Source organism: Grammomys surdaster, unplaced genomic scaffold, assembly GCF_004785775.1.
Source record: "Grammomys surdaster isolate TR1022 unplaced genomic scaffold, NIH_TR_1.0 185, whole genome shotgun sequence".
NCBI classification, from domain to species: domain Eukaryota; kingdom Metazoa; phylum Chordata; class Mammalia; order Rodentia; family Muridae; genus Grammomys; species Grammomys surdaster.
In genome coordinates this window covers 4,027,787-4,097,991 of record NW_021604630.1, presented here as the reverse complement: position 1 = coordinate 4,097,991, position 70,205 = coordinate 4,027,787, and the positions used below count along the sequence as shown (strand labels likewise).

The 70,205-nt window shown below is 46.9% G+C and overlaps 3 protein-coding genes across 7 annotated transcripts in view; 2 read left to right on the top strand and 1 right to left on the bottom strand.

The window, feature by feature from the left end:
* Positions 1-15,260: 15,260 nt before the first annotated feature.
* On the top strand, positions 15,261-46,261 carry Rab11fip1 (RAB11 family interacting protein 1). Of its 2 annotated transcripts, XM_028768272.1 has the most exons (6): positions 15,261-15,673; positions 32,364-32,806; positions 33,931-34,720; positions 35,764-37,383; positions 38,201-38,309; positions 45,669-46,261. In XM_028768272.1, the coding sequence occupies exons 1-6, from the start codon at positions 15,297-15,299 to the stop codon at positions 45,885-45,887; spliced, it is 3,558 nt and encodes a 1,185-aa protein (XP_028624105.1). In that variant the 5' UTR covers positions 15,261-15,296; the 3' UTR covers positions 45,888-46,261. The 2 variants fall into 2 exon arrangements, with proteins under 2 accessions (XP_028624105.1, XP_028624106.1); XM_028768273.1 differs by lacking the exon at positions 35,764-37,383.
* A 14,555-nt stretch (positions 46,262-60,816) lies between these two features.
* On the top strand, positions 60,817-65,383 carry Brf2 (BRF2 RNA polymerase III transcription initiation factor subunit). The gene is made up of 4 exons (XM_028768215.1): positions 60,817-61,032; positions 61,896-61,955; positions 63,137-63,458; positions 64,133-65,383. Exons 1-4 carry the CDS (start codon positions 60,879-60,881, stop codon positions 64,857-64,859), a joined length of 1,263 nt encoding a protein of 420 aa, XP_028624048.1. The 5' UTR covers positions 60,817-60,878; the 3' UTR covers positions 64,860-65,383.
* Positions 65,286-70,205, bottom strand: part of Adgra2 (adhesion G protein-coupled receptor A2) — a 39,448-nt gene continuing 34,528 nt past the window's right edge. For 2 of the 4 annotated variants that reach the window (XM_028768211.1, XM_028768214.1), the window contains exons 15-19: positions 69,709-69,836; positions 69,298-69,421; positions 68,686-68,831; positions 68,165-68,254; positions 65,286-67,940 (exon numbers count right to left, since the gene is read on the bottom strand). In XM_028768211.1, coding sequence (XP_028624044.1) covers positions 66,668-67,940; positions 68,165-68,254; positions 68,686-68,831; positions 69,298-69,421; positions 69,709-69,836 — 1,761 coding nt within the window. In that variant the 3' untranslated portion in view covers positions 65,286-66,667. The remainder of the gene's footprint in view (positions 67,941-68,164; positions 68,255-68,685; positions 68,832-69,297; positions 69,422-69,708; positions 69,837-70,205) is intronic. The other 2 variants (XM_028768213.1, XM_028768212.1) reach the window with 2 other exon arrangements.

Genomic DNA, 70,205 nt, shown 5'->3' with positions numbered 1-70,205 from the left:
TCAGACTCTACGTTACTGCTCTTCACTCAATCCTGGAGTGATTGAGGCAGTTTGAAAAGGTGGAAGATGTAGTTCAGTTGGCAGAGAGCTTAGCACGCACTAGCACAGCACAGCGTAAGGATCTGATAGCTAAGACTAGAAAGGTTGGAGGCTAGACAGCTTGAGCGTGTGTGTGTGTGTGTGTGTGTGTGTGTGTGTTACAACAATGGTTGTAAAGCATCACAACCCAGCAGCTTGTGTTCCTCCAACGAAAATGAGTTTCCTAGGTAAAGGATTCTCTAATAATTAGCTTTACTACATTTTCTTACCATTTTTTTTTAAAGGAAAGTCCAGTGATTTGGAAACTGTGCTTAAGAGTGAGATGCGTGGGATCAAATCCATATTCTGTCTTGATCTGTAGAACACTAGAGAAGTTACCTATGCTAAGTGTCTGATTTTTCCTTTGTAAAATTAGGACAGAATACAAATATACTTTTGTATATTTGGGTGGGGTGGGTAAACTCATTTAGATTCACTTACATAGAGAGTCTGATTTGTAGTAAGTACTTGATGAGTTAGCAGGAGTCCTCTAGAAAGTTCCAGTATCACTAGTCTCCAGGAAGGAATGTTAAGAAGCTACCAGGGCCAGCATGAGTTATAGAAGACCTCTGAGTAGCCTTCTCATTTCTCCAACTTCCAATGAATGTTTGCAATTTTTGTTTTTGTTTTTATTTTGTGAAATGGGTCTTGCTACATTGTCAGGCTAGCCTTGAACTCACAATCTTCATCCCTCAGCCTGCCAGGTACTAAGACACTGGGTGTGTGCCACCACTCCTGGGATGTTTGCAGTTAGACCATTTCCTTCTCTAGCTCTTGGCTCAAGTTTCATCTTTGTGAAGTCCTTCATACTCTTAGATTTCCTCATTCAGTTCACAACCATGACACACACAAAGCAAGTGGCACTGTAGGACACCGTGTCACTCACAGCCCTAGATTCTTCCAGAAAGAAGCATAAGACAAAGAAAAACCCCAGATGTGTATCTCCAAGGAGGGCTAGTGGCTCTTAGCCACTCTGGCCTCTCTTGGCTAGGGTTTCTATTGCTGAGGCAAAATGCTGTGACCCTGTCCTCCCCTTCCCACTCCCCACCCCCCAAAAAAGCAAGTTGGAGAAGAAAGGGTTTATTCACCTTATACTTCCACAACTGTTCATCACTGAAGGAACTCAGCACAGGAACTCAAACAGGGCAGAAACCTGGAGCAGGAGCTGATGCAGAGGCCATGGAGGGATGCTGCTTACTGACTCACTCCCCATGGCTTGTTCAACCTGCTTTCTTATAGAACTCAGGACCTTTAGCCCAGGGATGGTACTCCTCACAATAGGCTGGGCCCTCCCCGATTGATCACTAATTGAGAAAATACCCTACAGCTGGATCTCATGGAGGCATTTCCTCAACTGAGGCTCCTTTCTCTCTGATGACACTGGCTTGTGTCAAGTTGACACAAAACCACCCAGTACAGGACCTAAGGTAAGAAACTGTGACCCTAGAAAAACAGATTTTGACATACACATAAGTCTATGCAATGTCAGGAGGTCTTAGACCCTGTGAGCTCCACCTGATATTTCCTTAGAGTCTGAGGGACCCTGGCAGGACAGATACCATCTTCAGTACCTTCCCAAACAGTCACCCCAGAGTCACAACAGCATGGAGATAACCCTCTACTCCCCTCCCCTCTGCCTTCACTTGAGCAGGAGGTACCAATACCAGGAAATAACCACTGCCTGAAGAAAGGCTAGAACACAGCAGGCAATTAACCCCAGCTTAAACCCAGCCCTCAGGCAGTGGAGAAGCTGGGAAGCTGGAGGTTCTGAACTTCCAGAAGCTTCATGGTTTCAGTTAAACCCCATTAGGAAGCACCGGCAGTAGTGTGGACCCAGCTGGGGAATCTGACAGTGAGAAGTTAGCCCTGAAGTGTTTCTAGGACTATCATGAGACGCTCTCTGAAGACTGGCTGCATAATTTTATGGGCATCTCACCATAATGAATGAAAAAGAGACAAAAAGGAAAGGGTCTGCCTGCTTCTAGGTGTGGTGGAGGAGAGTTTATTATAGATAAAAGGGGAGAGGATAGCCAGAAGCAGAGACAGCTAGGATTATCCAGAATGGACATGCCCCAGAGCAATGTGAGGAGAGGAGAGAGGGGAAGGGAGAGGATGGAAGGAACCAGGTGCAACAGCCTAGAGAGCAAAGGGTAAATGAGGGGGTGGAGGGGGAGGCTGGTAACCAAAATGGCTGCATTCTATAGGGAAGAGCATCTGGGGGAAGGAGAGCCCCACTCCTGGGCTGTAGAGTTCAGGGTTAGAGGCTAGGGTATGCCAGCCATATCAGTGTAACAGGTAGGGACTGAAGGATGCTGGGAGAACCTGGGAGGCAGGTCCACTTTGATGTGCTCCATAGGCATGCCCCAGGGTTTGAGACTTAACATAAAGCACTTCCCTTTGAGACGGTGTCTTACCAGTTAACTTAGGCTGTGTTGGAATTCACTGTGTCCAGGCTGACCTCAAACTCAAGATCTTATTGCCTACACATCCAGGGAACTTGTAATACAGGCATGTGCTACCTTGTGCGGCCTTGTGTTTTAACACAACTTTGGTAACATAGTAAGACCCTGTCTCAAAAAAAAATCTATCTATCCATCCATCCATCCATCTTTCTTTCCTTCCTTCCCTCCTTCCCCCATTTTGGTGTCTGTGTGAGCGTTCGCATTATGGTGGATGTGTGGAGGGCAGAGGACAACTTGCTACAGTCAGTTCTCTCCTTCCATTATATGGAGCCTAGAGATCAAACTTAGATCAGGCTAGGCAGCAGGCACCTTTACTCGCTGAGCCACCTCACCAGCTGACTTTACCATACCTTCGAAAAAAGTTCCCAAGCCTTAAATTGGGATGTAGTTGGCACAGTGCTAGCCTAGCAGGCACAAAGCCCTGGATTCCATCCCTGGCACCAAAACAAAACAAAAAACAGCAACAACAAAACAACAACAGCAACCACAGGTATGGAGACACATACCTTATGTGTCCAGCACACAGAAGTTCAAGGGATCAAAATGTTCCTCAGCTACACAGAAAGTCTGAGGCCAGCCTAGGCTACAGAAGGCCATGTCTCAAAAAGAAAGTGGGGGAAGAAGCAGGTTTCTAGGCAAAAACTCCTCCAGATCTTTTAGGGTCTGTCACTACAGGAGTTACAGCAGCATTTTGGTCTGTGAGCTGTTTAATAAGCAGGAAGCTGAAGATGGGAGGTCCACTGTGGACCAGCTGGTGGAAGGAACACAGAACTATGGGAAATAGGTGGGCTTTTTGTTTTGTTTTTCGAGACAGGGTTTCTCTGTGTAGCCCTGGCTGTCCTGGAACTCACTCTGTAGACCAGGCTGGCCTTGAACTCAGAAATCCGCTTGCCTCTGCCTCCCAAGTGCTGGGATTAAAGGCGTGCACCACCACCACCCGGCTATAGGTGGGCTTTGTTGGAGGGAATTACAATGTTTACAGGTTTGTCCTGTCTTCCTTCCCTCTGTCTTTTCTTTTTTTTATTCTCAAACTTAGTCTAAGAGGCTTTTCCTAGTCATCAAGTTTTGAGACAGTAGGTGGCGATGTTTAGCAATCTTGGGCACTAGCAAGAAACCTGAACTTTGAACTTGAGAATTGGTCACCTATAGCCTGCTAATCACCCCCTTTTATGACTACAGCCAAATATGGTGCTGGACAGAGGACTTTTCTTCCTCTTTAAGCTTTGCAGAACTCCTCAGTGGGTCACAGGACGGAATGCAGCTGGGATCTGAGATGAGAATGAGTGTGTGTGTGTGTGTGTGTGTGTGTATGTGTGTGTGTTCCAATTTCAAATGCCTCTGGAATGCAGTTCTGCTAAAGTCCTGGGTGGAGGCCACCTGAAGTCTTTCTGGAGAGGTGAAGAAATTCAGAGGCGTCTCCATGCTTGCTCTGCCCAGCACACAGCACCTTCAGCAGCTCCGTCAGCTCCTCGTGGTTCTGAGTTTGATACCTTTCCTCAGGAAGCTAAGTTTGGGATTGGTGATGATGGCATTCATCTTTATCCCAGCACTTAGGAGGCAGAGGCAGGTGGATCTCTAAATTAGAGGCCAGCCTGGTCTACAAAGAGAGTTCTGGGACACACAAGGCTACACAGAGGAAGCCCTAGTTTTGATCCTCAAAGCTACCAAAAGATAAAACAAAAACAGAGGGAGCTAGAATTCTGCAGTAAATCATATCTTAGCTTTATATTTTTTAGAAGAATTTCTTATTTTTAAAGCACTTTTATTTCATGGGGGTGGGGCACGATCCACATGTGTCATCACACGAGTACGGATGCATGAGAACGACATGTAAATTCAATTTCATGCTTCCACCATAAATCACTCTTTCAATCTTGTGGGTCCTGGGGATTGAACTCAGGTCTTCAGGCTTGCCAGTAAACATGTTTACTTGCTGAACCATCTCACCAGCCCCTGATTTATTTTTATGTGTATATGTATGACTGGGGTCTGTGTGTGTGTGTGTGTGTGTGTGTGTGTGTGTGTGTGTTGCATGTGTCTGGTACCTTCAGAGGCCAGATGAAGGCATCAGATCTCCTGGATATGGAGTTACAGAAGGAAATGAGGTGCCAGTGTGTGCTGAGAACCAAAGTGGATCCTCTATAAAAGTCCTCTTAACCACCACGGACATGTCTCCCCAGCCCCACCTTAAACATATTTTAAAATTAAATGATATTTCTTTTTAAAGGTTTATTACTTGTTTTTGAGTTATGTGTGTAACTTTGGGTACAGGTGCACTGGATTCCCTAGGGTTGAAGTTACAGGTAGTAACTTCAAACATGAGAACTGGTCATGTATACAGTCTGGTAACCGGGATGTAATCTTGCATCCCCTGGAGTTGTAGTTACAGGTGGTTGTGAACTGTACCATGTGGGTGCTAGACATGAAACAGGTCCCCTGGAAGAGCAGCAAGTGCTCTTAACTGACGAGCCACATCTCCAGCCTGTTTATTTATTGTGTGGGAGAGGTGTATGTGTGTACCAGAGCACGTGCACCGGAAGGTAGGGGACAACTTCTGGAAGTTAGGGGACAACTTCTGGAAGTTGGATCTCTCCTTCCATCATGTGAGTCCCAGAGGTTGAACTTGTTACCAGACATGGCAGCAAGTGCCTTTACCCATTGAGCTACCTGGCTGGCCCCTCAGATGTATTTTTAACTTCCAGATTGTTGTTGTTGTTATTCAGCAAAGAAAAGTTCAAAAGGGATGAGCAAATAGGAGGTGGCCTCATGGTACCTTCATGAGGGTCAAAGCCTTGAAATGAGAGGAATGTTAAGCCTCATGAGTCAGTCATCAATTTATCCCTGGGTCTTACTTCCATTGGAGACAGGGTTCTGGGAAGTGAAAAATCCAGCACTGGTCTCACAGCTCCAGCAAGTTATAAAGCAGCAAGGACACTGAAGCCCTCAGAGGTCACGACACACTGGTCTCTCCTCCACCTCGTTTGCTTCCACTTTGCCTTTCTCCAGGTGCCTCTGGTTGATATAGCTTAACTTTATGTATGTGGGTTGGAGACAACCTTGAATCCTTCTGTAGAACAGGGCAGGGAACAAATAAACAGAAAGAAAACTCTAAAAGACTAGATACTTGATGCAGACTGAACCACATGTTACTGTAAGAAACGGTCACCCTTGGGTGGTCAGAACATGAGAGCACTTGTGGAGGAAGGACCTCCTCCCAGAGCAAGATGGCAGAGCCTCCCTGGTCTGAACCTTAGGCTGCTGAGATTCCTGATGAAGAGCCCCTGGATGGGTATGCCATTATTGATTTGTGATCCTTCCCAAAGCCACGACTAGAGAGCTTACAAATTCATAAAACCAGAACACTGTAAATGACTTTTCTAAGAGAACGCTGTGAGGATTAGGAAGTGGCTCAGGGGTAGAGTGCTAGCCTAGCGTAGGAAAGCCCCTGGGTTTGATTCCCCAACAACAGGCACGCACACAAGTGTGTGCACACAGACACACAGACACAGACACACACACACACACACACACACACACACACAGAGGTTGAGATAACAAGCAAAATGTAAACATAAAATAGCACAGAACCACTGATCCACGTATGGCTTGCTTGCTTGTTTCTTTCATTTTATTTTTGATTGTAGGTGTCCCTCTCCTAAATCACCTTTGTCAGGTCAGTAAGACTGTCTTAAGATTCTCATATACACCTCTTCCAAGGCTAGACCGAAAACACCGTGCTTGTTTGCCAAGATTTTCAAGCCCCTTGGTTTTCTTGTGTGAAAATCTGTTTCTCTTCCAGATGACGGACAGAGAACAGCTCTAGTCTATATAACAACCCAATACATCGAGGGTTGACCTTGATAAAAGCTCCTGGGTGTGTGGGGGGTGTGGCAGGGCACTCCTTCTGTTGAATTTTCACAGACCTGGGCAGTTCTCACATGCAGGCCCTCGTGTTCCCCCTTCCTTGACAGTTATTCTTTTTAATTCATCTTTGTTTGTTTGTTTGTTTGTTTGTTTGTTTGTTTTTGTTTTTCGAGACAGGGTTTCTCTGTGTAGTTCTGGCTGTCTTGGAACTCACTCTGTAGACCAGGCTGGCCTCGAACTCAGAAATCCGCCTGTCACTGCCTCCCAAGTACTGGGATTAAAGGCGTGCGCCACCACCGCCCGGCTAATTCATCATTTTCAAATAAGATGTTTCCTAGCTTCTAGCACCTATTTTAGCTGCTTCCCTCTAGAAGGTGATTATACCCTATCCAACATTTGGAAGTATTTCCCCGATTTCCCAGAAGTATTGTAACCAAAGGCATCTGAACATTAAAAGGTCATCCTTACCAACAAATTAGGTTCCAAAGGATTTGGGGGATGAAAGAGACCATAGAGATAGATTTTATCCAGTGCCATGGAAGTCATCTTACTGCCGACTGGACAATCTTATGGTGGCATTTTCTCACCTGAGGTTCCCTCTTCTTAGATGACGCTACCTTGTATCAAGTTGACAAAAAAAAAAATATATAACCAGGACAATGGGTAAAGATACTTGCCATGTAGGCCTGACAATTAGAGTCTATGGTAAGGAGAAAAGAGAGAGCAGACACCATAATGTTGTCATATGACCTCTATACACTAGCTGTGGCACTCATATGTGCATACATAATACATACATCATACATACACATATACATACCATATACACATATACATATCACTCATACACACACAGACACATACAAAACACACGTACTGAACAGAATAGTGTTCTGAAACATGGTGTTGGTTGAAGAGCTCACGGGCAAAGGCTGACACTGAAACCCACGGCACTGGCTCTCCTGCATATTCATGCATTAAAAAAGTGATTCTTGGCAGGACAGTGGAAGCATACTCCTTTAATCCCAGCACTTGGGAGGCAGAGGCAGGAGGATCTCTGAATTTGAAGGTAGCTAGGGCTACACAGAGAAACGGTCCCGAAACAAAAAAACCAAACAAAATGACAAAAAAGTGATTCCTGACGCCCTAACATTATATGACAGGGAAATGTTTGTGCCTCCGTGGAAACCTACATTATCTGCCGCACCCTCTGGGGCATCCTGTTTGGAATCAATAGCAGCTATTTTGCAGCACTGTAAGCTATAGACAACCACTAACAATGCAACATTCATGAAAACCCATTGTCTAGCTGCGACACTGGCCCTGCTCCACCATGGAAAAACCAGTTCTGCTTCTGTCTGCCATTCGTCAAAATATCTCTGAACTATAAATGTGTCTGTTTTTGAGGGCTCACCTCTGAGCAGGTCATAGCATCTTACCAGTTTTCTTATTAATAACTTAAATAAAATCTGAATGACTGCCGGGCGGTGGTGGCACACGCCTTTAATCCCAGCACTTGGGAGGCAGAGGCAGGCGGATTTCTGAGTTCGAGGCCAGCCTGGTCTACAGAGTGAGTTCCAGGACAGCCAGGACTACACAGAGAAACCCTGTCTCGAAAAAACAAAAACAAAACAAAACAAAAAAACAAAAAAGAAAAAATTGAATGACCACTTTACATCTTTTTGAGAGTCATGATTTCATCTTTATCTTGTTTTTAATTTAATTTTTTATATTTATTTATTTATTTATTTATTTGGTTTTTTCTTTCTTTCTTTCTTTTCTTTTTTCCTTTCTTTTCTTTTTTTTGTTTGTTTGTGCGCCACTATTGCCCAGCTTCTCTTTTCTTCTGAACACTGTTAGATGTATTTATTATCTGTGTGTACACATGTACATGGGTTTGCCATGCACACTTGGAGAGCTTAGAGTCAGCTCCCTCCTTCCACCATGTGGATCTTGGGAATTGAACTCAGATCCTCAGGCTTGGAGGCGTGTGCCTTTACCATGGAGCCACCTGGCAACCCCTAGGGTCTGCTTTCTTATGGTACTGGAGATCATGCCCAAGGCCTTGACCGTGCTGACCATGCACTCTGCTACTGAGCCACACACCCTGCCTCATGACTTCATTTCTAAGAATTAACTATTAACAATACACAATACCACTGCAACTCAGGTGGTAGACTTTGCATAGCACTCAGAAAGCCCTGGATTCAATCCCCATTATCATAAATCAGACTTGGTGGCACAAGCCTGTGATGAGCCCGGCACTTCAAAGGTAGAGGCAGGAGATCTGAAAGTCAGGTCATCCTCAGCATTTTACAGCCAAGGACCAGTGAGGAGGCTGATTGAGTAGGGACGCTGGCTGCCAAGCATCAAACCTGAGTTTGATATCTGGGACCTGCATGGTTCAAGGCGAGAACTGACCCCTGCACTGTGACCTCTGACCTGTACGTGCATGCCTCTATACACACATGTTCACATACACGTGCATATACATGAATGTAATTTTACAAACGGAAGAAAAAAAAAGAGACTTTGAGGGGAAAAACATCTAGGTGGCTTGCTAATCTAAATAGGAAAAGGAAAGCTATGAAAACCACCCCACAACACATTAACCATCCGAGAAAAGGCTGATAAATCAAATTGCATTAAACTTAGAAGCTGCCTTTCAGCAAGCAATGCCACTGAGTATAAAAAAGGCGGGTCAAAGGTCAGAGAAGATGTGTGTGTGTGTGTGTGTGTGTGTGTGTGTGTGTGTTACGTTACCTGCCTTCCTTTTCTTTTAAACAGGAGCTCCTTCCATTGTTGAGGTTGGCCTTGAATTTGCTGTGTAGTACAGGTTGTCTCAAACTCTTAACTCTCCTGCCTCAGCCTCCTGTCAGCTAAGATAGAAAAATATTACTAAGAAAACAGGGCAGGGAAAGTATACAAAAGACATGCCCAAGTGTATCACAGAGACCTTGCCTAGAAAGAGAAAGAAAGATCACTAGATATTGGAAGATTATAAATCTACACTACTGCTCAGCCCCCAGAAGGGAAATGCTTCTTAAAAATACAGTGATTATAAAGGTGAAGACAACTGTGGAAAACTGGGTCTTTCAAACATCGGGAGGAGTATGAATTGGCGTAGCCTCCTTGGGAAACAGTTTGGTAATAGCTTTTAGTGACAAACATCTACTTACCCCACGACCTAGCAATTCCATTCCTGGGTGTGAGTATTCATCTGCGTATATGAACCAAAACAGTCATAGGAGGAGGTGTAGTAATTGTATTCCTTCAATCCTTTGGCTGCTATAAAAATATACCCTAAGCAGCTTGATAACTTAAAAACATAGAAATTTATTCTCTCCCGGTGTTCTAGTGGTTAAAATTCTAAAGTCAGGGTATCACTAGTGCTGAGATCACTCCTGGGATTCTAACTGAGATTTTATTCCTTGTCTTTTTCAGCTTCCAGTTTCTCAGTACGTACCTCAGAGGTTGTGTCACATCACTAGGACTAAGATTTAACACATAAGCTACAGGGGATGTTGTGTGACTGGGAGCCATGTCTAAGCCCCAGGTAGAGTACCAAGAAAGGATTCTGCCCAACCCAGCTCTGTGAACCAATGAGTTGATTACTGTCACTCACGGGAGCATGGCCAGGGGTCACTTAGCGGAGTATGGAGTGATTCAAAAGCAACTAGATCACAAAAAGCCCACTCTTCTCAGGATGGCTGCATCCCAGGAGCTCCATGGGGGACTCTCCCCTCCCCAGCAACTAGTTACTGCTTGAGTAACCTTGGCAACGGGCCTTGTGGATCTTGTAGCTTCCTGAGCTTCTTGAGCAAAACTCCTTCCTAAATGCCACAAATGGCTCTAGAAAAATCAAGCTAGGAATAAAGAATATTTTCTTGGCAGGGCAGTGGTGGCGCATGCCTTTAATCCCAGCACTTGGGAGGCAGAGGCAGGCGGATTTCTGAGTTTGAGGCCAGCCTGGTCTACAGAGTGAGTTCCAGGACAGCCAGAACTACACAGAGAAACCCTGTCTTGAAAAACCAAAAAAAAAAAGAATACTTTCTCATCTGCAGCCCAATGTTCTACTCCTGATATATAACCCCCCCTTTACTTTTGCAATAAGAACAAATAAATAAACTTTGAATTTTAAAAGTGTTTGTTCAGGGAAGTGCTGTAGCAGTTGCAGAGATAGATGCTGAGGGTTGTTTTTTTTTTTTGGTTTTGGTTTTTTTTTTTTGGTCTTGGTTTTTCGAGACAGGGTTTCTCTGTATAGCTCTGGCTGTCCTGGAACTCACTTTGTAGACTAAGCTGGCCTCGAACTCAGAAATCCGCCTGCCTCTGCCTCCCAAGTGCTGGGATTAAAGGTGTGTGCCACCACTGCCCGGCTGATGCTGAGGGTTTGAGTGATTTTTTTTAAAGTTTTATCTATTTTACTTATATAAGTACCCTGTAGCTGTCTTCAGACACACCAGAAGAGGGCATCATATTCCATTACAGATGGTTGTGAGCCACCATGTGGTTGCTGGGATTTGAACTCAAGACCTTTGGAAAAGTAGTCAGTACTTTTAACCGCTGAGCCATCTCTCCAGCCCCCAGATTGAGTCATTTATGTCTTTTTTACTTAACTGTCTTCTACTCCTCAGGAGTTGGAAGACCTGGATAGTTACAATGATGATCCAGAGGTGAGGTGCCTGTTTCCTGTGTAAAGAGAATAAAACAGTGTTCAATCGAAGTGTCAAGGAACAATCTAGAAAATAGGAGACACAGGAGGTCTTTGTACAGAAAGAGTAGAAGCGGGGGCACCTCTGTTCTATGACCATGGAGTTATAGAGGAATCTAGAACTTTCTTTGAGAGGTCTTGACAAGACCTTCATGCTATCGATGATACAGGCTTGTTCATCTGAGGCATCAAGGATGCAGAAAAGATCGAAGGACATCATCCCCATCCATTTCTGACAGTTTTTTATTTCAAAACTTTGTGGGCGTGGGGGATGGTTGCGTATATCTTCTTCTTGGCAATACTGTGTATGAATCCAGGGCTTCATGAATGTCAGACAAGGGCTCTGCTTCTAAGACCCACAGGGCGATGACGGTAGACACCTGCACTTCCTCCATGAGTCAGCCAAGAAACTCTTTTTCAGTCCCTGTCACAGTTTGCCTTCTGTTCAGTTGCTGTGATGAACACCATGCTTAAAAACAAATGGGTCTGTGTATCCCTGGTCAGCTCATAGCCAGTCACCAAGGGAAGTCAGGACAGGAACCCAAGGCAGGATCTCAGAGGCAGGGACTGAAGCAGAGGCCATAGAGGAATGCTGCTTACTTACTCTCTGCTTTTTAATCCAACCCAGGACCACCAGCCCAGGGGTGGCACCACCCAGAGTAGGCTGGGCCTCATATCAAGCACTAATCAAGAAAATGCTTCACAGACACGCCTATAGGCCAATCTGATGGAGGCGGTTTTTCTCAGTTTGAGTGTCCGTCTTCCCAAATACACCTAGATTTTTGACAGAAACCAACCTGCAGACTCCTCAAACCTTCACACAGAAGGCAGTCACAGCCAATCTAGGGGGCAGGTGCCAAGGCAGCTGGACACAATAGACAGCTATTTACCAAGAGCTGGGTGAATGAATCACTGTGTGAGGACATTTGTCACCACCACACCCTGGAATCTGCAGCAAAGGATGAAAACAGGCAGCCATTATTACCAGACCTTTCCAGCCCCTCTGGACTGCCTGCCACAACAGCCACCCCCAAATCCCCAGGGATCAGTTTTGGATTTAACCCTTCCTGTGCCAGTGGCTGGCAATTAGGACAGCAGTGGCAAGGGTCCCTTTTGCTTGTCTGGTTCTTTTCCCTTCCCCCAGCACGGATGAGGAAGCTGCTGGCCGGCCACTACAGATCGGCATTCCTGATGGACAGGAGATGCCTGTCCAGCCTGGCCGCTGACTGTGGAGAGGCCTGGGAGCCTTCCTTCTCCCAGCTGCGCTCTGCTGCCTTTGCAGGAGGACAGCTGCCCTGCCTGTCCAGTCTAACCAGCCCGGCACCTTGTCTGTGTGCTCAGGGTTGACTGAAACTCTCTTCCTCTTTCAGTTGGACTCAGGAGTAGGCGGAGCAGGTGGGAGTAGGCGGGGCAGGCGGGAGGAAGAGCAGTTCTCACTCCGCCCTGACCACAGGAGGTATTTACAAACATTCCCAATGACCCTGTAGGGTTGCAGGCCTGCCTCTGGGATAGCCAGCTGCCTGGGAGTGGTGGTGCAGTTTGTTGGTGGGTGGCCAGGACCTTCCCCACTTGTAGCCCTTATCACTGTGGCCGTGTATCCCCTAATCAGGTTGCAGTGTTGTCAAAAGGAGAGCAGACAGAGTCTCACTCAGTCACTGAGTCTTGGAGACCTCATGAAAGAGGAAACACCATCCTGTAGGTCCACATCTGGCTGGAAAACACCTTGTCGCCTCTTTATTGACATGTCAGTTCTCTGCTCCCCCCCCCCCCCATCACCACTAAGCCCAGCCTCAGGCATCTCAGCTGATCTCAGCTGGAAGTCAAAAGAAAAAAAAAGGCTCTGGTGTGTGCTGGTGATGAGGTGGCAACTGCCCTCCCCAACCCTGCCATCTCTCTCAGCCAGAGTCTCTGTCTGACAGAAACCCAAACACATGAGGTCACAAGTGCTCTTGACTTCCCCTTTCTTTCTCCACCTCCCTCTCTTTATCCCTTCCATGAGTGAAGAGATGCTGTCTCCTGCTCATCCTGAGAGGCTGTCCAGCTAGGGTTCCATCCTTGCTTGTTTCTTGTGGAAGTAGCACAGAAAATGTGAGTCTGGGAGCTGAGCCACATGACCCGTGTCTGTAATCTCAACCCTCAGAGGACAGAGACAGGACAGGGAGAAGTCTGAGGTCAGCTCGTTCTACCTGTGTGTGTGTACATATAGTAAAAATAAATATTTAAAAATTTTAAAATTATATGTGTATGTGTGTTTTGCTTGTGTGTATGTCTGTGTGACATACATGCCTGGTGCCTGCAGAGGCTAGAAGGGGCTGTCAGATCCTCTGGAACTATAGACAGTTATGAGCCACCATGTGTGTGCTGGGACTAGAACCTGGGTCATCTGGAAGAGCAACAAGAGCTCTTACCTGCTAAGTAATCTCTCCAATATATTTTTTTAAAGTAAGTGTGGAGGAAATCAGGGCAGTAAACTTATAGAGCCAATTTGAATCCTAGATGTAGATTTCATCTAGTGGGGGGCCACTGGACAAGCAAGACAGCCTACTGAGTCCATACTCAGCCGATAGTCATAGCAAGGATGGGTAAAGTTCAGGCAGATGGAACAGAGGGCAGACAGTCCTCAGAGGGAAATGAAGGCAAATGGCTATCACTGGCATGCTCTTCACTGGCACCAACGTCTGGCAACTGGGCTCAGTTTAAAGGTGCTGCCGCTCACAGCCTTCCAGTGGCTAGCTCACTAGGACTAACAGTGAGGTATAAACTCCAAATCCTGTGGTTCTATCCTGTTTTCTCCACCCCACCGCCAAGAGAGAAGCAGGGGAGTTAAACAAGTCACCTGCCTTTCAGGCAGCTGTGTCAAGTCGAATTTTCGGGAAATCTAAGAGAAGCAGTGAGGAGTATGTAAGTAGATAAGGGGCAGCTGAGGCCCTGAGGGAAAAAAACTTTCTAGGCTGCAGGCTTGTTTACCCAGAAGGAAAGGAAAACAAAGGGGTGGGACCCAAAAAAGGAATGCCTTCAAGTCTCCAAGTGAGAAGTTACAGCAGCTGGCGGTAATTCAACACTGCAGGGGTTCCAGAAGTCAGAAAAGGCAGTTGACTGGTGATGGGAGGGAGCCGAGTGGAGGGAAGGGAAACCTAGAAACCTTGGCCGACCTGGGCAGGTAGCCACCCAGGCCTGGGATCTTGAGAATGTTACAGTGCAGGAGGTGTAGTCAACTTTAGCACGGGAGCCGGGGCACCAGGGTTCTATTCCCAGGTTTAATGTAGGAACTCGGATGTCTCGCATCTTTCCTGAACCTAAAAGCTTTCAAAGTTACATTTCCACTCTGAATACTCGCCACAGGACATTTCTGCCTTTGAAGGATGACATGAAACACACAGGGAAGTCACTAATCTACTAGACACTGACTGGGAATACGAAAGCTTGAGTGGGAGGCCAGAGATGGAGCCCAGAGCAGACGTAGAGGCTTACGTAGGAAGAAATGGGGAACCGAGGGGTTTGGTTGGGTAACCCCGTTTCCAGTTCCCCCTTTTTCCTCTTCCTAACCTAGCCTCACCTTATGTGGTGAGGGCAGGGTAGCACAGACCGGTCCCTCACCTATCCTCCGGTTCCCCATCGCAGTCTCTCACAACATCCCTGGCGCCCCGCCCTCCTCCAGAGCAGTACCCAGGGGACCAGAGCAGAAGCATCCTTGGAGTCGTCTGGCTTAAACCGAGCATAGCTAACACTTTCGGGGCTCCCCCCCCCCCCATGTGCACGCAATTGAGCTGTAAACTTAAATGTATTACTTTCTTTACAGCAATCCAAGGAGTCACCGTTGCCTTGTTTTACACAAGAAGAAACTGAGGCAAAATCTTAAGTAACCTACACAAGGTCACACATCGGCTGCTTGGCGGGGCAGGCTTGCTCCGGTTCCCTCGCACGGACTCAGGCAGCTGAGGACCACTTATTGCATCCTTACCTCTCTGATCCAAAAATCTTCAGGCAGCGCCAGCCCACGTGACCTTTAGGTTCCCCCTCCTTCTCTTAGAGGCCCGCCCCACGGGCAGGTGGCGCGCGGGCGCGGGGGCGTGGCGGGGGCGTGGCCGGAAGCCTTAAAGCCACTGTGAGCCGGGTGGGCGGGCCAGACCGAGGACAGCGGCTACTTTCTGGCTTCCTAGCCCGGTGCGGCGTCCGCCACCATGTCCCTGGCGGCCTCAGCGGGCCGGGGGCCGGGGACCATGTGGTCCCCTACACACGTGCAAGTGACGGTGCTACAGGCGCGGGGCCTGCGGGCCAAGGGTCCCGGGGGCACGAGCGACGCGTACGCGGTGATCCAGGTAGGCAAGGAGAAGTACGCCACGTCGGTGTCGGAGCGCAGCCTGGGCGCGCCCGTGTGGCGCGAGGAAGCCACCTTCGAGCTGCCGCCGCTGCTGTCCTCCGGGGCCGCGCCCGCCGCCGCCGCCACCCTGCAGCTCACCGTCCTGCACCGGGCGCTGCTCGGTCTCGATAAGTTCCTGGGCCGCGCCGAGGTGGACCTGCGGGATCTGCACCGGGATCAGGGCCGCAGGAAGAAGCAGTGAGTGGCCGCGGGGCGCGGGGAGTCGAGGGGAGGAAGGACGCTCGGGCAGCGCACCTTGGGGGCGAGCGTGGCAGCCACCGCGCCATGGGAGGGAAGTCTTTGGCTCCCCCTCGCCCGCAGTCTCACCTAACCCAGCTTCTCTTCTGGCTGTCAAGTTCCAGTTCTCCCAGTTGTGGGGGCTTTTGGAAGACAGGAGAACTTTTGAATCCTCAGGGCACCCTTTTAGACCGCACAGCACACTAAGCACTAGATAAAGTTCTGATGAACTGAAACAATATGCAGGTAGGAGAATTCCTATTACGTTGGATATCTGCTTTATCTTACATGGACGCTCCCCTGGGTGTTTTGTTGAGCTTGAGGCTTCGAGCTGAAAACCCTTGGGCCAGGGAGGGAAACCGATTGGTGTGAAAGCTCAATACTCCAGAGCTGGACGAGCGCTGGGAGGGTGGTTAGAAGAAAGGAGAGGATGAGAATGGGAGAAAACCACCAGCCTGGGGATTGCTGATTCTCTTGCCCACCTGATTCTACCCCTCGGAATGAACTCCAGAACAGTTTGTTGTTTGTCTGGGGGAATTAATGGTAGTTGATTGTTCCAAGATCTGTCACTGGCTCAGTAAAAGTGAACATTGTTGCTCTTTGGAGTTTGGTAAATTCTATCTGGTTCTAATTCCTGGTTCCGTGGCTACTCACTAGCCTACCTATGGCTCCTCAATTGAAGATTCTGACAGGACATCCTAACTCTGCAGAAAAATTTGGGCAAACCCCAGTTCACTTTATAGTCTTACAGATTAATTTGGGTTTTTTGTTGTTGTTGTTGTTCACTGCTGTTTGCAAAGGACGCCTTAACCAATGGAACCTTTGATTATGTTTATCTCATGTACCAAAGAGAGCTTGGATTAGCCTAGCTGGTTACTTTGCTTGACCTTATAGATGCCAGCTCTGTTACCACCAAAACCCTACAGGTTGAGAAACACACCCGTGTGTTCCTTCCTTGTACTTAGGATATGCTGGGCGTTTTAACTTTTTCTTGGGATGGGGCAGGAGCCAGAGGAGCTGAATTTTTCCAGGCTAGGAAAGCATTGTTTCAGCAAGCATATTTACAATTGAAATACCTGATTCATTCATTCTTTCTTTTGTGTGTGTGTGTGTGGCCACAGATTTTTAGGCATTTCTGAACACAGATTTTTAAAAGGAAAGCCTTGAAGCTAACTGGGGTATCCTGAAACATCCACTTACAAGCCATACTGTATCCGCAGAAGGGGAGCCAAAGTTACCCTTATTTCCTACCTTGATTAAATGACATTTGAGGGGCTTGGGTTGTTGGCTATTGGCTCTTTGACTTGCCCCATTCCAAGATGGATGTTCACGTTTCTATTTACTGTTTCCTTTATGACTATTTAATCCCCCTTGCAGGACAGATTACATCCCAGAGATAGGGGTTCCCCAGTCCTAGGTCTGATGTCCACTTGCTCCTGACTCATAGCTGGGTTGCTCTGCCTCCAAACACCCCAGTTTCCCTATTTATAAACGGAGCATGCTGCTATACCCTTAATTGGTGTTTGTAAAGGGTTGCTGCTTCCTGGGTGATGAAGCCAGCAGGGTGAAGGTTCAAAAGGCCCTGCACTACCGTGAGAGGGATGAAAACCTCCTTACACCCTCTTTCTTCTCCGTATCCTTTTCCCTCTTTTTCTCTAAGATAACCCTAAACCTACATGGTCACTCCTGTTTCTGTCACATGAGCTGGTTACCACTTAGTCACAACATTGACTGGCAGGGAGATTGTGCTTACTTAGTGGGTTTTTATAACTGACATAGGATGTCTTTGCTTTCCAAAAAGTAGGTGAAATCGCAAAGTTTCCATCTACTAGGAAGCTAGGGGCTTTCCCAGCTGCTGGGGGAACCCATTTAAACTAAGCCTGTATTACGCCCTTGTATAACAACAAGATGCCCTAGATAACTGAGAGGTGAAAAAAAAACGATACAGCCCAAGAGCTGGAAGTTTTAACAGGAAAAAAAACCAAAAAACAAAAAAAACCAAAAAACATGTTTGACTAGAAAATCAATTTGAACTAGTTATTAATGGTTTGATTATGTGTCCATCTTATGTGTTAAAAATCAGAAACAAAAGCTAAAATCTTGATCTGCTCTGTGTGTGTGTATCTAACAAAACAGGACAGGGGGTGATTTTTCTTAGAGTTTCAGACACTTAAATTTGAGGTCCGTTATCACATTAAGAGCCAACTTCTTAATGGTTCTGTTGATAAGCCCTATATAGCAGATTTACTTGCAGACAAGGAAACATGCTTTTTATCATGATTCTGAAGTTGCTGACCTCAAATTTAGTGTAATGACACACTTTGAAAGTGCCAAGTAGCCTAATATGTAGGACAGGATCCATTTAATAGCAAGGAATATGTGGCCTTCAGTTAGGAAAAATGGACAGGACTTAATATTACTCTTTTCAATCTGTTAAAGACCTGAGGTTTCAGTGGGCGTTGGTTAATAGTAGTGAGTTAAATACTGAGATGACAGCAGACATGAAGCAGAAGTATTTCAGGTAAGTAGCATGCAGGACCTCCAGCCCAGCTACCTAGTCTCGTGTAGTAGATTGCTTTAAAACAAAACCAGACAAACCTTAAGATGCTAAGAGCCATAAAATTTGGGAAATGATCTCTTAGAGGTAGTTTAAGATATTTATTCAGCCTGGGGAGCCGGAGGATCATTATGCAAGGAAACATCATAAAACTTACTACTGCAGTCATCTTCAGGATTTTAAGACAGGGAGGCAGTGGTGGAGGGTCCACTTCTTCCATCTGCTGAAACTCAAATGCCTGCCTCTGAAATACTGTAGAGGTTAGATATTTTGAAAATCTTTAAAAAAAAATAGTCAGGTGCTGAAATAAGTTACCAGTGGGGAAAAAAATTGGGTGATTAAAAATAAGCGCTGAGTCCTTGTTTTCCTAAGAGACTTAGCCTAGAGAAATGGCTTACCTGACCATAGAGGTCATGAAGTCACAAAAAGCTGCTGGAGATGCTGTTAGGCTTCTTTTTTGTTTGTTTTTCGAGACAGGGTTTCTCTGTGTAGTCCTGGCTGTCCTGGAACTCACTCTGTAGACCAGGCTGGCCTCGAACTCAGAAATCCGCCTGCCTCTGCCTCCCATGTGCTGGGATTAAAGCCGTGCGCCGCTGCCACCACCCGGCACGCTTAGGCTTCTTATGCACATTTAAACTGTTTTATAGCAGAATGGAAAATTCAAGGAATACTGTTTCTAGTTTCCTTTCTTTCTCGCTTTCTCTTTCTTCCTCCCCCCTCTCTCTTTCTCTCTCTTTCTTTTTCTCCCTCCCTCCCTTTCTCCTTCCTTCCTTCCTTCCTTCCTTCCTTCCTTCCTTTCTTTCTTCCTTTCTTTCTTTCTTTCTTTCTTGTAATTTTCCTTAAAGATAATGTTGGTCCTTCCTGGAAATGTTCATCTCAGCTGACAGGATGGGCCCCCCCTCCTACCCCAGTGTAGAAAACTGAGCTCCCGGATCTCTTGTAGATCCTGTGATAAACAACCCTCGCTCATGTTGGCTGTGGAATGAAATGAACATCAGAAGCATCAAAGTTGTCACCAGGTGATAGCATTACTAGTAATTTCACTTGTTAGACATTCAGTTAGCATAGAGGAAGTTCCGGCCCTGCCCCCTTCTCATCTCTAAAGTATATCCATTCTTTGCTAAAAAAATTTTTTTCTGGTACTAGGAATTGAACTCATGGCCTGACATATGCCAAGTGAGCTCTCTGAACCCTTGAACTCTATTCTCAACCCTCCAAAATACTTTTGTGTGAGTATGCGTGCATATATGCGGGTACAGGAAGAGGCCAGAGGTTGGCAGCAGGTGATTTCTTCAAGATTGTTCTCTTCTTCATTTATTAGGCAAGGTCTCTTTCAGTTGAGCTGAGAGTGTCTAGCTAGCTGGCTTGTTCTGGGGATCCCTTGTACCTGGCTCAGATTGCTGGTGGGCCAGCACACCTGTCTGACATTTACATGGATCCGAGGGGATTAGAACTCTGCTCTTCAGGGTTGTGAGGCAAGTGCTTTGCCCATTAAGTCATCTCTCCATCTTCCTTATTATCTGAGACAGGGTTTCTGGATGAACCTGGATCTCGTTACTGTGCCTAAGCTGGCTACCCAGTAAGCTGCAAGGTCCTATCTCTCTTTAGTTGCCCCAGTGCTGGGGTTACAGATACCTGCTTCTGTGCCTGGCTTTTGCATTGTGCTAGGATCCAAATTTGGGCCCTTATGCTTCCATGACAAGCACTTTCTACACTTCATCAGCTGGGCCAAAAATATTCTTTATGATTGCTGTGCGCCAGATGCCAGAGAGGCAGTATGCTTGCTTTGGGAAGTTCAGAGCCTTGTTGGGAAGTAGATCTTAACCAAAAGAACACAAGAAAAAAAAATAGTATACTGTGCTAAATCGTGGAGAGGGAAAGAACAAGCTATCAAAATCAAAAGATCAGCACTGGAGAGATGCCTGGCAGTTAAGAGCATTGGCTGCTGTTTCAGAGGACCAGGGTTCGATTCCCTGCGCTTATGTGGTGGCTAACAACTATCAATAACTACTGTTCTAAGGTTTCCAGTGCTGTCTTCTGGCCCCTAAGGACACTGCATGCACATGGTGAGCAGGCCTATGTGCAACGGAAACACACACACACACACACACACACACACACACACACAAAGTCAATATAAGAAATATATCCGAGAAAAAAGATTTATAAAATAAAAATGATCAGGGGCTGGAGAGATGGTTCAGCCGTTAAGAGCATTGTATACTCTTTCAGAAGTCCTGGGTTCGATTCCCTGCACTCACATGACAGCTCCCAGCTGTCTGGAACTCCTTTTCCAGGGCATTTGTTGCATTCTGTCCTCTGAGGCTACTGGATGGATGTAGTGCACTTACATCTGTGCAGACAAAATACCCATATGCACAAAATAAATAAATCTAAAAGGAAATTATTTTTTAAAAAATGATCAGTAAGAATGTGAAGAAAGCTATTGGAAAGGAGGACATGATGGGAAAACAGACCCAGCTATATGGGAGTTTGAGGCTCTCAAAGATCACCTGAGGCTGAGAATTCAAGGCTAGCCAAGGCTATACAGCAAGAGCCTATTTCATAAAGTAATAATAGGTAAGTCTTTGTTTTATGCTTACGGTGTTGGGGATTAAACCCAAGGGTATATGCATGCTGGGAATGTGCTGAACTACTGAGCTGAAGCCCCAGCTATGAATATTAATGGCCTCCGAGACATTTCTAAAGCATAAAGAAGAATCCAAGGGGCTGCTGTGCAAAGGCCCTGAGGTAGAAGTAGGGTAGGGCTAAATGGAAAGGAATGGCTTACATTGAAAGGAATTGGAGGTCACCGAGTGTTAAAAGGATATTTGATCCAATTTGTCCAAGCCCTTGAGTTAAAAGCGATTTGAACTTGGCCTAGTCCAGAATCCCACAGACCAGCTGGGAGGCTGTTGCAGTAATTGAGGCGGTGTGGTGGTGCCGTCAAATACGGTGATGGTTATGGAGAAGGCAAGTGGTGGATCCTTTCAGAAATATGTTATAGATTGAATTGCTCTAGAGGCCATGGGGCAGATTGACTGTGATGGGGGAATGGGGGTGGGGGGAGAAGGGATAAAATTAAACAGGTAAACTCTGGGAGCTGTGTGTTGAACATGAACCAGGAAACAGTTCTGCTTTCTTAACTCCAGCAATCACCCTGATACCAAGGTGAGGTCACCATGACAAAGACAACTTTGGGCAGTGCCACTTGTGAGCTGAGTCTTCTGTTGAAACCAGTGACTCTGTTGAAAGTGCCATTGAAAGCAGGGCGTGGATGCCTGTGTCTACAGATGCCGACTGTTTTAGTGCCGGCTGAGTACTTGCTTGGTAATTGTGTGGCTCGTGTGTGACCTCGTTGGAGTGTTCTGGCAAAGTTGATGATGTCACAGTTTCGAGGAATACAGGGCCCAGGAAAGGAAAACCTGTTACAACAGTGGGGAGGAGACCATCCCTGTGCAAAAAAATAACACTCAAGTATGTGAACCATTTATTTCACATCCGAGACAGCAAGTGGTGGGAAGCCTTGGGCCTTTTCCATCTTCCTAAATTCACTTTTTTCCAAAGCCTCTATAGTGTTTTTTTTTCTTTTTTTTTTTTTTTTTTTTGGTTTTTCAAGACAGGGTTTCTCTGTGTAGCCCTGGCTGTCCTGGAACTCACTCTGTAGACCAGGCTGGCCTCGAACTCAGAAATCCACCTGCCTCTGCCTCCCAAGTGCTGGGTTTAAAGGCATGCACCACCACCGCCTAGCTTCTCTACAGTGTTTCTATAGCTACTGTCTGAGGAAGAATTTTTTATAAGCAGTATCTGATAGGCCATTTGAATTGTAGCTGTTAAGTTTGAAATGCAATAATTATATTATAAGCAGTATGTGTACCTATTAAAATGCCATCAACTCCCAACATGTAGCTGCTTAGCTGTTCATTAAAACATTTTGCCATGGGAAATGTCGCTTCTCTTTTCCTTCTCAAAGGATGGTCAGTGCTGGCTTAATCTTAAGCTCCAGTAGTGAGCGGGAACTCAAGACCGAGGTGGAGGAGAGAGTGGGTAATAAGAGGCCTTTTGATCTTTATCTCTTACAGCAATTCCCAGTTGCCTTTGGCTCTGGATCTAGACAGGCCTCTAAACCTTTAGGGCCTTTGAATAATGCCTAAGCCATGTATTGGCAAGTGGGTCTTCCTCCCCACAAGGTGCCCCCAAGTCAGACAGAGTTCATGCCCCCGAGAGACCATGCCTGAGATGCCAGCTTTCACCTGACCACTTCCGTCTTGTTTATTGTGTGATCAGGGACTCAGTCATTGTTGAGAGTCAGTGAGTGGCTTACTGAGTGAATAGCTGAGATTCCTGCATGGTAATGGTAGTAGGCATTCAAGGGTTTTATTTGTTTGGCTAGTTGGTTGGTTGGTTTGAAACATGTAGCCCAGCCTGGCTTCAAACTCTTCATCCTGCAGCTTCTGCCTCCTGAGATCTAGAATTTCAGGGGTGCACTTCCACACCTGGTCAAGAGAGCCTCTTTTAAAAAATAGAAGTGTGTTGATAACCTAGTAGGGAAAAAGCAAGGGTCTGAGTGTCCAGGCTGTCCCCAGGGGACATGAGGAATGTGCTGTGGAAAGAAGAAAGGCAACTGTAATTATCTTCCCTGAATGCCGGCCTTTGAGTTACCCAAAGGGAAGGCATTTACAAGCAACCCCTGAGCCGTCCTGGAGATGTGGTCACCACACACTTCATTTTTCTGTATCCTTCTGTGATCAAGGGCACAGCTAAGCACCAGAAGTAGATCTTCCAGAAAGCCCAGCCTAAAAAGGCCCCTCGTTATCACCGACAATGGTGTCCGATCTATCTGAAGAGCAGCAGCGGCAGTGGTGGGCTGAGTCCTGGGGTATTCAGGGCCATGACCTCTTAGAGCACGCACGGTTCTCTCACTGAGAATGAATGTGACCTGGAGGTCACCAACATGGAACCTTTCATTTTTCCTAACCATTTGTTATTAAAGCGTGATTTAACATAAAATTCTTTGGGCGTGTTTTCTTCCTGCCTTGAACTTACAGTGATTATAAGATAAGCCGCATATTCTCTGCTCTGTTGCCAGGAGCTCAGAGAGGGAGTACCTCCATCTGTTTACAGGGTGAAGAGCCAACTGAACGTTCTTTGATGTTGCTCACCGGCTCACCGAAGTTTGTTTTCTCTTGGCCAAGGCATGGAGCACCAGCCTGTGCACTTTCTTTTCCCATCCTTGAACGCTGTTTTCATGAGAGATCTGTCACTGTCGTGATGAATTCCTTTGGCAAGCCAGGTGTGATACATTGATGGCAGTTAACCGGATCGCAGGGCTCCTTATAGAATAGTACCATTTGTGGCTTTCTGAAAGCTGATCAACTTTATAGGTAGACAGTTGTAGTAGGAGTGAAACGTAGGCTGACGTGTTGAAAAATGAGTTAAAATTTCTAATTTGTAGAAAGTCTTTCCGTATGGCTGCTTGAATTTTTGTTGTCTGCATAGAAGTCTGGTGATATGCTGCCACTGACGGCTCTGCCCAGTTGTATTGCTGATTGTAGGAGCTGTCGGTTCCCCCTTTCACCCACTGGTGTAAAAGCCCTAAAGGCCTTGGTGATGGTCTTGCTATACCTAACAAGTTCCAGAACATAGACTTTGATCATGGGATTTTTTTTTCTCTGTGTAGTGTAGCCCTGGCTGTCCCGGCTGATCATGGGATTTTTAAGTTCTCCCATTAAAAAAAAAAAAGAAGAAAAAGAAAAAAAGCTGGGCAGTGGTGGTGCACGCCTTTAATCCTAGCACTTGGGAGGCAGAGGCAGGTGGATTTCTGAGTTCGAGGCCAGCCTGGTCTACAGAGTGAGTTCCAGGACAGCCGGGGCTACACAGAGAAACCCTGTCTCGAAAAATCAAAAAAAGAAAAAGAAAAAAAAAAAACCTTCTGGAAATGACAGAAGAAAACTAAACTGAGATCCTATGATATTGATTGTGTAGGTTCAGGTGAATGTCTTCTATACCTTCAAATGCAAGTCCTTCGGTACTTACTTTAGATAGGCATGCTCGAGTATTTGGTAACTAACATAGTTAGGTCTATTTATCTTCTCGTCGGGAGCCTTCTGACGTTGGTCAGCTGCAGCATTCTCAGGTGTTGTGTTGCCATCAGACTAGGTGGTATGAAGATTATAAGTGGTAGCTTACAGGCTATTCCTCTAGGCTCTCCCGGGGGACCTAGCTACACCTGCTGCCTGGCAGAGGCTTCCCTCTCCCCCCCCCCCCCCCCCCCGGGCCTCCGGGGGTGCGGAGCGGGGGTGCCCCCCCCCCCCCCGGCTTTCTGTCCTTCTTTATCTATGCCCTATCCTCTTCTCTGCCCTCGTGGCTCTGCTCCTGTCTGTCTGTCTTCATGTCTGTCTGTCTATCTCTACCCCTTCTCCAGGTGCTCACTCCCCTCCCTTCCCCCCGAATAAGCCCCTTTATAACAGATCTGTTGCATGGTGTAATTTCTCAGGAACACTTTGGCACAGGCCCACCAGGTACCCTCTCGCCGTGTTATAGTCCATAACTATAAGGCATGTGCCATATGCTACAAATAAAATTGCCTGTGCGTTCAGATTCCGGCTAAGGAATAATTATAGCTGCAATTTACAGCAGGCTGCGTTCTAGACACTTAGATCATCTGAACTTTATGAAATCCTTCTAAAGCAGGTGCCCTCAGCCTTCTTTCCGAGGGGGAGCTGGAACTGGAGAAGAATTAGACAAAGTTGCACACGGTCTCTAAGTTCAAAACTGCTGACTGTACAGGAGGAAAAGAAACCCTAGAGGAAATGTACAAAACAGTCGTTGGACTAGCATGGTTTGAGTGTACTTTTAAAGCATACTTGGTTTGTCTTGTTCTTGTATCACGTCTGTCTTTTGTATGTGTCTGAGGGGTGGCTTTGGTTTTGCTTTCGTTTATTTCTTGCCATGTAGCCCAGTCTGGCCTAAAATTCTCAAATCCTCCTGCCTCAAGTCTCAGTGCTGCAGTTCCGAGTGAGCTCCACCATGCCCTGGTGTCTTGATTACTAAAGACTAGGCAATATAAAGACAGTACAAGGAAGATTTCTTTATCCCCCAACCCCTCTGTGTGTGTGTGTGTGTGTGTGTGTGTGTTTCACTACACATGTAAAGTTCAGAGGACAACTTGAGTCAGTTTGGTTCTTCCACCACAGGAGTCCCAGGGAGCTAACTCTGGTCATCAGAGTTGGCCACAGTGACGAATCTGCTAACCACCTCTGCGGCCTCCAAATTGTTCTTCACCTGCCTTTCCTCTCTCTGTGTGTGTGTGTGTTTTCTTCATGTCACTTACTAGCTCTTAGGACCAAGTTTGGTATCTCCTAATAAAGAGCCTTTTCAGTGCTACTAAAATGTTTTAGAGATGAGACTGTTCTCAGGATGGACTAGTTCCACCAGCAGCTGACATGACAGTAGGCAGAAGGGAGGACACAGGTGGAAGATTAGCCAATGGGTAAGTCTATAATCAAAGTTCGGCCCCGGTTGCCACCTACCCACCTCATTCCACAGCAAAACTCGCTAAACTGCATAGCTGCTGTAGAGGACACACTGCCAGCATGTTAGAGGCCGTAAACACCTCTGTCCCCGCGACTCCACACTGCTGCCACGCTATCCAGGGCAGAATTTTTTTTGAACCTTAGTGTCCCACAGTATGACATTCTGCCCTATTTATAATCGCTGGGGAAGACAGGTCCTGAGCTGCTGCATGAAATGTCCCTATCTAGGAAAAGACTGACTTGCCATCTGTGTAGGGTGCTGTTCTGTTCCTGCGCCTTCCTCCCAGGGGAGTCATAGTCGTCTGGGTTTTGATGCTGGGTTTCTATGGGGATGACACTGATGTGTGCCGCAGCCTGTAATTGAGATTTGTCCCTAAGAGAGAAATGGGTAGCTGTGCTGGCCCTGAACTCTAAGCTAGACCCCTGAGACCCTGAAATGAACACTGACACATCTGTAGAATGGTAAAGCTGTGGTCTTCTTGACTTTCCCGTTTCTGGACCCTTCTGGTATTCAAAGCAGATGCTATATTTATTAGACTTCTGAGAGTGGTGGCTTTGTATTTCTGTAGGGTCTCAAGTTAGTAGAGTCTTCGTGATGAAATTTGTACGTTAGTGGGAATGTCTTTTCACGTGGAATATTTTTACAATCTTCACAGTGAGGAAGTTTCAGGTACTGTCTCAGTGTTTAAAGTTAGAAATTAGCAGCGGGACTATCCTCCAGGCACAGTGAGTAAAGGCACATACTGCCAAACCCTTCAGCACCCAGTAGTTACTCTGAACCAGCCCCTACCAGGGGTGCTCACCATGGCGTGGTTGCTCACACACATGCAGTATGTGCGTGCGTGCACACAAATACATACCTAGATGAACAAATGTAATTTTCAGATTATTTATTTATTTGTTTGTTTGTTTTAGAAAAAGAAAGCAGGCAACTGCTGTCCCAGTGCAACTAGTGCTTTGTGATGCTGGTGCCCAGGCTCCTCCCTGTCAGGAGGCAGGCCATGGCCCCCTTCACCGCTCTAACTACAGTGCAGTGAGTTTGCATGGGGTCTTGAAGACTATGATTTCTCTCTGTGTGGCTGACTGTGGAATGTGGAGAGCATGTTTGCTCCAGCCACAGAACAGTTGTTTCTGAGGCGTTCCTCGTAGCCCTCTACCCACCCGTGCAAGCTTTACATCTGTAAGGGATGATTGGGAGATCTGTTTTTTCTCATCTGTGGAGGAAGATCCTGTCCTCCTCCACATTCCCTAATTCATCCTCCCTTCTTCCTCCTCCCTGTCCCCAACCAAGGAGAGGATCCATCTCGCTGTGTACCCAAGGCCAGTCTCCATGATCCTCCTGTCTCGGGCTCCCAAGTGCTAGGATTATACATGTGATTGTTGATCTCCTTAAGGCACTGTCGTAAACATGTAAGAGACATAGACAGCGTTTTATGTATATGTTTAGCTGTTAACTTGATCGCAGAATCCTAACCCCCCGCCACGCCCTGTCCCAAAGAACCCCTGCATATACGCCACAAGGTAGGTAGGTGATTTGGATAATGTGTATTTTTTTAGTTATAGGAACACAGACTGTCACTTGAGAGAATACAAAGCCGGTCGTTGCTTCTAGAAGAATGTGCGAAAGGGAGGACAAAAGTAAAGGGACCAAGTTTCTTGTTTTCTGCCATCCTGTGTGATTGGGGTTTTATCCTATTATTTAAAAATAGTATATATTAAATGTATTATTAATATATTTATATATACTATGTTACATATTAATATATTGAAAAATCCTATAGTTTTAGACTATCATATAAGGGTTAGACATACAGCCCAGTGGTGGAGCTCTTGCCTCATATACCTAAGCCCTTAGGTCTGAGTCATGCACCACATACCCACACAGGCTTACACATCAACCCCCAGAACATTTCTGTGAATCCTCCATCACTTTCTACAGGCTCAGAGGTCCTTTTAATTTCAAAGGACTAGATTTTAATTATAATAGTAACATATAAACGTTAATTTTCTAAATATAATTACAAATTATAAAGCATATACTAAATGATGTACTTTTAGGAGGGATAATTTGATGTTTTAGGTTTTTTGATAGGTGGAGGACTTTCTTCGTATCACGGGCTTCAAAATAAACTTGCTTCATGAGATTATGGCTGTCTTGCTGTACTCTGCCCTTTGGACAGAAAAATGAGCCCAACCCTGATCCCAAGATAACGGCCATGTTCTGGGGCTCTGTGAATGTAATGCTGGCACACATATATTGCTACTTTATGCTGTGTGGCCATGCTGGGCCGGATTATTTATTAACTGCTTCTCTGGGGGACAGGAATTAAGTGAATTAAAAAAAAAAAGGTTAAAGAAAAGAAAAACGCTGAAAAATGGAGTTGCTTGTAATGTTGAAGCCCACAGCCATAATCCGATTTGGGATTCCGGAGGGCGAGTCACTCATGAACTCTGTTAATGAAGTTTTCAGGCTCAAAGCCTGGGCTCTGGCAGATCAAAGGCTCGCCCACCAGCCCCTGAGTGCCACTAAAGAGACAAATCATAACTGAAAAACAGGAAAGGGGGTGTGTTCAACATGGCCACAGTGGGAAGAGGTCCAGCTGCCCCCAAGTCTGATTTGAGCTGAGTTTAAGTACAGGGCAAATGGCATGCATCACTAAGCAATCCTGTCATAGCGTGACCCCCCACCCCGTCATCATCCAACAGCCTTGCCTAGCTCCAGTGCACACCTTGTAAGAGTATCATATGGTAAGCTGCCAGAACTGTGTGAAATCTCTTCCTCGGAGACAGTTTCCTCTTCTAGTTGGCACCGGCCTTCACCCTGTTCCTTTCCTCACTGTGAGACTCCTGAGGAAATTTTAATATTTAGGACACAGGTGTCTCTTTAGAATATCTTGTCTGACTACAAGAACATAGCCCACAAGATCAATTTAGCAGGGCTCATAGGGGCTCACAGAGACTGTAACAGTCATAGATTCTGTATGGGTCTGAGCTAAGCCCTCTGCATATACGTTGTGATGTGAAGCTTGCTGTTCTTGTAAGACCCTTGACATCAAGAATGGGGCTTTCTCTGACTCTTGCCCGCACTTGAGATCTTTTTCCTCCTACTGGGTTGTCTTGTCCTGCTTTGATATGAGGGCATGTGATTAGCCTTATTGCAACTTGATATGCCATGTTCAGCTGATATCCCTGGGAGGCCTGCATGCGCTCTCTCTCTCAGAGAAGCAGGAGATGTAGATCTAGGGGGGTGGGGGAGGACTGAGAGGAGTAGAGGTAGAGAAACTGCAGTCAGTACACTGTGGGTGGCATTTGCCAGGGAGCTGGCTACCTCTGATTCACACCCCCAAAGGAGCCCTGCTGGCAGAATTCAGGTCTCCTTACGAAAATAAGCAGGAGTAACAGTATGTGATGTTTTTCCTCACATGTGATGCTGCAAGTTTCCAAAGCCAGTCCTGCTCCAGTGCAGTGTGCAGTAGTTGGTGGGAAGCATTCTGGGAGCTGGCTCTAAGTTTGCTTAAAATAAGCCCTTTGGCCCAGGAAACCTTTAGAAAGACAAGCCTGGTCCCAGGAATGGTCAGGTGGCATTCTCTGAAGGTCTTGAATGTGTTTGCATGCCTGACTGACAGAAAGCCTGGTGGAGAGGCACCCGCCCCTGTCCCTTCTTCCTGACTGGCCCTGATGCCCCGCAGCCCCTGCTGTGGTCATCTGAGCTTCTCCTTTTCAGGTTTCTACAAGTGATATTACAAAAGCCTAAACATCTTTCATCACCAAGGCAACTGTGACTATCAGGGAAGAAAAACACAAATAATCCTCTCAACCTCTTGACAAATATGCAAAGTATTCCAGGCCGGGCCAGGCCCTGGAAAGATAGAGGCTTGCAGAGAAGAATTGTTAAAAGACCTTCTTCTTCCGGGAGTGGCTGTTCCTCCCCCACCACTCCTTTACGTCTGTGTCTCAAAAACCATGAAAGATTTCTCTTTGCCAGTCGGGGCCAGCATCTCACATGACTTTGCTGGTCCTGGCTGCATCTCTTGATGCATGCACTTCATGTTTTTTTCCTGGCAGTTTTCTGTGCCGGATCTTCGTTGGTCATCTTATAGGTTATGGCTGGTGGCGAGCTATGCTGGCATTTCCCTCTCTCCTTTTATTTTGGGATATTTAAATTGAAAGTGTGTGCGCTGGGCTTTCCACTCTGCATTAGAGCACTTGCCCAGCACCCACAAGGCCTTGCAGTTCGTCCCTAGTACCCTACCACCACGCACACAAGTACACACCCTCGTTCCTGTGCATGTGCACACGCAAAGTGGAGTGGAAAGCATCTCAGACTCCACCCAGAAAGAATTTGAAAGTGAATCAGGAGAACGAGCTTAAAGCAAGCCTCTTGGTCAGGGAGAGTGGAGAGGGACTCAGAGAGTGCAGAATCCTTGCCGCGGTCTACAGCAGTTCCTAACCTTCCTTTCCCTCACCTGTAAAGTGAATGCAGGACCCACTACGTGCCATCCTGTGAGGCGCAAGTGAGCGAGATGCAGGGCGTGCTGTGAGTACGGCTTGGGGGTTAGGATTGTACTTTCCTGGGTGCAGAATGAATCAAATAGCTGGGGGTGGGGGACTGCGTGGGCGGTGGGGGGCGGCAGGGAGGGAGAAGGTAAGAAAGGAAGTCATGCTCATTTGGACAAAACCATCATTTCCTTAAACTCCAGGCCCTAAGCTTTTAAGTAGGTCACTGAAGGGAAAAAAAAAGTAAGCTCTCCATTTGTGAGGTGGCCTGTGGGTGGCTCTCTGGAGGCCAGGTATTGGGAGTTGTTGTCCCTTAATGGTTTGCAGTGAGTTGGGCTCCCAGTTCACTAGAGATCAGGTTTCCAGAAGGAAAATGAATGCCAAGGGAAATCCCCTTTCTGAAGTTTACAGTCAGGATCTGTCTGGTACCTTGTCATGTGCCATATCTTAAAGTAGCTTGTAAAGGACCATGTAAAATGTTTGAATGATGTTTGTAATATTCATCTTTGACAGCTAAGTCAGATGTAAATGCTTTCTGGTCAGGCTTTGATTACTTCAAATTATAATAAAATACAATTATATAATTGCATAATGTAAAATTATATGATAGAAAATGTGATAAAATTATGTAATAATTTAATGGCCTTTATTGAAAGAAAATATGACATTGGAAACCCCTCCCCCCCCAGACAGGGTTTTTCTGTATAGCCCTGGGTGTCCTAGAACTCACTCTGTAGACCAGGCTGGCCTTAATCCCAAATCTAGGATTAAAGGCATATGTCACCACTGCCTGGCTAAACATACCAGAATTTTTAACAAAGAAAAGAAAACATAGAGACAACGCACACAAAAAGCAAAACCTACAAAAACACAAAATCAGAAACCATAATATACAAGCCAAAATCAGTAAGGTTAAAAAAAAAAATTCTCAGACCAAGCAGCATGAGACAAAAGGTCGACAGAAATACTACTGAGATAATTTGTGTTGGCTAATACCACTGGGCATGGGGCCTGTGTGTCAGTGTGGTTTGTATATCCAGGGAGACTCCCTTGGAGAAACTAATGTTTCCTTTGCAAGCTGTTGTCAGTTGGAGATAGCTTTTGGGTTAGCGTGGGGATTTGTGTCCACTTCCCCTCTCAGCACCAGTAATCTGACTTGAACTTGAGCGTGCCCTGTGCATGCTGCCACGGACTCTGTGGGGGCATCTGTGTCCATCCTGTTATCTCGAAGGCCTTCTTTCCTTAACATTCTCTATTGCTCTGGCTTTTATAATCTTGCTGCCTCCTCTTCCACAGAGTTCTCTGAGCCAAGGGGAGAGATTTGATGGAGACCTCCCACTTAGGACTAGTGGTCCAAGATTTCTCACTGTCTGTGTGTTGTCTAGTTGTGGGTCTCTGTTAGTTCCTGTCTTTTGGGGTTTGTTTGCTTTTTGAGGTAGGGTCTCATTATGTAGCCATAGCTGGCCCAGAACTAGATATACAGACCAGGCTAGCCTCAAACTCACAGAGACCTGCCTTGGATTAAAGGCGTGTGCCACCACACCTGACTGCGGTAGGGTCTTGTATTTCCTAAGGTGGCCTCAAGCTCCTACCATGCCCACTGCCCCAGTAGCTGGAACTCTAGGCCTGCATCACTATGTCAAGTTCTTTATTTTTAGAAATAATTCATTAATGGATTATCATTATTATTATTCTAGCTGATTATAAGGGGTAGAACTGGAAGATAGAACTGAGTGGTACAGTACTTGTATAGTGCTCAAGGCCTTGGCTTTAACCCCTAGTAAGATGAGTACACTGAGTACACCAGACTACCTTTGTCTAGCATATGGGCCAAACAACTTCTTAGAAATAAACATTCAGGGCCAGAGCCAAGTGTTCTGTGGTCTGTTCTGCATGAATGTGTAAGTGAAAGGGAAGTTCTCCATTTCCCCCTTCATTGAGACAGAGTAGAAGTGCATTTGTGTAAGAGGTTAGAGCAGCAGAGAGGCAAGGATGCTGATGGGATCAGGAGCCCTGCTGGAGCTGGTTCCATCTAGATGTAACCTCCTCCTCTCCTTTATAGATGGTACACCTTGAAGTCCAAACCCGGAAAGAAGGACAAAGAGCGAGGAGAAATCGAGGTCGACATCCAGTTTATGAGAAACAACATGACAGCCAGCATGTTTGACCTCTCCATGAAAGACAAGTCTCGGAATCCGTTTGGAAAACTGAAGGACAAGATCAAAGGGAAGAATAAGGACAGTGCCTCCGACACCGCCTCGGCCATCGTCCCCAGCACGACACCCTCGGTCGACAGTGACGACGAGTCCTTCTCGAAAGACAAGAAGAAGAAGTCAAAGATCAAGACTTTGTTTTCCAAGTCGAGTCTGCAGAAGACACCGCTCTCCCAGTCCATGTCTGTCCTGCCCACTTCCAAGCCAGACAAAGTCCTGCTGCGAGCCGGAGACTTCCAGTCCCGGTGGGACGATGATGACAATGAGGATGAGTCCTCCTCCGCCTCGGATGGTGAGTTCCTGTCTTTGCTCACTCACCCTCCTCCTGGGTTTACCTGACTGTGCTCTGAGAAGGGAGAGGGAGGCCTTCAGGTTTTAGTTAACGACAGTGATGATGGTGAATGTTCTTCACAAAAGCTTTAGTCCTTAAGACTATACACATGTCTTCTACAAGGGTTTGGCTCACAGAATCAGTGCATTCGAGGGCTTCTGCTGCTGCTTGTTTTCCTCACAGTTCTGGGAATCTGGCCCAGGGCCTTGAGTGTTCTGGGCAAGAGCTCCTAACACTGCTACAAACCCCCAGCACCTACTGTATATGAAAGAAGACTATAGGACCTTGTGTGTGTCATATTTCAAATTTATCAGATGTCTGCTGAGCTTTATCATGTGCTTACCTCCTTTGTGGTATATCCCTGATGAAAGCTCAGTGGTCCAGCCTCCTTAACTCTGAATCGGAGAATTTGAACTTGAGCTACACTTACTGAATCTCTTTTAGTGGCCAGATTCCGTTACTCTTATCAAGAACATGGCCTTTTCCATTGGTTAACACTGGATTTCTTTAATTCTTCACCGCTGATTGTCCGGGCTGTTGGGAGGAGCCGTCTTGTGTGTTGTAGACTGCTTAGCATCTTCCTGTCGGTTACCGTGATTGGAAATCTGTCCAGAGGTTGACAGGTTGACAGATGCCCCTAGCCATTGCAACTGCTCATTTCCACCCCCCACCCCCACCTCCGGCTCTTCCTATCTTTGCAGAGCTGAGGCTCAAAATGACAGCATTGTGCATGCTGATCAAGGACACCACCACTGACCTATACCCCAAATCCCTCACTCTTTTCTTTTTTTTTTTTTTTTCATTGCTAGAGATTGAACCCCAGAGCCTTGATGCATGATAGACAAATGCTTTAACTCTGAGCTATATCCTCAGTCTCAGTTTTATTTAGTTGTGTGTGTGTGTGTGCACGTGTGTATATACTCTCATGCATGTAGGTCAGAGGATAGCTTGTGGGGCGTCATTCCTCTTTTGACCATGGGGGTCCTGGGAATTTAACGGAGGCCACTAGGCTTTACGGTCTGCTCTTTGACTCACTGAACTATCTCTTCAGCACTTATCCCTTTTGCTGTTTCTTTTCTTCCCAGTCATGACCCACAAGCGAACATCCAGTACAGACCATACACAACCGAACCAGTCCAGCTTCAGCCTTCCCAAGAAAGAAGGGCTCTCCTTCCTCGGGGGCCTCCGGTCCAAGAATGACTCTCTTTCCCGATCTAACGTCTGCATCAACGGGAACCATGTTTACATGGAGCAGCCAGAAGCCAAGAGTGAGATCAGGGAGAACAGCCCTTCTAACTCCCCATCCCCACAGGGTTTCAGGAAGAAGCATCTGTTCTCATCCACTGAAAACCTGGCTGCCCGGTCTCCTAAGGAACCAGGGGAAGGAGGTAGCATGTCCTCTGACAGGCGACTGTCCGACTCTTCCACCAAGGACTCCATGAAGTCCATGTCTTTGCCATCCTACCGGTCTCTGACCAGTGGGGACAGTAGAGAGAGCGTGTCACCGGCAAACACAGAGGCTGCCAAAGAAACAAAAGACAGCAAGAAGCAGGAGAGCAAGAAGTCCTCTTTGCTTTCCCTGGTAACAGGAAAGAAAGATGTGGCTAAGGGCAGTGACAGCGAACCTCTTCCCACTGTCTCAGAGAAAGAGAAGGAAAGGAAAGGCACACTTGTGGAAGCCCAGCTGCGGGAGGAAGACCTTGTGAGAAGACCTGAGAAAGATGTTCTACCTGTTGCCTCCCAATGGGGCAGCTCCCCGAACCCCTTTGAAGACGTTCCGATCTCAGACCTGGAAGCCAGCCTGGAGTCTAAGTCTGAACTGAAACCACCAGTTCCTGCTGCAAGGGCTCTCCAGACCAAAGCTGTGAAGCCTAGGTGAGTCTTAGGTTTTTACATACGGGACCTTTCTCTGCCACTGCCTGGTGTTCAGCCAAGTCTTCACTAGAACAAACCTGGTCAGTCTCAGGATGTGTGTGCAAAGGTTTGCTAGTCTTAAGTCATTTGGACCAATCACCTCTGCTGGTCTGGCCTGCTCAGCACAGAGCAGGGCCGTTTCCCAGCCTAAAGCTACAGTATATGTAAGTGAAGGCTGTCTTCAGTGAGCTAACCAGACTCCAGCGAAAGGAGACCAGCTGTGGGCAACTCTGAGCGCGGGAGCTGAGCGAGCATGGTTGTGGTGGGGACAGGAGAAGGACCTGTGTTTTAAAAGTTAATCAGTGCATGCTGTCCTGTGGAGGTAGCTGCCTTTTCTCCTGGGACTTGGGAATCAGTTTGCTGGTGTGCTACCATTTAGAGCTCCTGTGATCATTCTCTGTCCCTCTGTGCCCGATCCTAAGAGCCTTCCTAAGCCCAAAGGTTCTTCTGCTTTTCTAAGTGACTTTCACATTGACCTTTCTCTGGAATGGGGGTGGGGTGGGGGTGGGGAGACAAGCGTTTGGAGATTCTGCAACAGATAATGCTTTCTCTTCAGAATCCATACTTGTTGCCTTCCGCTATTCTGGAGCTTTCTGGATGCTTTTTGCCCGTTCGTAGTCAATTCTTGAGACTGAGTGTATCACTGAAAGACCTGTAGGCTGCCTGTTGCTCTAGCTGAAGCTTCCCATTGGTGTTGCAACAGATCCTTGTGTGACAGGCGTGCTTGGTGCTAAACAGTCTCTTTCTGTGGGGAGAGTGTGTCTCAGTTGTGAAGGCTTCACATGGCATGGATGGGGACCTGGCTTTGATTTCCCAGCACCAAGGTAAAACAAAGCGATCAATGTGTATGTCAAGAATTGCTGTTTCCTTCACCTTGAACATTAAAAACCTGACCCTCCTTAATGACTATTTTTATATATATATAAATATGTGTGTGTGTGTGTGTGTGTGTGTGTGTCTTGAAATGCAACTGACCTGCAGATTTTATTTTGTCCTTTTTACAGACTGGAAGTTTCACCAGAGGCTCAACCCAAAGCCAGTCTTCCTTCCCCCAACTCTGCTCACTTTGTCCCTTTTCTCTATAGCTCTACTCAGGCTCCTGTCCTTTCTGACTTGAGATATGACTCAGAGACACAGTCCTCTGAAAGTCCTCCTGCCTCCTCTTTCTCATCTCCCCTAGCAGCTCCTATCTCCACATCCACTCCCATCGAACACTGGCCCACAGACAAGGGTGAGGCTGATGCTGAAGAACCCTCTTTGCTCCTCAGAGCAGTCTCTAGTTTAACACCAGCTGCAAACACTGGTTCTTCTGCCTCAGGATCACCTTGGGAACAACTTCCTACATCTGTGTGGAAGGGGACGGAAGAATCTTCAGGGGTCAAGGCCAGAGAGACAGGCACAGGGAAGGAAGCCAGCAGTGATGAGTCCTCACCTCAGGAGGCCCGGGAACTACCCTCAGTGTTACCTCTCAATGGTGGCAGGATTGTAAGCCCCGCTGAGAGGTCTCCCACAGCGTCTGGGTCTTCCATGGAGAATGTTGATGTCGAAGAAGCAACGCCCCCTTTTCAAGAGGAAAAGGCAGCCTCCTCATTTCACAGCATAGCGCAGAAACATGAGGGGATGCATCAGAAGGCCAGCGGGGGCCAAAAGAAGAAGAAACGCGTGTCTTTTTCCGAACAGCTCTTTGTGGAGGAAGAAACAGAAGGACCCACTAGGCTTGAGGAGGAGGATGAAGGTCATCCCCAGCAGCTGACACAGGAAGGGCTTGTTGCTGGAAGCATGCCCCGTGCAGGGTCTCCAGAGTCTCCCCACACAGAAGGCACAGAACAAGAACCTGTGACCGTGGAAGCTCAGCCCATCGTCTCTTCTCAAAGCCAGAGTTTCTCGGAAGGCCCCACAAGTCCAGCCAGAGGTACCCAGCTTCTGAGGGATGAGGAAAAGGATGACCTCATGGCACCCTGTCAGAGCAAAGCCAGCGATCATGAAGGCCTGCTCTCTAACCCCCTGAGTGACCTTCCATCTGCCTCTGATGTGAAATCTCCTATCATGGCCGATCTGAGTTTGTCTCTTCCATCCATTCCTGAAGTGGCATCAGATGATGAAATGGTCGATGAGGCTGGAGATGGTGGAAAGGCAGGGAAGCTGGTTGAGGAAGAAGCGGGAGTTTCACCCTTGAGCATGTCACCTTCCTATCTGGAGGCGGCAGGGGAGGCTAGTGGCAGGGCACGTGAGTCAGTGCCCCCGGAGAATCAGTGTGACTTCAGGCCTCAAACTCCCTCAAGTGTGAAGGAAGAGCTACCAGGCCCTAGTACTGTCGAGGAGGAGAAGCTGAAGGGAAGTGGGAAGCCAGATTCACCTCTGTGCATATCCCAGGAGTCTCCTGTGCCCAGCCCCTCACTCGCTGAGACCTTTCCTGCCGCACACTCTTTCCCCAGCTCCTCGTCTTCCGACACTCGCCACACTGGTGTAGCAGAGTCTCAAAACCAAGCAACAGCAGATGTCTCCGCTAGTAAAGTTGAGAATTTTGGCAAGAAGAAACCACTTCTACAAGCCTGGGTCACACCCTCAGAGATACATCCAGTCCCAGCTCAGCCAAGTGCGGGAGCTGGGGCAGCCAAGCACAGGTGAGACACGATGGATGGGGAAGTTGTCTTTGTCCATTGTCTTTGCTTTTACCTGACCATGCCTTCAAACCAAATGGATGACTGATGTCCGAATGTCCCTGCTTGGCTGGCAAGGCTTGTCACACAGGAGCTGTGTACTTTTGTGCTTGGAATAACTCAAGACCCAGCAGTGTGGATAGCAAGGACGTAATTGTCTTCAAAGATAGCTTAGGAATGGTTCTACGGTGTGATGGAGTTTTGTAGCTATGGAAGCATTGCGAGTGCTTGTGTCTGCAGGGTCTGGGGAGCCAGCCGAAACGGAGCGGTAGAACAAAGCAATGCTGGAATTTCTGCCAAGAGCTTCCTGACGGCAGAGCCCTCTGTGGGGTCCTAGTCTGTAGCGTAACCTCTAAGAATAATAAACTATCGTTCTTTCTCTCGTCTTTACTTTTAACATTGTTTTATTTATTTAAATTAATTAATTTTTTTTTGCAGTGCTGGGGATGGAGCCCGAGGCCTTCTGCATACTGTGCACATACTATCCCACAGAGCTATGGGCCAGTCTGAGAGACGACGGGCCCTTCTGTTCTTGCGCTCATAACCAGACTGAGGGACTTAGAGTCTTCTAGGACGCCCTAGCCAGGGACGCGCGTTACTGGTTGTGTGTGGCCGTCTGGTCCTGCTTACTTTGAATTCCACAGGAGCTAAGCCGTGAGCTGGATTTGGGGTCAGAGATGCTTCCCCTCCCCCTTTTTCTTGTGGGCAGCGGTCTTTGAGATGGGTACTTCTCAGCTTTGCGGTTACTGGGGTTTTAAGGAATCTTTCCTTATCTCTCTAGGCCTCACCCCGTGAAGCCGATGAACACGACAGCCACCAAGATCGCAAACTCTAGTTTGGGGACCGCCACCATCATCAGCGAGAACCTCATCAACGAGACCCTCATGAAGGTGAGTGTCCAGAGAAGGCGGTGTGTGTGCCAAGATTGCCGAGTGCGTGGAGGATATAGAGTTGCCAACCCTTACAGCTGGCCTCAGCTCTTACAGCTACACTGGGGGCTGATGGAAGTACTTGGCTGGCAGGCAGTTCCGGGAATTACTTACTGTGGTGTCTCTGGAGTCTGGATAACTTCTGAGAGCCCCTAGACTTTTCCTTTGACTAGATAGTTATGTTTCCTTATGATTAGTTATTTCTTACTGAGTTCTTCTTTGTCTCTAGCAATATGAGTCACTGCACTGTTTGTCAAGTATGGTGATACTTTTTTTTGTTTATTTGTTTTGTTTTTTAAAGACAGGGTTTCTTCTACAACTGATATCCAATTCAGACATCATTCTCCCCCCTTCCACCCTTTTTTCCCTCTTTTCATACTCTTGTATTGGTTCTAATAAACAATTGCTTTTCAAAAAAAAAAAAAAAAAAAAAAGACAGGGTTTCTGTAGCCCCAGCTAACTTAGAACTCACTTTGTAGCCCAGGTTATCCTAAACTCATGACAGCCTTCATATGGATTCAGCCTCCCGAGTGCTGGGGTTACAGGCAGGTGCCGCCACATCACCTGACACTTGTCTTTAAAAATAAAAAAAGATTTTCTTTCTCCATCTTTCTTATCTTCAGGCAGAAACATAAAATTCTTGATACAGATGTTCTGGGTTTTGCTTCTCAAAAATAGTTCCCAACATTTAAAAAGTTGCAGAAATAGTACGGGAAGCTCCTGTGGCCTCCATCTGGGTTTGGCCCCACTCCCTCGTTCACGTTGGACCCAGTTTGCCTATCCCCACTCTTCCCTGTCTCTCCTGCTCTTTCTCTGTCTGCCTATGCAGGTGTCCATTTTTATCCAAACCATGGGAAAGGAAGTTGTGTGCTTAGAGTCCTTTTTCACTTCTAATTGTGTGCGAGTCTTGTGTGTGCGTGCACGTGTTTGTGTGTGTGTGTGCGTGTGGAGGCCAGAGGTTGTGCTCAGGTAGATACCTTTCTCAACAGCTCTTCACCTTTTGCTTTTTTTTTTTCTCTTTTAAATAATGTTTTTTCATATAATGTACTTTGATCACGGTGCCCCTTCCCTCCTTTCCTCCCAGGTCCCCCCCTACCCATCCAGCTCCGTGCCTGCTTTCTCTCTCTTTTTACAAAACATACAGGCAAGTAAAAACCAAACAAAAACCAGAATAAAAAGGAAAAGTGTATACACACACACACACACTAAAAACACAAAATTAGAAACAATAATATATAAGCAAATGACAAGTAGGGTTTTGTTTTCTTGGTTCTGTTTTGTTTTGTTTTGTTTTGTTTTAAAAAGTCCCCAGATAAAGCAATAAAAGAAAAAAATCTACAAAAATATTATTGTTCGTTTTGTGTTGGTCATCTACCACTGGGCATAGAGCCTGTACATCAAGTGTGGTTTATATACCCAGGGAGACTCCCTTGGAGAAACTAATGTTTCCTTTGCAAGTGGTTGTCAGTTGGAGATAGCTTCTGAGTTACAGTGGGGATTTGGGTGGGGGCACTTCCCGTCTCAGTGCTGGGAGACACCTGGCTTGAACCTGAGCATGCTGCCAGTCTGGGAGCACATGTGTGTCAGTCCCCTTGTGTCTAGAAGGCCTCCCTGCCTTTGTGTCCTCCTCTCTGGCCCGTACACTCTTCCTGCCTCCTCGTCCACAGGGTGCCCTGAGCCCTGAGGGGAGGGATTGTCCAGTTGTGGGGGCTTCTCTGATGGTGGTTGAGTGAACAGAGATCTATAGGTGTGGCAGAATGCCATTAGGACCCACTTTATTGCTGTGTTCCTTTAGCAGGGCAGTAGTATTTGGTTTTCCCCTGGGTCCGTGGCCTATCTAGTCTCAGGTCCTTCACAACTGGAGCAGCGTCAGACATGGGATCCATCTCATGGAGCAGGTTTGTCGTCCAATCAGATGTGAGTGGTTAGTTACTCCCACAGCTTAGACCTCTCTGCCCCTGGCTGTCCTGGAAATATATAGACCAGGCTGGCCTTGCACTCATATCTGCCTCTGCTTCCCAACTGCTGGAATTAAATTCACGTGCCACCACTGCCTGGCTAAATTTAAATATATTAAAAAGTCCTGTGTATTGTTGCATACTTTTTTTTTTTTCTTTTTTGAGACAGGGTTTCTCTGTGTATGTAACAGAGCCCTGGCTAACCTGGACTTGCTTTATAGACCAGGCTGGCCTTGAAGTCACAGAGATCCACCTGCCTCTGCCTCCCAAGTACCACAACGCCCATCTGACACAATTTTATTTTTCTAAACAACTGAAAAATATTCCATTGTGTACATGTACATGTTTTTTTTTTCATCTTTAATAGACATCTAAGTTTTTTCCAATTTCTGGCTGTTATGATATGAACAGTAGTGAATGAGCAAGTGTCTCTGTTGTAGGATGTAGACTCTTTTGTGTATATGCCCAGGAGTGGTATGCCTGGATCTTAAGATCCATTTCCACATTCCTGAGGAACCACCATGCCGATCTCTTTAGTGGCTAGATAAGTTTGCACTTCCAGCAAGAGATGACTGTCCCTCTTACTCCAAATCCTCGACAGCATGAACTGTCGTGTTTCATTGATCTTCGCCATTCTGACTGATGTAAGATGAAATCTCAAAGTAGTTTTATTTGCATTTCCCTGATGATTGAGGATGTTAAACATTTCTTTGCTTCTCGGTGATTTATGTTTCATCTTTTGTGAACTCTATTTAGTCCTTACTCATTTTTAGGTTTGGGTTGTTTTGTTTGCTTGCTTTTGGTTTTGTTGTTGGCTTTTGTTTTGTTCTGTTTTTGAGATAGAGTTTTTTTTTGGTTGTTGTTTTTTTTTGTTTAGCCTGGGCTATCCTGGAACTCTCTATAGACCAGGCTGGCCTCAAACTTCAAGATTCACCTGCTTTTTACCTCCTGAGTGCTGGGAAAAAAGTGTGTGCCACCTAGCATAGAATCTTCTAATGATTTTGAAGTTGTAGTTATATTACTCATTGATTACAGAATTTCTTTTTTTGTTGTTTTGTTTTTCGAGACAGGGTTTCTCTGTGTAGCTAGCCCTGGCTGTCCTGGAACTCTGTAGACCAGGCTGGCCTCAAACTCAGAAATCCGCCTGCCTCTGCCTCCCAAGTGCTGGGATTAAAGGCGTGCACCACCACCGCCCGGCCTGATTACAGAATTCAAGTTGAGATTTTTTTTTAATGTGCACTTATTTGTGTTTTACCTGCATATATGTGTGTGTACTACATGCTTGTCTGGTACCTACAGAACCAGAAGAGAGCATTAGATCCCCTGAAACTGAAATCAAATATGATTGTGAGCCACCACATGGGTGCTGGGAACTGAACCCATGTTTTCTGCAGGAACAACAACAGAGCTCTTGACCTCTGACCCACCTCTCCAGCCGCATCGTTCTTGCTTTTTGAGACAAGGTTACATATAGCCCAGGCTAGCCATTAAGTTTCAGGAATTACAACCAGCATGCAGCGCCAGACAATCTAATGTCCTTTTCTGACTTCCATGGGCACGTATACTTGCGTACCCAGATAATACACAGACATAATTAAAAATAAAGCAAAAAAAAAAAAATCTTTTTTTTTTTTTTTGGAGCAATGTTATATGTAATTTTGAGAGTTGAAAAGCAACAAATATCTAGCACTACAGTAAGGGTTAAAATATACTGGAATAAATTTTTCTAAAATCAATTTGAACTAGAATTTAATTACGCTTACAGAATAATAACAAAATAAGGCTATTCTCAGGGGAGATGGCTCATCTATAAATACACTCTCTGCCAAGCCTAATGGCCTGAGTTCAGTCCCTGGAACCTACAAAGTAGGAGAGAACTGAGTTTGTCCCTCAGTTTGTCCTCTGACCTGTATACATGTGTCATGACTCACATCCCCCCACCTGAAAATAAGCGTAATCATAATGTCATACTTTTAACTTTAAGAAATGCTACAAAACCATACTCTTCCTGATGTCAACATTATAAAACATACCATTTAAAGAAATAAGTAAAAGGAAAGGGCTCGAGACATAATTCAGTTGATGGAGTTGTTGCCTAGTAACCAGGAGGTGTGGGGTTGAGCCTCAAAGCCACGTTTATAAAGGGGATAGTAGCACATGCTTGTAATCGCAGCCCTGGGGAAGAGACAGGAAGATCGTAAGTTAAAAGCCATCCCCGACTACAAAGATAGTTTGAGATCAGCCTGGGCTACGTGAGTCCTTGTCTCAAAAAGGGAAGGCAGCAGAAAGAGAAGAAAGAGAACCTGGATGTGGTGGCAACACACTTGGGAAGTGGAGGCCGGACGTTCAGGAACTTGAGACCAGCGTGGGCGACTCGAGGTCCCATTTCAGAAAGAGAGGAGGAGAGGACAGAGTGGCTGTGGATTTAATGGTGCTGGGCCTTGCCCTTGCTATCACCAAGCTTTACAGTCAACCACTAATCAGTATTTCTTAATAACACTCTTTAGAGTGTAGAGGTGTGATCGGAAACCCTTGAGGATGTGTTTCTCGATGTGAAATGTCAGTGGATGCCCTTTTCCTATTATGGCAAAATCCCTCTCCGTTGCTGGGTTTCCACCATACCTTTTTTATTGAGACAGGGTCTCACTCTGTAGACCTGACTGACCTGGAACGCTTGACACATCCCAGGCTGGCCTCTCCAGATCTGCCTCTGCCTCAGGAGTGCAAGGATTAAAGGTGTACCCCATGGCCAGCCTCATTGTACCATTCATAGTTTAGCAGTGTTGAGTAAATCCGCATTTGTATGTGTGGTCAGTGTCCAGAAAATTCTAGACATGATACTGCCTTTTGCATTGTTTGCTTCCTGAGATACTGTTTCACTATAGCCCAGGCTGGCCTAGAGCTTGCTTCATGATACAGGCTAACCTCAAACTCAAGATCTCCTTGCCTTCATCTCCTTAGTGCTGGGATCACAAGTGTGTACCATCATGCCAGGTCTGAATCTAGTTTTGGAAGTCACACCCAGAGCATCTCAAGGGGTTGTAGGTCATTGGTGGACAGCTGGCTTGCCATGGCCAAAACCCTGAGTTTAACCTAGTTTAACCCCTAGCAGCAGGAACAAGAGCAGAGGCCCAAGAGTATACCCCCTCTGAATATATGTTCTCAGCAAGAAGAAAGAAGGAAAGAAACAAAGAAAGAGGGGCTAGAGAGATAGCTCAGGGGTTAAGAACATTGACTACTCTTCCAGCGGTCTTGAGTTCAAATCCCAGCAACCGTGTGGCGGCTTACAACCATCTGTAACGGGATCTGATGCTGTCTTCTGGTGTGTGTCTGAAGACAGCTACAGTGTACTCATATACATAAAAATAAAATCTTTAAAAAAAAAACAAAGAAAGATAATGAGTTGGGGAGAGAGAAGCAAATATTGTCGAGGAAGCTATAGTCTCAGTTATTCGTGCACTGCCTGACCTGGATTCAAGCTTGCTCTGTGTAAAAGCAGCAGTATGTGCTTCTAGGCCAGCCAGTGAGAGTAGGATTCCTGAATTCCTGTTCCTGGGCAGTTTGCTTTCTGAATGAGGTAGAGGCTTCTGCACTGTTGTTGAGCTCCTAGTGTTGGTTCTGCCCCTGACTCTGTTTGGAGCTGCTGGCAGGCTCTCAGTTTATTGGTCTTCCTGGTAGAAGGTAAAGGTGGCATGCCCCTGGTGTACAAACTGTTGACTGCCTTGGAGTTCTTTGGGTAAGAATCACCTTGAGTTGCTCTGGAGCCTTGTTTCCTACCCGTTGTAAATCTCTAAGCTGCAGCTTGGCTGCCGTGTCTCTCCTCCTCCCACTCCCTCCTGAGACCTTGGTGTGACTTGTTACTTCTCAGTGACTCTTTTATCTCTCGTTTTCTTCTGGCTCAGAACTCTTGTGCTCACAGTTAGAGCCCCCTTGTCCCTGATGATAAATGCCCGTTAAAAGCAACTGTTCTGGGTACATTGCTCCTATCAGAAATGGGAACAGTCAGTCTCTGAGAAAGGCCACCATGTACCCAGAGAGTGTGTGCTCCAGTGGCCTGTAAGGTCCATAGCCTGGTGGCACTTGGCTTTAGCTATTTGTGTTTTCAGAGTGTAGGGTAGCTTTTGGTGGGGTCTCAGAGGGAGCTCGAGGGTAACAGATTGGGCTGACTGGCAGACATCCTGCTGCCTCTAGGTTTTCTTTCTGGTCCACCTTGGGGCTTGTCCCATTTCTGCACTGATAGCTGGTTGGATGACTCTAGGAATTTTCAAGGCTGGTTTCTTTTTTCTTTTTCTTTTTTTTTTAAGTATAGAATAGAGTTTATTCAGGGCATGGGGAGGGAAGTTAAGAGGGTAGTAGAGGCACAGAGAGAGAGAGAGGGAGAGAGAGATGTTTTTGTTTTTTGTTTTTTGTTTTTTTTTTGAGACAGGGTTTCTCTGTGTAGTTCTGGCAGAGAGAGAGTTTTGTTTTTTGTTTTTTTTTTCTCGAGATAGGGTTTCTCTGTGTAGTCCTGGCTGTCCTGGAACTCACTCTGTAGACCAGGCTGGCCTTGAACTCAGGAATCCGCCTGCCTCTGCCTCCCAAGTCCTGGGATTAAACGCGTGCGCCACCACTGCCCGGCATTCAAGGCTGGCTTCAAATGTTAGAGGCCAAGTGGTCCGGGCACCTTAGTCTCCCAAGTAGCTGGGCCTGAGCATATACACCAGATACCTGAGCCTGGCTGATCATTTGATGACTACCAGATACCATCAAGGCCTCATTATGTTCCTTCTTTCTTTCTTTTATTGTATGTATGTGGTTGTTATGCTTGCATGTATGCATGCATGTATGTTTGTGCACTGTGTGTGTGTGTTAGTTAGGAGCCACTATGTCATTGCTGGGAATCGAACAAGGGTCCTCTGAAAGAGCAGCCAGTGCTCTTAACCACTAAGCTATCTCTCTAGCCCCCTTATTACATTTCTTGACAACATGTACCTCTGCAGAGTCAAGACCAGAGGTGTGAGAACTGTAAGCCATGTAAGGTTACTGCTCTTTGGTGCTAGGAATCAATCCTGGGGCTTTTATACATGCTAGGCACGTATTCTGCTACTGAACTGTACCAAGGCCCCTGGTTTTTGGTTTTTACATTTTTCAAAGGATCATAAAGCAAGAAGAAAAAAAAAAAAACATGTAACCAACTGAGACCCACTCTACAGACACCAAGGTCAGCCATCTGGTTTCATCCCTTGTTGAAAGTGGATTTATAAGCTGGATGTGCTGGCGCACGCCTTTAATCTCAACACCTAGGAGGCAGAGGCAGGCTGATCCCTGAGTTCATGTACTCTGCTGACTTGTAAACCTTTCCCTCTCTCTTCCGTCTCCAAAGAAATACCAGCCCTCGGATCCCGCCTTTGCCTATGCGCAGCTAACCCACGATGAGCTGATCCAGCTGGTCCTCAAACAGAAGGAAACCATCAGCAAGAAGGAGTTTCAGGTGCGGGAGCTCGAGGACTACATTGACAACCTGCTAGTCAGAGTCATGGAGGAGACACCCAACATCCTCCGAGTGCCGGCGCAGATGGGCAAAAAGGCTGGAAAGATGTGAGCTGCTGGAAGGAAACAGATGTTTAGTGAGCTTGTTTCCACTGCCTCTCGGTCAAGGGTGTGGTCTGCCTAGTAACCGGCACGCAGGTTCCGACTACGGCTCTGTGTGTCGTCCGTCAAGAGTTAATTCTCCTAGTTGAAACCAGGTTAATTATTACAATGAATCTTTTACTATACATTTAACAGCATTTTATTTTTAAATGCCACTGTGCCTTTGACTACATTGTAAATATCAGATTTGATCCGATGTATTTAAACACCAGGGTTGTTGCCCTTTGATACTGAGGTCCTGAGGTGTGGATCCTCCATGAAGGTAGGCTTAGGGTGAGATGAGAAAGGGACTTTGGGATGCATACTGTGGCCCCACCCCCCAACCCCCACCCCCGTCTCTTGGCCTTTAAGCAGCTCGGGTGAGGCAGTCGCTCCATTTTTAATTCAGGTAAACTCGAGGACTCAAGGGTTGTTTTCGTGAGGGTTGGTTTGGGAGGCATTGTTCTATTTTCAAGGTGGTGTGTTATATAGCCTGGGCTGCTCTTGAACTCACTGTGTACTGAGACTAGCCCATTCTCATCTTCCTGCCCTCACTTCCCAAGTGCTGGGATTACAGCCGTGTTTGATGCCTTCTAGTTGGAGCACAGTTGTTTACAGAAAGCCTCTGAGCATGCTTCTTAGATTTTTTTTTTCTTTTTTTTTTTTTTTTAGGTTTTTTTCAAGACAGGGTTTCTCTGTGTAGTCCTGGCTGTCCTGGAACTCACTCTGTAGACCAGGCTGGCCTCGAACTCAGAAATCCGCCTGCCTCTGCCTCCCAAGTGCTGGGATTAAAGGCGTGCACCACCACTGCCCGGCGCTTCTTAGATTTTGAATATGCCTTTTACAATTCCCACTACCCTCTAGCCTTAAAAATATGCTCTTTGTGGGTGGAGGGCTATAGCTCAGTGGGTCAAGTGCTTGCACCGCAAGCCTGAGGGTCTGTGTTTGGATTCCATGCAAAAGCCAGGGCATGTGTGTGGGTAGGGGCTGGGCTGGGGGAGGGCAGAGCCAGGCAGATCTCAGGGGCTCACTGGAAACTCCAGGTTCAGTGAGGGAACCTGTCTTAAACAATAAAATAAAAAGCTACCATAGACCACTGCCCTTTATGTGGACACACACACACACACACAGACACACACACACACACACACACAAACTCTGTTCTTTAGATCTACAGGGCCATTTCCTGGAGACATGAAAGAACTAAAGAGTCACTTTTCAAGCTGGAGCGATGGTCTAGTGGTTAAGAGCACCAACTGTTCTTCCAGAGAACCTGGGTTCAATTCCCACCAACCACGTGGTGGCTCACAACTGTCTGTCATTCCTGTTCAAGGGAATCTGACACTGTCACACAGATATACACGCAGACAAAATATCAATACACATAAAATTAAGTTAAAAAGGAAAAAAAAAGTCAGTTTCTACTTAAGTATGGAAGATAGGTCAGAATCTCTCCTCTCGGGATACCGGGGTTCCTATTGCTGGGTTGGCCTTGCCAGTGCCTGGAGAGAGGGCTGGGTGCTCCAGACTCTGACTACAACAGCTCTGGGAGGTAGAGAATGATTTTAGTAAGGGCCTTTTGGCCGTTTCCTTCCATTTCCTTGTCTTGCTGGCTTTCCTGGCAGTGTTCCTGGAAGGGAGTAGACAGAGCCCACTGATTCCTCACGATGAGGGAGTCTCAGGCTGGGTAAGTGCTCCGTGGTCGAGCTCCCCCACCCACACGTCAGTAATAAGTAACAATTGTGAAGAGCGACAGCATGACATTTGCTTTTTTTTTACTGCTACTTCCTGATTTGGGGAGTTCTGTTGCTGCTATTTTGAGACAGGATCTCACTGGCTTCAAACTCCATCCCCCCTGCCTCAGCTTTCCAATTTTCCAAATACTGGGATTACAGGTATGTGTCACCATGCCTGATAGATCAATATATTAAATACACACACAGACACACACACATACACACACACATACACACACACATACACACACACACACACACACACAAAACCTCTTTTTTCACCAATAGAGGGAATTCCATTGCTGATCACCTCATTCTGGAAATAAAATGTTTCATGTCGTTCATTTTTTTTTCTCCCTGGTTGTAATAAAAATCTCATCAAATGTTAACATCTGTGCTAGGAGAATCATAGGCCAGTGAAGTGGACAGGGTGGGCATAGTGGTGGTTATCATTGAAGAATCTGTGTAGGTTCTTATCACCCTGAAGGTGAGGAACATTGATTATACTGGAGCACTTTAATCTGAAGGGCAAGACTGTAACTTGATTTATCTAACTAGCTATTGATGATCCACACGTACTTTTATTTAATCTCTCCTACAGTACTAGGGACCGCTGCAAATTTCTGAGATGATTTGTATTTTTTCTTTTTAGTGTTGTGAAATTCATTAATATGCCTATAAAGGAAACCATATCTGCTTGAACTCTGAAAATGTACATGTATATTTCTGTTCTGCGTCATGTTTTTTTTTTTTTTTTTTTTTACTTGATATAAATTCATTTTTACTGTGACAACCTAAGTGCACTGGAGCACTGCTCAGAAGAGCCAGCCTGGGGAGCTACTTTGGTCATGAAGAGTCTGGAGGTGGATGTAATCGAGTCAGGTCTAGAGAAGGACCGTCTAGGTGGAGTGAATTCCTGTGCTCTGAAATGCCACTTGGGAACTCTGGAGAATGAAGGACAGTTGACCTCAGGGGTGCTTTGCTGGTGTCTGCCAGTGCTGGGAAACATTGCATTTCTGATTTTGCTGTACCTCATGAAGCAATAGAGGCCACGCCTACTTAATAACTGTTCTTGACTATTTGGTTGGGAACTAGGGAACGATACCAAGGGAAGCTGAGCCTGCACTGAGCCACTGGCAGAGGCTGGTGACAGAGAGAGCCCTGGAGCTACTGAGGCTCGTCTCTGGCTTGTACTTGTAGCTTCCAGTGATGCCAACATGAGGTGCCCTGGAGGAGAATGAAGAGAAGGAAGGAAAGAAAAGAAGAGAAAAGAAAAGAAAAGAAAAGAAAAGAAAAGAAAAGAAAAGAAAGAGCCCTTTCCTTGCCCTTGCCTGGCTACCTCCAAGAAAGCCCAGCCAGGGGTTTTGGTGGGGTATTGGATTAAATGCCAGCAGACTCCATTTGGAGGACAGCTTCCTAAAAACCAGCCAGCCCTTGGCCTAATTGATTCATATCATCTTATTCTTGGCTTTGGCACCCTGCCTGCCTTCCCTGTTCTATTCCGGTATATTACCTTTACTTGGGCCACAGAAGGAAGGAGCAAGCAACCCTGCCCCGTGCCGGGCTCCACTTCTCTCCATATGCAGGACAGGTGAGCTGTGTCCTTCCAGCTTCTCAGTTCACAGTGCAGCAGGAGCGGCTGGTCCACGATGCTTCGCCCTGTACTGTATTGAGGTTAGAGTTCTCCATCCCTGCGTTCTTCTCCCAGTCAGTCCCCTCCCCCCACCTTTGGTGTTAGGGATTAAACACAGTATCTTGTATGCTAATCCCACGCTGTGCCTCTGAGTTTAGCTGGACCCTCCTCCACATCGTGTTTTTGTCTCTTGAGACAGGTTCTCATGTGGCCCAGATTAATCTTGAATTGATTCTATGGCTACTAATGTACTAATGACCTTAAACTCCTGATCCTCCTGCCTCCACCTTCCAAGTGCTGGGAATATTAGAGTGTACAACCATTCACACAGCTTTTAGGTTTTTCGTGCGTGGATGTGGATGCTAATTAAGGATCCTTCAAGACTGAAAATCAATCAGTTGCCTTAGATAAGGAACATGAACCCACACCAAACCCATCTCTGGATTCTCCTACCTACTTTGGTAAGCTACTAAATTGACTTTCACCTCCCGCCAACTGAAGGCTCGCCTAGTGGAGTTGTTGTTGTTGTTCTTTTGTAACGTTTGATTGGTTGGGGTTTTGGGGATTTTGAGGGGCTTTGTTGGTGACAGTTTGGTTTTTCGAGACAGGGTTTTTGTGTGTAACAGCTCTGGCTGTCCTGGAACTCACTCTCTACCAGGCTGGGCTCAATCTCAGAGAGCCACCTGCCTCTGCCTCCCGAATGCTAGGATTAAAGGCGTGTACCACCACTGCCTGGCTTCACCTGGTGTTTTTTTAATTACAGAATTACTGTTCTCTGCTGCCATCCTTTGGGGATTTAGAATTTGGGATTAGGTGCCTAGTTTAGTTAGTACTGTGCTTGCCTTACATGTGCAAAGCACTAGGTTTGCTTACACACCCCCACCCCAGGACTGTGTAAACTGAGCAGTGTGATGATCCGCACCTGTAATCCCAGCCAGCACTGTGGAGGTGGAGTCAACAGTTCAGATGCATCCTCGGCAGCATAGGGAGGTTTAAGTCAAACTGTGATACACAAGACGTTGTCAAAACAAAACACAACCTAAGACTTTCTAACAATAAATAAAATCATACTACTTTTCAAGTTTTGTGTCTATACTTCAGGATGCGCATGATAAAAGTTCCTTCTGTCTTGTTGGAAAACTTTTAGGGTGGTGGTATCCAATGGTGATCTCTCTCTCACACGAAGTCCTGCAGCCACACCATGATCTGTGCCATAGAGTGTCTAAGCCTCTTGTGAAGGGGACAGAGCATCACTGTCTTGACTCTTCATAGTCCTGAGTGACCATGGCATTGACACCACGTGAATGTCTATCTCAAAGTTTCCAGAGGGAAGCCTTTTCCTTGGGTTCAGAAGTACCCCGTCTTAGCAGCAGATCCTGGGCAGTCAGCTCAGCTGATCTGCTAAGACGTTGTCAGGTGTCTCCTCCCAGGCTCATCTAATTCAGCTCACCTTTCCATCGAAGCTGTCAGAGCATCTGCTGGTCTCACAGGTGTGGAGCGCGGCTCATAGACCTCACTCCATAGACTCTGGAAGGGGGCAGATACTGTTCCTCCGCAGAGATCACATAACAGAGCTTGTGAACATAATCCCAGTCTCCACACAACTTCTTGATAAAATTCACAGCCCTCTTAAGGAGGGAAGGACAGCTTGGGGATTCTAGAAACTCTGAGAGCAAAGTTTTTATAAATGACATGGCATTTCGAGGCTTGTTTCTCTTGCCTCTTTGTTTGCAATTCTTTCAGTTTGGTTCCTGCAACTTCTGCCAAGCTGAGCACTTAGAGTCAGCCTAGTGTGTTTTCAGATATCCAGTCTGAGATATTTGACACAAGTGTCTTGTCCTATGGGTCCCTTTAACTTGACTATTATTAACAGAAAGTTTTTTTTTTTTTGAGAGAGAGAGAGAGAGAGAGAGAGAGAGAGAGAGAGAGAGAGAGAGAGGAGACAAAGATAAACCAGGGAAATGGTTATAGAGTATATACATAGCATAAAAATCTGGACTTCTACAAGAAGTTAACCCCCAAGGTCCAGCAAGTGCCTGCCCATCTCAGCCAGGTAGCCTTGAATGCTACTTCTTCGGTTACTTTGACTTAGGCCTGGATTTTTGCTTAAGAAAGATGCCCTTTAACAAACAGATCAATGGTTTGTTTTCAATCTCAAATGTTTTCCAAAGCCTTGTGTTAAATGCTGGGTGACAAAGCAGGATGGCTTTGTAGTTAGAGGTGCTTGCCACACAAGTCTGGGGACCTGGGTTGGATCCTAAGAACCCACTATGGAAGGAGAAAACTAGTCCCTGTGAGTGCTCTGTCCTCCACACGTGCACTGTGGCTGATGCGTGTCTGCATGTACAGACACTGATGATTTTGGTGGTCAGCCTGTGGCACTATTAGATGACCCAAGTGCTGGAGGGAGATGTAGTGAAGATAATTTAGGTCTTTGGGGTTATGTCCTTGAAGGAGAACTCTACTTCCTGCGTCTCTTTCCTGGCCACTATGAAGGATTAGTCCTATGTCTCAGCTATGATGAGCTGTGGCAACACAAACCCAGAGTAGAAGAAAAAGCCAGCCAACCTGAAATATGGGAAACTCAAATAAATCTGCCTTTTCAATTGATCACACCAGGCTCTTTGCTCCTATAGTGGGGCATTTAACACAATCACACAGTACCTCTGCTTTGAACATACCTCCTGAAGATGACCATAATTTCCAACAACAGGCTGATAAGATTCAGAGGATATACACCCTGTCCCTCAGCTAACATCTACCCAAGAAGAACCAGGTCCTTTCTGAAGCATGACTGCCACCTATGGGCCACAAAGGGGACCTGCTGCTGGAGGGCCCTCTGGTATCAGCCCACCCTTGGAAAACATTGGCCAACCCAAAGTGTCAGCACACAGCCTTCCTTACCCTTGGGCTTAATAACCAAACAAACAGGTCTTGTGTTTGGGGCTTCCCTTTCTGCAACCATCTTCAAGATTCCTCCAGGCTCACCTCCTAGGGCATCCTGACCATCAGTTCTGACCCAAAACTGCCTTTGTTGGCCCAGCATCTCCCACAACCAAAAGCTCAAGGGTAAATGTTCTCAGCATTTTGATTCTGTGTTCTGTCACACAGAAAACTGTATCCTGAGCTCTGGAAAGGGTCACGTTGGTGACACAGTTGCAGCCTCCACAGAGGTGAGAAGAAAGAGATGCTTTTGTCCACGAATGTTGATTCAGGCTGCACCCTCACTGCAGAAGGGGAGGCGCCAAACTACTTTTAATTTTGGTCAAGGCAGATATTGAGTATATTAAATGAGACAGACTTAGAGACAGGAGACCTTTAGCTGCCTAAGTCACATCTGAGTGTCAAAGGACAGATTCAGGTAGGTGTGGTATCATGTACCTACAGTCACAGCTGCACAGGAAGAGTCCAAGACTCCCCCAGGGGATTGTTGCAGCCCAGGCGTTTGAGACTTCCTCACCTATCTGACTTTGAGGTTTAGAAAAGTCATCAAGCTCTGGTTTGTCGCCTGCGTTCAAACAGCTTTCAAGCCAAGGGGGATTTGTAGATTTATGTGATTTAAAGAAAAATCAAAATGATGGTATTAATTACATGAAATTCAAACGTTGGTGTTCACAGAAGGAGATTTGCTAGGCAGAGCGGTGCTCATTTATGTACATGGCTACTTATGTCTTTGGCTATCTTCACTTTATAATAGAAAAGTTACATGATTTCAGCACAGTCCACTCCAACATGCCTTTGAAATCCAAAATACTTGCTAGCTGGCCTTTTATAGAAAAAGCTTATCACGCTCTATTCTAGAATCGCTATCAGGTCAAGGAGAGAATGTTCTTTGAGTCTATGGAATTATGAAAATAGCTCAGAGCAGGGAAATGGAGTCCACGTAGTTCAGTCCCCTCAGAGACTTCGCATAAGGCCAGATAATCTACAGTTTCCCAGAAGAGAAGTCTGGAGGAGTGGCAGGTATCCCTGCTGAGTGCAGTAAAGTGGGTCCCAGAACTACTTCTTATCTATCACATGTCAGCCAGAAGTGGTGGCACACAGAAATCCTAGCTGAGGCAGATGATCATGAATTTGAGGTCAGCCTGGACTATAAGGGTTTGTCTCAAAATATTTTTTTTCAAAAGAAGTAAAGAAAATGTTAACAAATGTCTTTGGTTTTGGATGTTTGAGAAGGTGGGCATATTACTCTTCAGCCCAGTATGTATGTATATATATATTCTCTCTCTCTCTCTCTCTCTCTCTCTCTCTCTCTCTCTCCCTCTCCCTCTCCCTCTCCCTCTCTCCCCTTCTCTCTGTATGTATGTTTTGCACATGCATGTGTGAGGTTATGTGTGACTGTGAGTGCATGCTTATGTGATTGTGTGTGTATGTATATGTGTATACACACACACAAGGGAAAGGTGACAGATCTAGGAGAGTCCACTAAAGAACTCAGGTGATGGAGAAGAAATGCAATCAAAACAGCTCCAAGGCCTGATGGGACAGCAAGACTTGGAGTGACTAGGAGAATCCTCAGAATGAGAGTGGCCTAGACCCAAAGTTGTGGTCAAGTGAGCAGAGAGGAACACAGCTGGGGTTGGGTCACAAACCTCACTGGTGACTCACACTAGATTAGAAGGGTCTAAACAGATGATCTGAGGAATTCCATCTATTTAATGCTCCTCTCGGGCCCATCCAGGACAACTATTCATAGCAACCAAACCTTTTTTTACACAGTGGTTAGCCCTCCCTAAAATGGTCAGGCCTCAGGAATTTGCAGTCATAGGGAAGGTGGGCCAGACCAGACAGACCACGTGTTAGAATGGCTGTATCTAGCCCGAGATGGACGGGTATTCTTTGTCTCCAGACCAGCCTCACCTTGAGTACATTCCTTTTCAGTCTCCCTTCTAGAAAAATTCCCGATCTCAGAATTGGCATTGCAAACATGGACCATGCCTGGGTAGTCTTCCCAGCATTCTTTCTGGGCTGTCTGGAGCTACGGCTTCATGTCTCCTTCCCCAGGAGCTCTAATACAGCCATTGTGGCATTCTCTCAGAAATGTCTCAGATAAAACAGTCACCATTGTGGGTGGCCAGTAGCTCTCAAGAGTAGGTGATAGGAAGTGCCAGGGAAGACAGTCCCAAGCACATTGATTCCTTCCTAAGGAGGTGGATAACCACTAGGCATGCTCGATTCTGCAGAGTGTGTCCTGCTCAGACTATCTGAGCGGTCTCTCCTGTCACTTAGGTGTCCATTCCCTGTGTTCAGTCCTCTGACCCTTAGAGTTACCAATGAGAGGCTTTATAATATTGTTCTTCTTTGAGCAATGGAGAAAGTGGAACGTCCTGGTTCTGCAAAATCTCCTTTCCCCCTTAAGTGTACTGAAGTTCAGGAGCTGCATACAGTCATGGACGCAAGCAATCTGATTGGTTCTGTAGAGTAATATAGGAAGGACTTCAGAGCAGCATCAGTGGCACGTGCCTGTGACCCCAGCACTCCAAGGCTGAATCAGGAAGATTGAGGGATGGAAATCAGCCTAGGCTACACAAGAAGACCCTGTCTCAAAAACTATAAAACATTCTTGAGAGCTCGCTATTGTTTCTAATGCTAACTGTGTTGCTATTTGAGATCTGAATAAAAACATCAGCTGCATCGTCTGAAAAGCATACACGCGTGAAAAAAAATCTAAGAAATTAAATGAATAGCAGTCAGATTAGTAAGTCCACCCACTGAGCTGGCCAGTGAGCCACCATCCCTTGTTTCTCATCCTATCATCCCCACTGGCTCCCTCTTTGTTCAGGCCAGACAGGAGATTGGGAAAAGGAAGTACCTGTACAAAAGGATCATCCTTTCTGAAGGAAAGATCTGGAAGAAATGCCTGCCCATGTACCTGTCAGTGACAGAAAAAGCTCCCTGACAGAGGGTAGGGGCAAGGAGAAATGCTGGATCTCAGAGTCAGTTTCTCTTTGTGTGTGTGTGTGTGTGTGTGTGTGTGTGTGTGTGTGTGTGTGTGTTTCCCTAACCCTGTGCTTGTGTCGTGCAGTTGCCAGTGAGATCAGTCTCTGATGACCTTCCTCAGTTGTCTACCAGCTTCGTTGTCCTGGAACTCACTGTGCAGATCAGGCTGAACTAGAACTCATAAAGATCTCTACCTTCCAAGTGTTGGGATTCGGAAAGGTGTGTGCCACCACACCCAGGCCACTCTTTTAAAGAATTCTTTTATTGGGGCTGTAGAAACGGCTCTGTAGTTAAGAGTACTTGTCATTCTTTTAGAAGGCCTGAGTTCCATCCCTAGTACTCAATCCGGGCAGCTTGCAGCTGCCTGCCATTCTAGCTCCAGGAGATCTGATGACTTCTGGTTAGTGCAGGCATCTGCACACATGTGACAATGACACATACAGGTGAACAAAGGGAGGGTTTTTTTTTTTTGCTTGTTTTTGTTTCTCAAGACATGTTTTCTCTTTGTAGCCCTGGTTGTCCTAGAACTCACTCTGTAGACCAGGCTGGCCTCGAACTCACAGAGAACCACCTGCGTCTGCTTCCCCAGGGCCGGATTAAAGGCGTACACCACCACTGCTCCTCTAAATAAAGGTTGTAAAAGAAGTGTCTGCTCTGCAGATAATTCTTGCAAGGCCTAAGACCTCTTTCCAAATTTATATTAGAGGGAAATGTCATCCGAGAAGGGAAAGACAAATGGCTGAGTTATAAACATTGCTCAGCAAGCTGCCCCTTTTCTCAACTATAGTTCTTGGAATACGCAGTCTCATTGGACTCAATGGAAACCCATTGCATCTCACTCCTGATTATACCTCTCACGAGAGCAGCCAGCCTTCCCTCCTCAAACCTGTCTTCCGGAGGCTCTGCTCTTATAGATGAGGATTCACCCTGAACGTGGTCACTGTTACACCTGGGCTCTTGATGAATAAGCATCGTTTCCCTTTTGGGTTTGTTGTTTATCTGAAGAAGGTAGCTATACTCTTAAGAGAGGACCATTATTTATGAAGAAGTTAGTAAGACACTATCTGGAGTTAATTCTGTACAATAGTTTTCTGATTGGTCTCACATTGCCCCTCCAATGCAAGGCTGAAAATGAGTTAACAACCACCTGTAAAGTCTGCATGTTCTCCGTTGTGAGCCTGAGAAGCAGGATTCTCCACAAACCTGAAGCCCTGGTGCCAATGAGTCCGTGCTGCGCGCTCTCTCTCTCTCTCTTTCTCTCTCTCTCTCTCTCTGGTTTTTCGAGACAGGGTTTCTCTGTATAGCCGGAACTCACTCTGTAGACCAAGCTGGCCTCGAACTCAGAAATCTGCCTGCCTCTGCCTCCCAAGTGCTGGGATCAAAGGCGTGCGACACCACTGTCCAGCTTTTTTGTTTGTTTTTAGATAGAGTTTCTTTCTCTGTGTAGCTATGGCTGTCCTGAAACTACCTCTGTGGACTAGGTTGGCCTTGAATTTACAGAGGTCCACCTGCCTCTGCCTCCAGAGTGCTGAGATTAAAGGCATAGGCTGCTACCACCACCTGGCATTGAGCCCAGGAGTTTGATACTATCTTGGGCAATATAGCTAGATCGTGTCTTCTAAAACACTTGTGTGTGTTGTTGTATCAAACACACGATGCTGATAGACAAGTGTTCTATTGCTGAGCTAACCCAGTGAATGCAATTAGGCTTGGTTTATAAGATAACCTCAGAGGCTGGAGAGATGACTGAGCAGTTAAGAGCACCTACTGTTCTTACAAAAAGCCAGGCTGTGTTTTCAGGATTCACATCAGGTAGCTCCCAAATACCTGTGACTCAAGTTACAGAGGATCAGACCCCGACCCCCACCTCCTGCCTCTTCTGCCGTATGGCCAACCTTGTGAACATGCACCTGCACACACATGTGCACACATCTACTGGAACACACACACACACACACACACAATTTGAAAATACAATCTTAAAAAATAAAACACTATCAACCAGGTGTGGTGACATGTGCCTGTAATTCCTGCCCTTTGGACGTGGTGGCAGTAGAGTTAACATTTCAAGGTCATCCTTGGCTACTAGGCTCCTTTGAGGTCATGCTGGAATACACAGGATCCTCTAATTTTCAAGGCTTATTTTATTTTTATATGCATATGCCTGTGTAAGTGTATGCTGTGTGTGCACGCACACACCTACGGGTGCCCTTGGAGGCCAGCTGGAGGTACAAGCAGTTGTGAGCTGCCCAACGTGGGTACCAGGAACCAAACTCAGGTCCTCTGGAATAGTGTCAATTACTCTTCACAACTGAGCCCTCTCTCCAGCCCTATGGCCTCCTACTTTAAAATGCAAAAAGTTGGAAAGATGTCTAAGTGTTTAAAAATGTTTGCTGCTTTTGCCAAGGACCTGAGTTTAATTACCAAGGCCTGTGTCTGACAACTCACAATTGCCTGTAACTCCAGCTCCAGGGGGTCCAAAACCCTCTTCTGGCATCCAAGGATATCTACACAGGTATACAAATATCTATACACAGAAATATACATGTAATTAAAAATAAATCCTCTTAAAAAACACTTTTGTTGCTGGGCGGTGGTGGCACAAGCCTTTAATCCCAGCACTTGGGAGGCAGAGGCAGGCGGACTTCTGAGTTCGAGGCCAGCCTGGTCTACAGAGTGAGTTCCAGGACAGCCAGGGCTATACAGAGAAACCCTGTCTCGAAAAAAAAAAAACAAACACTTTTGTTGTTCAATTTAAACTCATATTTATGTATCACCACATGTCTTAATTTATGCTGCCACACGGAATACTTTCAAGTCTGAGTCACTTATAAGAAACAAGAATTTATTTTCCCACAGTCCTGGCAAGTCCAAGATCAAGGCACAAGCTTGGTGTTTGGTGGGGGCTGCTGTCTCTCTCCAAGAGAGAGTCTTTAAGACTACATCCTTCAGAGGAATGGAATCCTGTGTCCTCACAGGGCAGAAGGCTGAAGGGCAAATGGGATATATCCTTTTATACTGTATTGGTCCATTCTTAAGTGCAGAGCCATCATGGTTGTAACCTCTCCCAAAAACCCTGCCTCCCAATACTGTTTCCATGGGGACTAAGTTTCCAACATAGATGTTTGGAACAATGGCACCAACACATTAGGCACATCCAATTTGGTTTTTTTTTTTTGGTTTTTTCGAGATAGGGTTTCTCTGTGTAGCCTTGGCTGTCCTGGATCTCACTCTGTAGACCAGGCTGGCCTCGAACTCAGAAGTCCGCCTGCCTCTGCCTCCCAAGTGCTGGGATTAAAGGTGTGCGCCACCACCGCCCGGCGCACATCCAACTTGTAATTTGACTTTTGTAATGGTATCACTAAAAGCAGTATTTTATTCAGGATTCTTTGACCTATATGAAACTAAGTCTAGAGTCAGAATCTTAGGGCATCTTATAGCTTAGGTTTTATTTTAACTTTTTTATTTGTTTACTTTAGTTGTTTTTTTTAAGACACGGTTTCCAGTAGGCCAGGCTTGTTTGTAACACTTTTTTTTCTTCTAAGACTTATTTATTTATTTATTTACTTATTTATTTATTTTTGTGTATATGAGCACACTGTCACCAAAACACAAAAAGGAGGGCATTGGATCCAATTACAGATGATTGTGCGCCACCGTGTGGTTTCTGGGAATTGAACTCATGACTTCTGGAAGAGCAGCCAGTGCTCTTAACCCCTGAGGCATCTCTCCAGCCTCTTGTTTTTAACTCTTGATTCTTCTGCCTCTAACTTCCCTGGAACAACAGGCATATTATATTAAAGTTCGAGGTTTTTTTTTTCCTTTTCTCTCTTAAAAAATTTTTAAGAGAGGGTCTAGCTAGCCCTAGCTGGCCAGGTATTCACTATGCATAACAAGTTGCCCTTGGACTCACAGAAATCTGTCTGCTTTTGCCTTTTGAGTGCTAGAATTAAAGGTGTGTGCCACAAGGATAGCTCAAAGTTCAAGGCTTTAAACGTGTCTGAATTGGCCTGTATCTTCCAGTTTGCCAAAAGCTGAAGGAGAGAGAACATGCTTAGCGCTTCTCTCTCTCTCTCTCTCTCTCTCTCTCTCTCTCTCTCTCTCTCTCTCTCTCTCTCTCTCTCTCTGTGTGTGTGTAAGATATTGTGACAGATTGAAGGCCAGATGTAGTAGCACATGCCTTTAATCCCAGCACTCAGGAGGTAGAGACAGGCAAGCAGATATCTGTGAGTTTAAGGCTAGCCTTGTATACATAGTGAGTTCCAGGACAGCCAGAGCTACATAGTGAACTTTGTCTCAAAACAAAACAAACAACAACAACCACCAAACCAAACCAACAACAAAATCCAACAATTTAAAATGTATTCTTAGCCAACTCCTAGCTTCTACCAATCCAGAAGCTCTAATGGCATCAGATAGCATCTGAAACCCAGGGAAAAGGTGTCCCCATATCCTGTAACATGCTTACCAGTGGCTCCCATCATTGTATTATATATGGCTCTCATTGTTCTAAAACTAATGCAATCTTCATGGAACCACTTATACAGTTCTGTGTGTTATTTGGAGAAAATTCCATCTATCTATTCCTGAGGTCTAGTCTCTCTTTTTGGCTCTAGCATAAACTTTTGTGTATCCTCTTTGAGGTGAGAACTATGGTTTTACATGTTATTCTCTGAGGATATCTAAGTCTACCACTCAAGATTTTAATTCATGTTATTGTATTTATTTAGAGACAGGTTCTCACTAAGTTACTCTGGCTGGATGGGACTCTGTATGTACACCAGGCTGGTCTCAAACTCTGTCTCCCAAATGCTAGGATTAAAGCAGTATGCCACCATACTCAGCTATTTTGATTTATCGGAGATAGCATCTCATGTAGCACAGACTGGACTTCAGCTTATTATATAGAGGATGGCCTTGAACTCCTAATCATCCTGCCTCCATCTCGCAAGCACTAGGATGACAGGTGTGTACCACCATGTCCGGCTCAATTCCATTTCTATAGTTGAAAACAACAATAACAAAAGCAGACTTTGAAAGAGAGAAGGCAACTTGGTGTGGGGAAGTCCGTAAAGTACGACACAATTTACTGCTCTCTCACTGCAGAGTGATCTATTTTCTACTATGGTCAAACTTAACCTTCCTTACTACATAGGAAGGGAGAAACTGATTCCACTTTTGAAAAGGGGTTAAATCAGGCTTGGTGGTGTAAGCCTGTAATCCTAGCATGCAGTAGACGGAGGCAGAAGGATAAGTATTCTAGGTCAGCCAGGGCTACATAATCATGATAGTCTAAAAATAAATAATAAATTAGATAATATTTTTAAAAAATAGTGTTTCGCAGACAACAATTCCTCATCTGTGGTTTGGGTCAACTCCCACGTGGCCCAACAACCTTCAGACAACAGATAGCCTGAGACACAGTTAAACCCAGGAACCTCCCTTTCTAACTCAGGTTTCTACCCGAGTCCACAGAAGGGAACGGAAGTCGCATACAACCGAGAGGCGGGGCAAACCACCAGCCGATTGGCCAGCTGACCGGAAGAGGATGGTGCATTCGGAATAAGCACCCCTCCACTTCACTACAGCTGCTCAGTTATGAGTTTTTAGGAGTTGGTGTCTGGCGGGACCGCGGCACTTGACAAACGATGCGATGCCGAACGGAAGCTGCTGCCCAGATTGCGGCTCCTCTGAGCTCGTGGAAGATTCGCATTATTCTCAGAGCCAGCTGGTGTGTTCCGACTGCGGCTGCGTGGTCACCGAAGGGGTCCTTACTACTACCTTCAGCGACGAGGGCAACCTCAGAGGTACTGGTCTTGAACCCCGGGGATAGCCTTGGGCGGTGTAGTCTTTAAACCCAGATTCCTCTTCCTAGCTTCCTCCGTTTCTTGGTCATGCACGCAGTTAAATGTGGGAGCACCCGGCTTAAGTGAACAAATTAGCTGGAGGAGGGCGCGATACATCTATTTTTCCGGTACCTACGTACGGTGTCTGGGATTGGGTGGGTATACGGGTTGGTAGATGAATGAAACGAAAAAGGTTTCATTCATCTTGCCAATCCTGGTGCGTGTTGAAGGAGTGCCGGTAAGTTATTTGGAAATAGAGCACCGACCATTATCTCATAGCAGGTTTTAGCACTAATTGGCGCAATGCACCTCTCTACATTCCACGCCATTGTGCTCTAATACAGCTGTTCTCAACCTGTAGGTCATGACCCCTGTGGTGTCCTTCGACCCTTTCACAGGGGTCACCTAAGATCATCCTGCATATCAGCAATTTACATTCTGATTCATAATGTAATTCATAATTGTATTTGTTCTATAACTAATGCAAATCTTCATGTAACTATTGCAAAATTACAGTTATGAAGTAGCAACGAAAATAATTTTATGGTTGGAGGACACCACATGAAGAACTGTATTAAAGGGTCGCAGCGTTAGGAAGGTTGAGAACCAGTGCTCTAGTCCTTGACTAATGCAACCTTCAAAAGTGAGTGTATCAGAGAAATAACTGGAAAACCAGAATCTCCAGTGCTGCTTTTTTTTTTTTTTAATATATAATTCTATCCTATTCTTTTTACATGGACTGGTACACAGTCATTTGAAATCTCCCTGGCCTTATGCAGTCAGAAATCTCCCTGGCCTTATGCATGTTGTTTGCTGTTTTACAGAAGTGACATATTCTCGAAGCACAGGAGAAAACGAACAAGTTAGTCGAAGTCAGCAACGAGGTGAGAATCAAACCTTTTTTCTCCCCCTTAAATTTCAGCTTTGCCTTTATTTATGTCATTGTTTAATATTTTATTTTGACATTACGTCTATGGGGTGTTCTAACTACATGTATGTGCACTCTGTGCATGCCTGGTGCCCACGGAGTTAGAAGGGGGTGTTGAATCATCTGGAATTGCAGTTATAGGTGGTCGTGAGCTGCCCTGTGGATGGTGGGAAGCAAACCCCAGGTCATCTACAAAAGCAGCAAGTGCTTTTTAACGATTCAGCCATTTTTCTAGTCCAGAGTATCAACCTTTTATGACCCTGTGGCTTTACAGATGGTTGTTTTGATGACCTAGCCCATCTGTGTGTTCTTGTTTTCAGCATTACTGGTGTAAGGTAGGCTGCAAGAGAACAGTTATTAACGTGGCGTGTGCCTACAATCTCAGCACTTCGGTGGGGGGGGGGTGAGGCAGGAGGATAGAGTTTGAGGTCAGCTCAGCCTACATACTGAGTGTGTCTTAAAAACCAAAAGGAGCCAGGCAATGGTGGCACATGCCTTTAATCCCAGCACATGGGAGGCAGAGGCAGGCTGGTTTCTGAGTTCGAGGCCAGCCTGGTCTAAAGAGTGAGTTCCAGGACAGCCAGGGCTACACAGAGAAACCCTGTCCTGGGGGGAAAAAAACCCCACAAAGGATTAGAGGTAAAGGAAGGTTTAGGTCTGCATAGGCCTTAAAGTAGCCTCAAGGAGCCTGAGAAAAAGGATGGCTTTGGAGCTAGGGGGTAGATCGGTGATAGAATATGTACTTGTCATGTATAAGGCTTGAGGCTCAATCCCTAGTACCCTCCCCACAAAAATATGAAAATTTGCCTTGTCTATAAGTTAAAATAACGCATATGAAGGTGGTGGATTGACCTTTCTATAAATGTTCTGTAGCATTGGAAGGACCCTAGTTCTAAAGGGCTAAGAATGTAATTAGTGATAAAAGGCTTGCCCAAGCATGGTTGAGGGTCTCCAGCCTAGCTCCAGCGTCACAGAACACACGGCCATATCAAGTGTCCTGTAGCACAGAAGGGCATGTTGTTTGTGCATCTGGTATATATGACAAGTTTAACAGAAGTAAATTAAAGCCCTAGCACAACTTGTTAGCAGTTGTACACTATTTCCTTTGACCTCTCTGCTTGCTGTGCATTTTCCTAGATCTCCGTCGAGTAAGAGACCTGTGTCGAATTCTGAAGTTGCCACTAACATTTGAGGATACAGCAATCTCCTACTACCAAAAGGCGTATCAGCTGTCTGGCATCCGAGCCTCTCGGCTGCAGAAGAAGGAAGTGTTAGTTGGATGCTGTGTTTTAATCACCTGCCGGCAACATAACTGGCCGCTCACCATGGGAGCTGTCTGCACGCTGCTGTATGCAGATCCGGATGTGTTTTCCAGCACCTACATGCAGATAGTGAAGCTCCTGGGGCTGGATGTGCCATCCCTGTGCCTGGCCGACTTGGTGAAGTCTTACTGCAGCAGGTACTTGTCTAGGAGGAACACTGGGTTGGGGCATATCCTGTGCATTCTTTCACCTGTGGCTGGCTTTTTACCACAGCCTGTCTCAAAGGATGCAAAGTTCTTTCCTATTTTATGCGTACTACTATTTACACAGTTTATACAAGTTAATACTGTTTATAATATTCCAAAATGTTGTAATTTCAAATTCCTTTTCCACCATAGGACTGTGATAATTAAAAAAAAAAAAAAAGTCTCTTAGCCAGCCTTGGCATAGTACTGCTGAGTTGCCCATTCCTGCTTTATCAATGGCAGTCATTGGAATTATGTGGCAGGGGCCATGTGTCACGGTGCACAGTGGCCCTGTTCCAGCAGGGTCATCTCTCTGTGGAGTCCGAAGATGCTAGTCATGGTGGATCAGGGTTAGATGCTAAGGTTTTACAGGGAGTTTTGGTTGCTGTTTTGTTTAGACAGTCTCATACAGCCCAGGCTGCTCTTGCATGTCTGGTCACCTTGTCCCCATCCTCCTAGTGCTGGCATTGCAGGTGTGTGCCCACCCCCTTTCCTTAGTCCCTCCCCCATCAAGTTGTGGTGTCTCCGGGACAAACAGCTTCCGATCTGTCTTGGGAGGACAATGCTTTTCACCCTGGAGGGCACCGCTGTCATTCACTCATTTGACCCTCACTTTGGTTTTTCAGCTTCAAACTGTTCCAAGTGACCCCATCCATGCCTGCCAAATACGTGGAGGACAAAGACAAGCTGCTGGCTCGGACCTTGCTGTTGGTGGAGCTGGCCAGTGAGACGTGGCTCGTGACTGGACGGCATCCCTTGCCCATCATCACGGCAGCCGCCTTCCTGGCATGGCAGTCTCTGCGGCCTTCAAACCGGCTCGCCTGCTCTCTTGCCCAGTTTTGTAAATTGGCTAACGTGGACCTGCCCTACCCAGCTGCCTCTCGCCTGCAGGAGCTCCTGGCCGTGCTCCTTCAGATGGCCAGCCAGCTGGCCTGGCTACGGGTTCTAAAACTTGATAAGCGGACGGTGGTGAAACACATTGGCGACCTTCTCCAGCACCGCCACATGCTGGTCCGAATGGCTTTTCGAGATGGAACAGCAGAAGTAGAGTCCGAGAAGCAGCAGCAGCAGCAGCAGCAGCAGGGACAAAAACAGCAGGAAGAGGTGGGGGATGGTCCCTTCGACTTGCCCAATAGGAAACGTCCCGCCAGTCCTGCTCTCCTCCTCCCACCCTGCATGTTGAAGCCCCCCAAGCGGACCCATGCCATGCCCCCCGAATCTGTAGTGACTGGAGATGAGGACATTTCTGATAGTGAAATAGAGCAATATCTGCGCACCCCTCAGGAAGTCAGGGACTTTGAGAGAGCCCAAGCTGCTAGCCAGGCAGCCATGAGTGTCCCTAACCCTCCCTGATGCACATTCTTTAAGGTGTTTTCAGTTCTGACTGCAATTTATTAACAGCTATTTCTTGGCTATTTCTTGGCTATTCCTTGGCTATTTCTTTCTTTAAGAAACCAAGAGTAGCCTTGCAGTTCACTGGACCCAAGGTCCTAGAGAAGATGGGGGGAAAGTCCTGACCCGCGATGCAGGTAACCAAGCCAGCTGTCTGTAGTCTAGGATGGAGCCTTCCTAAGACGACGAAGGAATCTGTCCAGCTGTCTTCTACCCTAGTGTGCAGTAAATGCATTGCTGTTGTGAATGAGCTGGCATTCTAGTGGCATCAACTACCATGAGCATAAGCAGCAGTCCCTGGCCCGTGTCTGGTCTCGGTGCTAGTGGTTTGGAGTATTCATAAGATCCGGTACATCATTAACAAAAGGACCATGGGTGAACAACAGCTGTCGCTCAAAGAGTTTTGCAAGATTTTAATATATTAAAACAAAGAGGCATCTGCTGGAAAACATTCTATTGTAGAAAACCAGAGCTTTTAAAACGTGTTTTCTTTGGCACTTCATTCCCTCCCTCCCCTTTCCCCGGCATATTGCAAAAAGCTCTCCAGTGCTAAGGCATTGGCAGGGTATGTAAACAGCAGCCAGCATATGTGGAAGAGTAATACAAAGCATTTTCCTCTAATATCATCTGTGCAGCAAGCATAAATAATGGGGCCCATCTCAAAGAGTATGGATTCTTCCCCCTGTGTTCTCACATGACCAGACCTGGGTTCCCTGCTACTTCACAGGGCCCAAGGATTCCTCTACCTCCATGTGGTTCTGTAGTAAAAGGCATCTTAAGTTGAGGAAAATAGAGGCTGGAGTTCTGAGCAGGTAGTGGAAGCATAGGCTCTTGAGCCTGGCCCCACATGCTGCCTCAGAGTTTGGTTGGGTTTCAGTGAGTTAGGAGGTGGTTTGCCATTTTAGGTTTCTAACGAGTTAGGAATCAGATTATTAGCATGGCTTTTCCTCTCAGTCCCCTGGAGTTGGAGGGCTGGGAACAGGCACTGAGTATTATAATTGAGCAGCTAAGTGGCGCTACTAGCAAACCACTGTATAGGTTGTGAGACCCAAACATCAGCTCCCTCCCCTTGAGTCTTCAGGCACCTGCTGGCAGCATCACTTCTCAGGCGTGTGGGGTTCAGGTATTGCTATGAACGCTGCTGGAAGAACTGTGTACCACTCCCATAGTTAAGGATTATGTCTCCCTAATTGTGCACCTTTCCCACCTGCCTGCCTCTTGAGGGACTAGCTGGTCTTTAGAGCTGCCTACCACACTGCCCTACCCCTCCCACCCCTTTGCATAGTTAATCTGAAAGGCAGCACCTGTTATGTGTGCCCCTTGGCTCACCTGCTAGAATGGTTTCCCAAGCCAAAACTGGGGGAGAGGCCTGGGATCTTCTTGGAAGTCACAGGATACCTTGCCAGGCTAGCGTGGATGACACAGTTCCCTGGTCTCCCTCTCATTTCCTGAGTCTACCTGGGCTGGTCTCTTCCACTCAGTTTATGGGTCACCCTAGAGACTGATGGAGGCTTCATCTCTACCTGGGAGGATACCAAGAACTTGGCCATCAAAACTGGTCTGGGATTGTCTGTCGCTACTGCTGAGGGACAGTCCACTAGAGTAGTGGCAAGCATCTGCCTTCCCCTTCCCTAGCCTGGGTAACTAAAGATGGTGGACCCAGGGGCAGCCATCAGCGTGGCCGTCTTAAACCGACATACACGGTTTGGACCGCCCAGGAGGATTTGGGAATAACAACCCGGCATGGCCGGCCCAACCAAAATCTGGCCCTAAACGGTGGTCTCGCTTTTCCAGAGGCCGGTCTTCATGCAACCTCCCGCTATGGCCTCTGCACCAGTTACACCGGCATCCTCATACTTGCCCCCTTTGGGGGCACCGTTAAGACTCGTAGTGTTGAGCGGATAGGAGCGGCGCTTGCTCTCCCTCTCCAGCGCGCTGCCGCTGCCCTTGAGGTTGTCACGGCTGGCGCTGCGGCGCTGCCCGGGGCGCCCCGGCTCAGGGATCGGCGCGGCGCTTGTGTCGCTGCCCTCCGAAGGCGTAAGCATGGGCTCCCCCTCTAGTGGAAGACCGTCGCCCGGACTGTTGCGGCTGCTGCCTGGGTAGCTGTCGGACGGGCTGTTGTGCAAGCTGCCGCTCTCACTGGACAGCAGCTCGGGAGCTCCTGGGGACGTGCCGGTGCGCAACGCCTTGAGCCGGCTCTTACCACCAGTCTCTCCGGTTCGGTGCCCCTTGGCCCGACTCTTGTATACTCGGCGCCCATGATGCAGGTTGTTATGGTGCCGGGGAGCTAGGCTGCCACGAGAGCCGCTAGGCTCTGGCTCTCCATCCCCGCGGACGGCCACACTTTGCTCGCACACCTGACTCTGGGCCACCTGCAGATTGGTGAGTTTGCAGGGGGGCGGCGGCACGCGGCCACTGCTGCCACTCGGGGAGGACTTGAGGGAAGCGGGTCCCTCCCCCAACACTGGGGATCCATCCTCCGCAGCAGTCGGCAGGGCCCGGGGTGGGGCGTGGGAGGCCGAGGGCGAAGTAGGAGGACAGCAGGCGCGCCAGGAAGCCCGGACATCCCTACGTCTGGCACAGTGGTGCGTGAAGACAAAGAGGCCCAGAGCTGAAGCTGCCACACCGTACAGACAGCTACACACCACTCGGGGCAGCCAGCGCTGAGACACCGCCAAGGCACCACAAGCCCACATAGCGAGGTACAGGAAATGCGTGGTCATCAGCGCCCCCAGCTGGACTCCAGGAGAATATACGCCATCACCATCCTCTGGGGGCGCAGGTGTCCCTACTCCTGCGCTAACTGTAGCCAAAAGAGAACCAGAGTCACTCAGGAGGACGCCACTGCTCCTGAGCCTGGTGGAACCCCTCAGGTCTTCCCCTGGCTCCAGAGAGAGCCTACTGTTACCCTGCTTTGGATTCTGGGCCACATGACCCCGTAAGTGAAGGCCCGCACACAAGAAGTAGATCCAGGTGATAGGTAGAATCAACGCCACCGGTATGTAGAAGGCACCAAGGCTTGGACGCCACACCAGCCAGCAACTAGGGGGAGACAGAGGCAGTGGATGAAGAGTTTGGAGAGCCCTGGAGATGGGACACAGGCTGGGTGGTTGATGAGGTAGGATGTGGGAAGTAGAGAGGTGAGGCAGGACCTGGCTTAGTCAGCATGCAGGGGCTCTCTGGCTGGGCAGAACAGCAGCCATGGGGCTGGTGTGAAGGTTGGGCAGGAAGATGGTGGTGTTGAGGCAGGAGGGAGTGATGCTCACTAGGGACTGTGGTCCCGGTAGTTGTGGATGTTGACCGCAGCGGTGATGCCGCAGATTATGAGGGGGATTCCTCCAGCAATCAAATAGAACCTGGGGGAGGGGCGGGGGGCGGGGTTTGAAGGTCAGAGTGATGGACCACTGGAGATAAAGGAACCAGGTGCTCAGAACTCTCAAACTGATGTCTCTGGCTTTTCCTCTGCTCTCTTTAAATCTGTGTGATTTGGGGAGGAGGGATGGGGGAGGTATAGAAGACCCCTAAGGGTTGGACAGCTTCTTCAGAGCTTGGCCAAAAACCACTCTCTCTCCCCACCTAAGCAAGTGAGGGATATTTTTAAATATCCTTGCCCAATGCCCTCTGGTGCCACCTCCTTCCCTAACCCTTGTCATGCCTGAGAAGCTTGCCTCTTGCCTTTGGAGGGTGATCCCCAGGGATCTTGTACTCATCCCCACCCACCCCAGCCTTGCTACACCTGTCTTGGGTCTTGAGGCTCTTCTCACAGCTGACGGTTGAAAGCACTTACCGGAGCATGGGGCGAGGACCAGGCGGGGCTGCATCCCCTTCTTCTGGAGGGGGCGCCCTCCAACTAAGCTCCTTGTGGAGGACTCGGGCCTTTACCCCCATCCAGAGCAGCGAGGACAATGAAGAGTAGTGCAGACTGATGCCCACCTACAAGGTCAAGGCACTGAGGCTTGGGACCCAAGCTGCTGCCTGGGCCACACTCCAGAACGTCAATGGCCAAGGATGTTCTCACTATTCCCACGTCTCCGGCAGTCCACCCAGGGAACTCATCACACTGGTCCTCGGTGGGTGTCCTCTCTGCTTCCATCCAGGGTCCTCTCCCACCCTAGGGATCCTCCGGGACCCAGGTGTAGCTGTCCAGCTGGTACAAGACCTCTCCCCACTGTAATCCCCACTCTCCTCTTAGTAGCCCCATCTTCAGTGATCTTGGAGCTAGCCTGACCATTCCTGTGTTTCTCCACATCACCCATCCCCAGCCCTACAAAGCTAGCACAGAGAACAGAGGAACCCGGGGCTGATCCCATGCGCCTTATTTTTGTTGCTGTTGTTGTTATGCTTCCCTGATCCTCCTCTAAAATCACCCTATATTTTAGAGTCCCCACCCCCTTCTTACCGCTTGACAAACCATTTGGTAGTTGGTGAGAGTGACGCCCCCTACAAAGACAGCAGAGGTCATGGCCATGTGGAAACACAGGTTCAGCAGCATGTGCCAACCCTTCCGGGACACATGGATGGAGCTGCCTCAGGAGAGAGTCTTTTATTAATGAGCTGTCCAACCTCCCACAGGGTCTCAAGACCACTGGGAGAGCCGAAAAGAGGGAGACACGTTCTCTATGAGCATGTATATAAATGTGCTCTAGACAATGGGGAAGCTGTCCTTCATCTCTCTACTCCCCCCCTCCCACAAACCTTCCCTCCCCCCCATAGGTTGTCCAACTCCAGGGCCTGCACCTGTCTGAAGGAGAAGCATCTACCGGTCTATGGCGAGACCTCCCCACCCCCACCTCCCCGGAACAGCCCTCACCTGTGGTTGAGGATGTACGTGATGATGGTGGAGAAAAGACAGAGCAGCAGCAGGGCCGTGCAGGGGTACACAACAGGATGCAACCCAGCCCCAGAGCCTCCTGCCTCCCGTGGGAATGCGCTCAGCTCCTGGGAAAGAGGGAGTGAGAGGGCTGAGCTGTCCCCGTCTGTTCCTAAGCCAATTTCCCACATCTTGACCCCTGCCAGCCTTGAACCCACGTCTGAATGCTTCAGTCTGTGGTACGTAGAATATAAGTGTGAGGAGGCCTCAGGGAACACTGGCCGTCCACCTTCTGCCTGCCTCGCCCCTTTTAGTGGTCTGCCTTTCTGAGGGCTTCTTTTCAGATGCCCAGTTGAACACTCAAGCCTTATGGGGGCTGGGGAGATGGCTCATGGTTAAGAGCACTGGCTGTTCTTCCAGAGGACCTGGGTTCAATTCCCAGCAACCACATAGCAGCTCACAACCATGTGTAACTCCAGTTCCAGGGGATTTGATGT

Coding starts and splice junctions, on each gene's coding strand:
- Rab11fip1 (XM_028768272.1), top strand. CDS start 15,297: ATGTCCCTGGCGGCCTCAGCGGGCCGGGGGCCGGGGACCATGTGGTCC. Junction 37,384..38,200: donor GCTGGGGCAGCCAAGCACAG/GTGAGACACGAT, acceptor TTATCTCTCTAG/GCCTCACCCCGTGAAGCCGA. Junction 38,310..45,668: donor TCAACGAGACCCTCATGAAG/GTGAGTGTCCAG, acceptor CCGTCTCCAAAG/AAATACCAGCCCTCGGATCC.
- Brf2 (XM_028768215.1), top strand. CDS start 60,879: ATGCCGAACGGAAGCTGCTGCCCAGATTGCGGCTCCTCTGAGCTCGTG. Junction 61,033..61,895: donor CGACGAGGGCAACCTCAGAG/GTACTGGTCTTG, acceptor GCTGTTTTACAG/AAGTGACATATTCTCGAAGC. Junction 63,459..64,132: donor GTGAAGTCTTACTGCAGCAG/GTACTTGTCTAG, acceptor TTGGTTTTTCAG/CTTCAAACTGTTCCAAGTGA.